Genomic DNA, 72,089 nt, shown 5'->3' on the forward strand with positions numbered 1-72,089 from the left:
AACGACAATAAAGCGCTGAGCTATGCTTAGCGCTTTAAAAATGAAAAACTAAATAATCATGAATGAAGTTTGTATGATTTTTATTGGAATCCACATAAATATGAAACTTAAATATTTAAAAATTCCTTTTAGGCATACTGCTGGATGAAATCACACACAAATCTGAAAATATAAACAATTTTTGTAAATTAATGAGATGAAAATAAGAAATTGAAAAATTAAAGAAATACTGGATTATTGCAAAAATCTTGGTATAAAAGATCCTTTTTAAGAGTTGTCTTTCTTGATTTTACTTATTATCAAATATCTTGGGACCAATTAATTTTTTATTTAATATAAATCACGAAGAAAATTAAAAAGGGTACAAGTCTATGTACGTATAAGGTTAAACACTAAGGAATTGTTTATGATAATGTCTGAATCCTAAACATTATATTTTTAATGAATGCAGTATATATATATTTAACTCTTTAAAACAAAATGTTAGTAGGTACATTGCCTTTTACTTTTTTGTATATAATAGCAATTATAAACAACAGCAATATGCATATAAATACTTACATTAGATGTTCGTAGTGATGCACAAGTACGTGTGGTAAGAAAAAAAATTATATTTCAAAATTCTGTCGTTCCCTCATTTGGCTTGCAAATCCGGGCTTCCGCTGCTATTGCTACCTACCTATATCTATTTTAGTTTAATGTCAAACTTTCAATGTCTTATACTGCAAATGTTTTACATTTGGGAAGTTAGGATAAATTCAAGATGTACTACGTACTACGGTGCTTTAGTTTTATATTCATCATACATATATAGTTTAATTGAAAATATTACATCTGGCGTGTGCATTTACGTGCTTCGAATTATCTGGACCAGCCACTAAATGGATCCATGAACCACATTTCTTTGACGACTGAGGAGATAGACGGCTCGCAATTAGACAATACAAACCTGGCAGAAAATTCAAGGAAGCGATTTTTTGACAAAGTTATTCTTGGTTTAAATGTGGATGACAATGTTCAGGCTCCGGTGTACGTTACAAAGAAAGAAAGGGAAGAAAAAAATCTGACATCGAACAAAACTAAGTCTGAAATTGCGGACACAATTTCCAGTTTACTGGGAAACATACCGATCCCTGATTTGAAAAACTCTCTTCAAACCGACTTTAAAAAAATGATGCCTGTGGCCAAAGTGAAAAAGTGTGACTTGCTGAAATTTCATGATATAGTGCTTGAAGCTTGTTCTCAACAGGATGGTTTATTCCTCCCCATGGATTTATAATGTGATGCTGTGCTGAGTGTGCAATGCACTGCTAGTCAGAACACCTTGAAATATTTTTGTGTTATCGTGTTTGCACAATTAATATATGTAATCTTGTATAGAAATCAAGGTTGAATATATATTATTAATTTCAAACAAGGAATGGTTCTACAATTCAATTCAATTACTTTAAGTTAATTTGTAAGTTAAGCAATTCTTTTTTCTACCTTCTTTTGAAATAGTTATCAAAGTTACTGTCTGTTTTACCATGTTTACTGGTATATGATTGAAATGTACTAGACTAAATGAATTCATAGAAAATATATAAAGAACTGAAGAGAAATTATAGGATATGATATTTATTCTATTATTGACATTTCTGTTATATTGCATATGTATTTTAAAAGCCAGTGTCAATTTAAGTTTATATTTATGGTATACAAGTTCAAGTAGTCTGATGGTTTTCCATCACTAAGGATTGTCCTTGAAAAATTCCACACTAGTACCCAAAACGGTGTTTGGTGTTTAGGAATACAAGTCTTGTGCATCCAAACCCTACGAGAAGTGTCTTCCTTAAACACAGCCACACAATATACACACTTGGCTTTGGCATCCTCATCATCTTCATTTTCACCCCTCACCTCCTCTTCAGCAAGAGAAAGCTGGACTTCATCCAAGGAATATATTGTGTGGAAGGCCTCTTCCAGCGATTCTCTCAACACATAGGCTTCGTCCTTGTCATTGCTGGGTGATGTCTCCTGTTGAGGTTTTATGGCTGTTTCCGTGAGGTAGGTAGAAGAAATCGTGGCGGTTGTTGGATCTGATGTTACATCTTCTTTGTCAAGTTTTTCCAATTCCATTTCAAGGCTGTTACAGGAGAGATTGGGTAGTTCTGTTTCTTTCATCAGGTCGGACACAAGCATTTCATTGCACTCGGGACTGAGAATGGTCAAATCCTGGTCACTTGTATCCTTGTTGTCATCGTCAGTGGATTCTGGAACCTCTTCTGCAACCTCGGTAGACTCACACGTATCGTAGAAAACTGGGAGGGATTTAAGTTGCCCCGGTAAAATGGCATTAATTTTGGCGTTGTCTGTTGCTCTTTTTAGTTTGATAGGTGAGGGTTTCGGGGGGGGGGGGGGGGGTTCTCGCCATTGAAGGGTTGAATTTCCCTCAGTGCCACTGTTGCCTTGTCCGGATGACATCTTTTTTCATTGGATGATGGTTGGAGGGCATTTGAGAAGTACTTAAAGTACAAATCGTCAGTTGCATACACCATAGAGTTCTGGCAGTCAGTATCTACTATCTTCAGGAAAACTGAACATCCGGTGATGGAAGTAAAGTCATGGCATTTGGAAATGAGTGTGTTCTTTTGTTTGTTTTTCGCAGTTGTCCGTTGTTTTTGTTTTCAATGTAGTTTTTCGTATTCCTATAATCACAATTATAGAGATATGGTTGAAACTGTCGGTGGTTTTTTTTTATATATATTGTAGTGTTTGATATTTTTTGTATTAAAAGGTTAATCTATAAGCAATGCGACCTGCTTTTCAGTTATATGATTATAGCTATTTTGATGATTATGCAATCTGTAATTATTGTACAGATTATAGGAAATTTGGAACACCTCTCTTTAATTTTAGGGACACTTGTTTGAGAATGTTCATGATTTTAGTATTTTCAGTCATCTTTTAAGATGTTAATTTTTTTTATCTGATTATACATGTATTTCCTCTTTATGTTATGCTTTCATTGGAAGAATTGGTAAACCAAGTTAGACCACACATTATGTCAATGTCAGTCAGCTTTTGAGCTATTGATTATTCAACAATACAATGCAATATTCATTCCAAAGGAACATATGAAATATAATTATGCAGGATAATGAAATATTGTATATCATTTTGTATGTTGGATACATTAACATTTGAATTTATTAGTGGCTATTGGTGAGAGAGATAATTTATTTATAGTTTGTTTTTTTATTTTGGTTCTAAAATTTCTATATTTGGTTGTATTGTATAAGAAAAATTGGTATGATTATTCCTATATCTTGGTAAACATATTAATTGGAATTATGATAAGACAGTGGAATACTTTGTATTATTTATTTTACCATTCTTTTAATAGAAATAAATATATTCTCTCACAATCACATTTTGTTTTTGTTATATTTTTGCCATTTAGCAATAATTATGGTTCTTAGGTTATTATATCCTTCTTGATCAGATATGATCATAATTATAATACCTGGTACACTAACCGCATAACGATTAACATTAAACACACGATGGTGATAAAGTCTGGACTGCGTTTTACAAAAGAACTTACGACAAAGTCATATATATGTTTTGTCTCATAGAATGGTCTTTAATGAACAAAATTTATATAAAACCATTTATATACAACTATTTTGATTTCAGTAATTATATTTTACAGCAATTAGGATAAACCATTCATCAGTGAGTGATTAATTAGCATTCATTAATTTGGTCGCAAGTCATAAGTTCTTTTGTAAAACGTTAAATATAAATGTTAACTTTACAAGGTATGACTGAATAATTTATCATTAGATCCATTAACCTTGATTAGAGCTGCAAGTTTTCTTCTTTCAATGTTTGAACAGGATTTTAAAAAAAGGATTATTTTATTGATTAATGACTCTTCTTACTTCAAAAATATATGTCTTAATCATGTCTATAACAATAATGAATTTGGTATAGCTGCATGTGATTTTTTGAGAGAGAAAAAATAATTCCAGATCAAATATTCCTAGATTAAAAGAAGAGTGTTTGCTTTTTCGTTTGACCCACTGTGATGCTTTCAGTGAATTTTAATATATAGAAGAAATAAGATAGCCAGTGCTTTATAAGTGATTTATTTGCTTGGAATAACCATTATTAGTATTATTTAGAGAACGAGACAGGTTCTCTATGTTTGATACAAATTTGGGGGTGGACGAGTGCGTAGCACGAGTCTACCCCCAAATTTGTATCAAACATAGAGAAACTGTCGAGTCTCTCTAAATGATTTGTGACACGATTCAATCAAAATGAGCAACTGGCACTTCTAACTGATCAGAAGTGTCATGTAAATTTCACTTCTTCCTAAATCGAAAAAACAGGTGCATTCCCGGGTCAATAAGTGTATTTGAGTTAGATGTTTATTACACAATTTCCGCAGATCGGGTGAGACTTTGTATCAGTTTAGATTTGACCACAGCTTGGGTAAGATGGACGGTAAGATGGACATGAGCTCTCTTGATTTCCTAACGGACGAGGTAGACGATATTACCTTATCGCAGGTATGCGAAAGTATAGAGACAGAGCATCACGTGTTTGAAGGACTTCAAAATCTTAGTTTTTGCGACGATTCGAATGCGGGCAATGCAGACAGCTTTTTAATGGACTTTGATTGCGGGGATATTATGACTTTAATGGACTGTGACGTTCAGAAAAGCGAAATGAAAGAAAACACTGCATCTAGATTTGGACCAGTCGTAAACGATGACGAATTAAGAAATCTTATTGAAGGTCAGGAAAACCGAAACACAAAATATAATACAAAATGGGCCTTGAATGTGTTTGAAAAATGGCGCGAGCAGAGGGAAGGGGGCGTTATAGAACTTCACTTAATGGATGCTACAACCATGAACCATTGGCTTGAACGTTTTATTGTTGAGGCTCGAAAGAAAGACGGATCAGAATACCCCCCGAAATCACTGTACCTTATTTTGTGTGGACTTTTGAGGCATTTGAGACAGAGAGGTGTATATGATAAAAACTTTCTAGACGAGAAAGAAACATTTTTTATTGGAATGAGAAACGTTTTGGACGCAAAAATGAAATCGCTCATTGATCGGGGAGTGGGATGTGAGATCCGCCAAGCTGATCCTATATGGCCGGAAGACGAAGAGAAATTATGGCAAGAGGGTGTTTTTGGTAAAGAGAACAGCGAACAGTTACAACATACACTGTTTTTTTATTCGTGTAAATTGTTTGGTTTAAGGGCGTGTGATGAACACCACAAATTGCAGTGCGAACAATTCTCCATTGGAAACGATGTTCATGGACAGTTCATTCAGTTTCATGGGAGAGCATCGAAAACTTACAAAGGCGGTTTGGGGCAGATGAATGTACAGACGAAGAATTTGAAGCATTACAGTGAGCCTGGTATGTATTAGCGTTTATTTGATTCAATTTATGGCGGGGTGTCACTAGCTTGTATTTCAATGGCTAATCATCATAGGCGTCAAAACGGGGGGGGGGGGGGGAGACAAGGGGATGCTTAGCGCCCACTTTTTTTGGCAGACATTTTTTTTGCTGTCATTATTTCTCATAACTTTAGCCTCCCCCCATCCCTGCTTTCAGTTTGCTTCCAACGCCACATATTATTATTACACGTATATATATCTTAGCAATGTATTGTTTTAAAATTTGCAGGTAATCGGTGCTTAGCAGAGTATTTCCGGATCTATCTTGATGCTCTAGACGGCCAGGGGCCATTCTATCGACGTCCTCTACCTGGAACCCCCGACAGGCCAATACGCTACGGCACACAGGTTGTGGGAATAAATAAAATAAAAACTTTTATGAAGTCTATTGCGAAAAAAGGGGGACTACAAGGGAATTATACAAATCACAGCGGCAAAAAGACGTGCGCAACACAGCTTTACGTAGGAGGAGTCCCGGAGGCCGAAATTATGTCCGTGACAGGGCACCGATCACAACAAGGAGTGAGGAAATACATGCGAAGTAACGTTGACATGAAAAAGAATATTTGCAAGATCTTGGGTCCGCCTATATCAACATCGGAGGAATCGCTGGAACCGTCTACAACCCAGGAGTCGCTGGAACCGTCTTCATCATTGCAGGAGTGCAGAAAACGGTCCTTATCTCCGGTAAATTCGGATAATTCTGAAGACGACGCGAAAAGGTTTTGCCCGGAAAACCAACACATTTTAAAGGAATTGTCCAACACTGCTTCAGTTTTTAATAACTGTCAGTTTTCCTTTTCGTTCGGACCTTAATAACTCTCAGTGGAATTAAGTGTATGTGTTCCTGAATGTTAAAAATGTCTTAATTCTCTTTGGGAATTTTTATTGAGATGTCCAAGAAGGACCTCTACTCCCTTTCTTGCTATGTTTATTTTAATAGTTTTGAATATTATTTGCATATTGATTTCTTAAAAATTGAAATTAAAATTGAATCTGTTGTACTGATTGTTGCATTGATTTTTAGATCGTTCTGTATTTAAGATACAGAACAGTTGGCTAATACAGAATGGTTTATTCGGTAATACAGTACAGTTTATCACCTAATACAGTACAGCAAATAGCTCCGCCCCCAGTAGCCTTGTACTGTGTTGTTAATACAAAATGGTAAACTTCAAAGAAAAACACCGCCATTGTGTCACAATATAAATTTAAAAATATAAGGGAGTTCTTTTAATGCAATGATTAAGTAAGGTGCCTTAAAACATGCATGTGTTGAATGAATGGCACTTACAGGGACAATGCCATCATGATCTTCCTTAAAAAAAATGTCCAAAAATGAACTCCCCTTGACACAAGGAAACAAAGGGGGGGGGGGGGTGGCATGGGGTTCAAGGTATTTGGAGTATTGGATTTTTATCATTGAAGTATATGCCTTACTAGTTTAACTTAATTACAGCACATTGATGCTTATTGAAATAAATGTGGCTACTAACTAAGATATGCATATATCATTCTTATAATTTTTTAGAAATACTGAATTCCTATCAAGAAATATTTTTCCTCCAAACTATTGTTTTTAATGAGAATGGGAAAGAGTAAAAAGTACTTTCACAAATATAATAAGAAAAACTGGAGCTCAAATACAGTTCTTGAATTGATTAGTAATGAACAATAATTACAGTTATCGTGGTAATTATTGCCAATAGCCATTGAAGTAAGTATAATAATTTTGTAGATACATGTACACTTATAAACCATTAAAATTCCAATTAGTGATTAAATGAAATTTACATTTAGCATATATATGTCTCATTGAACATGATTAAACATAATAAAGTAAACATCACTGAGCACTTTAATTAATGTTAGAACTAAAACAGTATACCCATGCAGTACCTAATTGAAAAAAAACTTAAGACAACACAGTACAAGAGAACTTAAAACAACACACCTCAAGAGAACTTAAAACAACACACTACCAGAGACATGATGGACTGGATTGAAGCCACCTATGACAGGAGGGGGGGGGGTAGGGGGTATATGCTAATGTTGAGAGAGAGGGGGTATCTACACACTGTATCCACCCAAGCCATGTCACCATGATCAATATTAACTTAGATGTATCATGTTACTTATAGATTTTTAACTCCAAAAGTGAAAACTCAAACATAGTACATTTCAAATAATATTTATCACTGAAAAACATCAATTTTAGTAAAATGCATCAATCACATGATTGCAAGCTTGAAAAGCCCCTCAATTTTATATATTTTGTTGTTTTGTGTATTTGGGACACACTGAGTACAGACCACATACTTATTAATTAATTAATTACCTATGTGACGTAATTGTCAAGAAAGATAACTCTCGCAAAACACGGGAAGTACCTCCCACTTATTATGTGACTTTATTGTCAAGAAAGATAACTCTTACGGAACACGAAAGATAACTCGCACTAATTTTGATACTTCCGGTAGAGACAAGGGAAATAACTCGTTTTGTTTACATAGTTACATAACGGAAGTCTTTCTGATTGCAATGCATGATGGAGCCAAAGACTCCGTTTTGGGATTTAACTCCGTTTTGGGAGTCCCGTCTAGACTGATTAAGTGTTGATAAAATGTCAAAATATATTGATATCATGTAACAAAAAAAAATATATTGGCATAATATAAGGATATATTTGCTTTATGTAATGCAGTGTTGACATATAAGGACACATTTGCTTCGTGCAGTACAGTCTCACCATTATGTCATAATGTATTGATCTTGAGTTCTACAATATTGGTTCTGGCGTAATGTAAGGATAAGTTAACAATGTTGACAGATTAATTAAGGATGATTTTACATTACAACGTAAAAAATTGACATCATGTGAAGACATGTTTACTTCACCTAACGTGTTTTTGACATCACGTAAATCCAGTCTGATCAAAGGTAGAGATATTTTCACACAATGTAATGGACTTTGACATCATGCAGTTATAAATTGACATAATGTATCTCTGGTTTTATGCTATAAGGCAGCGATGGCGTTCCATACTAAAGGGAGTAGTGCACTTCAACACGCAAGTTCGCTACGAAGACATAATTCATCAATCGAGGCGAAAAATAAAGGTAATCACCGATCACACTGAGGTAAAAATACGGAAAAATAGTGGCCAGCATTTAAATACAATAACACATGATATAACAGAGCATAAAGAAATGTTGATAACACAAAAGTAAGTGTCAGAATATACGTATGCATGTCAATGAGTGAGGCAGTATGTCAAACAGCATGTTCCGTACAGAAAGGTTTGTGAGCGGTAAAATGACGATTTATCTCGCGGAAAGAGCATGCAAACGGCATGACATTAATCTGGTAAATATAAACATGTTTAAGTCAGTTATCATGTATTTAAACGATCTAATAATTACAGGTCAAAGCAGATAATTCGATCTCTTAAAAATGTAAACACGAACGATATTTCAGAACATGTTGACTTTAATATTTTGGTAAATCACGTCTTTGGCATATTTCTGACAGGTAAACAACGTATAACTGAAAACGAGGCCTTTTTACTAGAATTGCATATCTGATGTAATACACAATGAAATATTAAAGAAATACTTAATTGATCAAACATGATCTTAATTATTACCCAACCCTAATTAAAAAATTACTGAATTTTAGGACGGTCTTAGTGGCAACTATTTAGCTTTTAATTATGAGAATATTATTAATAAAAAAGTCAATGGTCTTCCAATTCTGTACAAAAGCATGTTCGAGCATTTTCAGGTACAAATTCTCATCCAGGGAATGCACTATTTTCTCGCCAAAGAACACAGCATTTTATAATTGTAGTATCTGAGCGTCCTGTCTGTTTCCTCTTCTTTAATAATCACCGGCTTGGTTGACCCAGGAAGACATAGGAATTGTACTTACAGAGGAGCACAGATCTGGACAAGGTAGGGATGAAGAGTTAATGACACCATCCGTCTCACGGGAGAGCGCCGTAAACTCCCAGGCCTGCAACTTCCGATACGGTTTCATGTTTTCCCAGCCTAATGGTGGCCATGTGAGTGTCGGCATTAGGAGAAATGGAGAACGGTGCGACTCCAGACCAGTTTCTCCTTGCTGGGGGAAGCAGTGGCACTACTCCAAACTCCAACGGAGTTTTCGCCATATCCAAAATGATTTGGTTTCCTGGCAAGTCCATGCTTATAGCTAAATTGGCTGCAGGAGCTTCAAAATTGGTGGAACTGGAAATGCAGCTTGCAGTGGTGTTGGGAACAGCTAGAGCAAAGGAACTGGCTGGCTCGCTTCGCTTGCTGTCTTCTCCTGTGCAAAGGACTGGTGCGTCGCCAAGGGAGGCCAGGCCCATCTGGATCTGCCAGTTCTACTAGAATAGATGTACTGAGAATACTTGCTGGATCGTTTGCAGAAGTACATGTATCCTCGCCCAGAGAAATTGCATGTGGCAGTCCGAGACCGACAGGAATAGCAAAAGTTTGCATTTCCTCTGGCTGGCTTTAGAGTATAACAGGGTTCTCTAATTGATGTTCGATTGCAGGGGGAAGGGGCTCTAGCTGGCAGTCAATGGAATGAGACCCTCTGGAGAGGAGATCCTCGTGCTGACACGGAAACGCGGAACTCTCTGGTTGACATGGGACGGAAGGAGGATCCTGAGGATGGCTCGTACTGGACAACTTTGATGGAACCTAGGCTGGGGACAGGTTCTCTTCCTGGTGCTCTGGACCCACAGCAATGAAAACGGACAGCGCTTTCTTTACGGATGGAGAGGCCACAGGAGTCATGGAAGGCGGTGTAAAAAAAAATGGGTCATGGGACAGTGTTTGAGACCTTTTCATGAATGAAGAGAGAATTTGGGGACTTCGAGCCGCCTCTGAAGTCAAAGGGATGTTAAATACTTCGTCCTCCTTGGTGTTGTAGACTCTGATCATCACACCTCCTAGACTGATGGTCTTTCGCCGGTAGTCACTGATGAGGTCAGGTCAGGGGGTATACTCTCTGTCTCTCTTCCGTGCTTGGAGATTATCCTCAATCTCCTCACTATAATCGGACACAAACTTCTCCGGTGTCAATGAGGGTGAACGGGCCGCCTACCATCTCTGTTCCATTTCCTGCATACGGCGCTTGCTGAGCTCATTTACCCTGATCCATCTAAACATTTCTGTCTTTGCCCGCACAGCCGATCATCCTGCCAGGAATTAGGCGTGGCCAGCCAGGTTATCCTTAGGGTACATAACTAACCAGAACCCATTTGCCTCGGAGAAGAAAACAATGGAAAGACTATCAGATAAAATCATTTTCTCTGCTTTGGCTATCTGCAACGTGCACCTTCAAATCACTCATCCGTCGCAGCGACTTCTCCTTCTTTCCATCTCGAAGTGGGCAGAAAAGACACAGGACCCTCGTCCGTTCTTATGGCCTGCAAATCATATGGTATTTCTTGTCTCTGTTAAACTTTAACTTCTTTGGACACAGCCAGCAGGCAAATAAAGACATGCTGAAAATGAAAACTGCAGGTAAGGCTCAGTTCATACACCAATTGTCTGCAAATACGACATCTGGACTATAAAACATAGTTGACCGCTAATGACAACTTAACTTTAAAACTTATGTAATTGAAACAGCTGACACATATGGCGAAACAACAGGGCCTCAAAGTTGCACCCTTGATCAGTGCGTATCTGAACAGGTGTACCGAATCGACAATAAACTCATTTACATATCTTCAGTCCATTTAGGGAAACAATCACAGACAACAAGAATAAATCTGTTGCCTTTAAGGGAGTTCTTTGCGGGTTGTGCAGTTAACCTATTCATGTTTATTCAAGGCTTTACTGCAACAGGAATCAACTTTCTCACAGTCCTCCTGTATTTGGGAAAGGGCTGCATGACCCATTGCTGTGTTGCTAGCATCTGTATTTATAATGAAACTTTGACCAGGGACTGGATATGTTAGAATAAGGGAGATTCAAGAGCATCTTTGAGCTCCTGGAATCCCTCAGGACAGTCATTTGTCCAATTAAATTTCGTATTCTTTTGACAAGCGTGGTGTAGGGGACGAGCAACGGTGGCAATGTCTTTGACAAAACATCTATAATAGGAGCACAGTCAGATCTTATCTGGATCTGTATGTACTCGTATCTGAATGAGCATGTCCTAATACTGTGATTTCTCTTCGAAACATGTTGCACTTTAAAGGCTTGAGCTTAAGGTTGACTGTTTGCAGTCCCTCCAAAACGTGATCTAATCTTTGCAGGGTTTCCTCCACTGCTTTTCCAGGTACAATAATGTCATTGACATAGATTAGGCAATCTTTCTACTAAAGTCCACGGAACACATTCTCTATTAGACGCTCAAAGGTCGAAGGAGAATTGGCAAGTTTGAAAAGCATTAAAGTGAATTGATAAAGACTACTCTAACTTGTTGAAAATATTTTTTTTATGTTTGTCACCCTCTGCTATTCCAATTTGCCAAAACCCTGATTTAAAGTCCATGCTGCGAAACCATTTTGATCCTGACAATGAACTCAGGTATAACCATCAATGCGAGATAAGGGTATGCGTCTTTGACTGTGACATCGTTTATTTTGTGATAGTCAACACAAAATCTCGTTGATCCACCTTTCTTGGTGACGAGGACAATCGGTGATGACCAGGCGCTGCTAGATGGTTCTATCCCTTTTCGCCTCAACATAATTTCTAATTCCAGTTTTTCCTTCTCAAGTTCTCAGAATGGCAACCGCCCGGGACATTGTCTGTTCGGATTGGCTTGACCAGTGTTGATGGTGTGTTAGACCAAATCCGTTCTTCCTAGGTCATCAGACGATGTTGCGAAGACATTCTGGAACTTTATGAGCAGTTTTTTGGGAGTTGATTTTTAATCAACTCTCCTATGCAGTCACTCGGACAAACCGAAAGTGAAACAGTGTTTGGACCTCAGCACAAATCATTGCTCCTGACAAGATTTAGTTCTTGAAAATAATTGATGAATTCGATGTAATGTATGCGAAAGCATTGTTTTTCAAGGAAACTTATTTACAAATACCTTAAAAATAGTCAGAATTTAAATGGTACGAACAATTTAAATATTTTTGTAGTCGTATGTATTCCTACGCCAGAGTTCAATATAGTCTCGTTCAACTCGACGCTCGGCTGTCTCCGTAAACCCTTGTCGAAGATTTACGGTGTCAGTCGAGCGTTTGGTTGAACGAGACTAGAGTTCAAAATTGCTTGGATCCGTACAATTTTCGAGAAATATTTCTACCACTTATACATAGATTGATTAAATTAATTTTATCTTTAAATATTATTTAACATGATTTTCATAAGGAGGTTTCTCGACATTCTAGTCGAAAAAGTTCAAAAATTCATATTATAAAAATATGCGTAATTCAAATTAGAAACTACGTATACATGTACTTGTCATGCAAAATAACATATCATTGATTTTAAAATAAATAAACATCGACAAAATCAACTCCCGCCAGTCCTTCAGTACTTTGATTTTTAATTTCAGGGACTCTAAAAAATCTAAATGTTTGGTACTGCGGGTCATCAGATCAACAAGATGTTAAGGCAAACCAGAGGTGGTACCGGTTGAACTCGCAGGAGGCTCAGCTACTCTGCAGCAAGGCCAGCAGGAGATATCTCATAGTAGGATTCACATGTACAGCAGGAGATATCTCATAGTAGGATTCACATGTACCTGGATAAAGAGGAATAGGATTGCTGCTGAAATTCTGAATAACTGCTTGTAGATCTTTACAACTGTTCCAGGGATCAAAGAGAAGTTTTTTTTAGTTTTGACTGATTACAGTTGTATAACAGATCTTGTTTCCGGTGGAATGATGACTGTATGCTTGACTGCTACTATACAAACCATAACTGCTTCACCTCCTGTCCAGCACTGGATATTGCCTTGATCTGTATTGAGCATCAACTGCAAGTCTAGTTTCTGTTCATTTTTCATTAGGACATCTTGACCAAGAAACTCGCTTATTACACCATGAATGACACTCCAATTTTAGTTGCCTAAAAAATGACTTACTAAAGCATTGTAATAAAAAATCTAAAAAATTAATCTTTTAAAAAAATAATGACCATGGTCCTTTAAGTTATCGTTAAAATGCTTTCGTATGCAACGCCTAGACTGTCTTATCATGGGAAAACTAAATTTGTTACGTGCTTATTTAAGAAATAAACAACGTTATTTAGTGAACATGGCGTTATGAATAGCAATTGCTCTGTTGGCATATTCCATGATGCGCGCTAGCGCATCATGGAAAATATGCCAGCAGAGCAGTTGCTATTCATAACGGCATGTTCACTAAATAACTGTTGTTTATTACTTATATTTGCATTTTAACCACTCGAAAATATCCGGTATTAGCCTAGACCTTGACATTTAGCTATTGCATCAAAAATAAACATTCAGACTGTAATGTAACGTTATCTTTTTAATTCACATAGATTTGTGAACAGAATCAAAGATGTGTTATAACAGTAATTCCTTTAAAATGTTATTATAAGACACGTTCTTTAAAAATAAATACATCAATTTTTTGGAGTTGGAGAAAAACACATGATGTATTGTTATAGTGGTTTAAATCTATAACGTCATGGAAACGTATATGACATCACATCTTTATGACATCATAGTATACATATGGAACGCCTGGACTGTCTTATTATGGCAAAAATAAATTCGTTATCTGCTTACATCGTTATGTGGTGTGCTTTTATCATTACGTGATGTGCTTAAATCATTATACGGTGTGCTTATATTATTATGTGGTGTGTTTTTATCGTTATGTATTGTTCTTCTATCATTATGTAGTGTGCTTATATCATTATGCGTTGTGCTTTAATCATTATGCAGTGTGCTTTTATTATTATGCAGTGTGCATATATTATTACGTGTTGTGCTTTTATCGTAATGTAGTGTATTTATATCATTATGTAGTGTGCTTATTCCTTTATGTGGTGTGCTATTGTCATATTTTGGTGTGACTATATCATCATGTGGTGTGCTTACATGTATGTCATTTTGTGGTGCACTTTCGTCATTGTGGGGTGTACATTTGGCATTATTTGCTGTGCTTTGATTATTACATATAGTGCATCTATTTTTGCGTATATGATGTACGTTTTGCATTATTTGAAAATAAAGATTAGTAGTCTTTGGAAATTAGACATGGAAACTATTCTAGAAAAACTCGGATTGGGCTCTTTAACAAGAAAGTTTCAAGAAGAAAAGGTAACACCTGATATTGTATCAAAACTCTCAAAAGTTGAAATGCAAATTTTAGGAGTTGCTGATAGATCAGCCATGATGAAATTGAGAGTGGCTTGTATTCACCATGGAAGCAATCTTTTGATACAAAGAAATTCTGGGTACTTGATACCAGAAGATGTGTTGGACTTTTTGCTGGAATCTAAGTTCAAAATCATTGAAATTTCTCAAATGTTAAATGTGTCAGAGAGCACAATATACAGAAGGATGAGACGATGCAATCTTTCTGTATCAAAATATAACGATATATTAGATCATGAGCTGGATCAAATAGTTTCTGAAATTGCTACAGAGTTCCCGAAATGTGGAGAAACAATGGTCAGAGAAATTCTTCGGCAAAAAGGTGTCCAGGTGAGAGAAATTTCTCTTTTTTCAATATTTAAATTTGCAAATATGCTTTTTGATATGAATCTAACACTGAAAAAAAAAGTTCACTATTTTATATTTACATTTTGCAAATGTTTCCTTACACGAACCAATGACATTTTAACATGATTTCGCTACCTTCAAAGCCCGAATGAATCAACAAAGAAAGCTTTTGTATTAAACAAAATCCACTTATATATATATTAATGTTTACATTTTCAACTGTCTTTGTCTGTGATAACATTACGAATCAATTTTGAACCCCAAAACCCAATAACTTCACAAAACATGAGTGACACAAATGGGCGTGTCTTATAGCATAATCGAAAAACGGTATTGTAATACATAGCATGTGCTACATAAAAAATAGTGGTTTTAAAATAATGTTGTTTTAAAGTGTACAAATTGGAAATAATATAGATATAAGTAATACGGAATCATTCTTTGAATATTATGAGGTGATAATTTCGGTCGGAGCGTAGTCAAATCCATCATAAAGCCCTGGGCTTTATTGGATTTGACCACGCCCCGACCGAAATTATCACCTCATAATACTCAAAGAATGATTCCTTGAATAATTGTACGACATGATCTGGAACAGCTGTACATACCAATTCTTTTAATCTTCGAATTCTGTTTCATATCATGTTAAACAATTGGATGTTTTTAAAACAGGTAACAAGAGCAAGACTGCGAGAGAGCTTACATAGAACAAATGGGGATAACATAAAAAGCAGGATAAAAGGAAGATTACAAAGAAGAGTTTACAATGTCGAAGGTGTCAATCATCTTTGGCATATAGATACAAACCACAAATTGATCAGATGGAATTTCATAATCGTTGGTGGTATCGATGGCTTCAGTAGGTTTGTCACATTCCTTAACTGTACAGACAACAATAAGTCTGAAACAATTTTCAGTTGTTTCCAAAGTGCTATTCGAAGCTATGGCTTGCCTTTAAGAGTTCGCTCTGATAAAGGACTTGAGAACAAAGCTGTCGCTGAATATATGGTCAGAACTCGAGGACCAAACAGAGGAAGCATGATAACTGGAAAAAGTGTCCACAACCAAAGAATTGAGAGGCTGTGGAGGGATGTGTATGAAGGAGTTCTCTGCTACTACTATGAACTTTTTTACTATATGGAAGACGTACAACTGCTTGATATTTTGAATGACATACATATGTTTTGTTTACATTATGTGTATCTGAAAAAGATAGACGAAAAGCTTCAAATATGGAAAGAAGCATGGGCTAATCATAGATTACGCACTGTTAAGACCTCGCCATTGCATTTGTTTGCAGCCGGCATTATCAATAATCCAATTGATGTTTTAGATTTAGATTGGGAACAGTATGGTATTGAAGATAATACTGATGTTCAATATCTTCACAATGTTAATCCCAGGCCTGTGTTTGATCCGCCTTCATATGCAGTAACAAATGACACTCTACAAGAATTGCAACATCATTGTCCATTTAATTGGCATTCTGCTAACTATGGAATTGATATTTTCCAAAAGGCTGTGGAAATTGTCGAAAGAAACAACAGCTTAACAATATGATATACAATGTAAATTCACTTGCCACTGTCTGCAAGACTAGTGTATCTTTTTTCCTAATCTGCTTGGCCCATTGACTAAGAATGACCAGATTTTTATCATGACAAAAAAGGGCTATTTAGTTACCATTCATGACTCTACTACAATGACTCTTCATGATGGTCAATAAAATTAGTAAGATGAACAAAGATTTGAGATTTGTTTTTATTATACTGCTTTTTGATAGAAAAAAATGTCATTCCTTCTTGGTTTGAAAAAATAAACATAGGTAATCAAACTTTACATAGCTCACCGAGATGAAGGGTCACCTTTATGAGATCGCCTTTATTATATCATACGAAAATGTATAATGTCATCATACAATATGATATTTTATTATGTGATACTCTTCTGTATCACGTATATTGTATCAGATGATTTTTGTTGTTTGGTATCAAACGATAGAATTTAAAATACATTGCATTATATTATATACTTGAAAAATATCAAACAATCTGATACAATCATATAATAACAGATCATATTATACAATTTCATAATGATAAAATACAAAACTGAATCATATTATACCAAAAAGTTATGTTATATGATAAAATATTCATAATATGATTAAATACCATTGTGTGTGCACACATATATATATATATATATATATATATATATATATATATATATATATATATATATATATATATATATATAAAAAGAGAGAAATAAACAGCAATTTAAAATGTTCACCGGATACGAAGTTGGTTGGTCACGTGATCAAATCCTGTGAAGCCTGACATATTCTAATATGATATTTTAAGTCTATAAAGTATTTAAGTAGGTTAAGATGTACCATCCATGCAAGTTTGGTGAAGGTAGGACAAGTAATGACTTAGATATAGGAGCTGCACCAAAAACATTAAACAACGTAGTCAGGCTCCCCCCAACACCCCCCCCACACTTCGTCTTGGTGAGCTAAAAATCAGAAATGTACAGGAAACAATTTGACAAACATGTCATCAGTACAAAACTTTAAGATATTTAACTTTTTGCTGATATTCCTTTAACAAAATATACATTTACCACACAAACTTTCATTTAAGTCAATGTTTAGAAATCCTGATAAAGTTTCTATTCAAAACAAGAAGTTCATGAGCAAACTTATGAGACAGTTCATACAAATCTTAAAGTATATCTATTCAAAACAAGAATTCCAAGAACCAACTTTAACATGACACAGTCCAAGGACCAACTTAACATGACACAGTCCAATGACATACTTAACATGACACAGTCCAAGGACCAACTTAACATGACAAGAGTTCATACAAATATTAAAGTTTCTATTTGAAACAAAAAGTCAGAGGACCAACTTTATCATGACAGAGTTCAAAACAGATATTAAAGTATCTATTCAAAACAAGAAGTCCAAGGACAAACTTAACATTACACAGTCCAAGGACCAACTTAACATGACAAGAGTTCATACAAATAGTAAAGTTTCTATTTGAAACAAAAAGTCCGAGGACCAACTTTATCATGACAGAGTTCATACAAATATTTAAGTTTCTATTCAAAACAAGAAGTCTAAGAACCAATTTTAACATGACACAGTCCAAGGACAAACTTTAACATGACACAGTTCATACAAATATTAATGTTTTTATTAAAATTAAAACTGTAAAAATGGGCTTGGGGTGGGGTTCAAGAATCTGAGGAATCTCAACTTATCTATACCTTAGCGGCAGGGATCAAAATTGCAAAATTTTGGTAATTTTAAAGAGACCTGCATGCCTTTAATAATCAAGCTTTTATAATATTCAGTTTCATTTTTTATGTGGAAGGCTATAAAACAAGTAATCTTTGAAAATGAACAAGATATCCGTGAACCAATGCTCACTAGTAATACCCCCGATCTGATGTGTATATGCAAAAAAAGAAAAGTCAACATTTAACAGAAAGTTGACTTATGATAAAAAACTAATTCACTCCATATGGCATGCCTAAACAAACTTGAATGTCTTAATATTTCACGCATCTGCGATGAATACCGGAAGTTGCTGAGAAATCTTTGACAAAAATAAAATTTACCGGTGGGCTAAACGTATACACAAAGTCATCATTTAACAGGAAATTGATGTCCAATTGGTACAAAAATGAATTCCATCATATAACATGCCTTATCAAAGCCTGTGTTAAGGTTAAGCATCTGCAATGAAAAGTTGCTGTGTAATCTTTGAGGAAAATTTGTTTGAAAATTTTGGCTTAAAATAAAAAATGTTGTCATTTAACAGGAAGTTGATGTAAGATTGGTACAAAACTAGATCCCAACATATGGCATGCCTAAACAAATAGTGCGTTAAAATTTCAAGCCCCTGCAATGAATAGTTGCTGAGAAAAATGCAACCGAAATTTCTGTTATAGACAGACTGAAGGACAAACAGACAGACAGACACACAAGGGTAAAACAGTATACCCCCTCTCCTACAGAGAGTGTGTATAAAAAGTTGCCATGGACAGGCGGACAACATTGCGTGGTCTGAAAAGCTCACTTAATCATTGTAAACCAAAGTACGAATTGCAAAACGCAAAGTCAAAAAAGTTGAACAGTGCATCTTCTGTTGGCTCCTCATATACAGGTATGGTTAATTGCATTTTGTTGATGCATGTATTTCCTGTTGGCAGGAATGATTGTCTTTCGACAAATTCCATTGTTGGCTGAATCTGGTAACCAAGTGGTGGTTCCTCTTCTGATCCAGTGCAAAACCGAAGAATTTTTGCAAGAGTAACATCCCCACGTCTACCACCTAAAAAACAAGAACATGGGTTTTGTTATTTACAAAATTCTAATAAAATGAAATTTATTTCCTACTGGAAAGCAGTTAAATAACTGTAAATAACTGCACCATACAACAATAACTAGTATGATAAAGATAACACCATACAGTGCTAATGACTACAGACGCAAGACAACTTTAGATGAGAAAAGCTGCTTTAAGGCTACAGCTCAGTAGAGCAAAACAAAGTAGATATTATTGAAATAGTGAACATCTCAAATGGTCCCACTCAAATACATAATGTAATAGAGAAAAGGATGATAAGACTTGAAGAGAATTTTGATTTTTTTCTATAAATCCCTATGTAAAATACAAACCCCCATTGTGGCCCCACCCTACCCCTGGGGGTCACAATTTGAACAAACTTGAATCTACACTTGGGTACATGATGATGCTTCCATACAAGTTTCAGCTTTTTTGCATATAATTCTGCCATGACCTTAACCTTAGACCTAGAAACATGGTTTAAGGTAATTGCACATCCTCTACCCAAAGGCTTTCTGTGGATGAAGTATAAGTAAGATTTGGCCAAGGGGAGAGATGATATGCTCCCAACAAGAGATCTCTGATGGATGGAAGGGCGAAGTGATCACTGTAGGGTGCCTACAGACCTGGGACCTAATAACTTACCTTAAGGCAGTTGAAGTTCAACATTAAAGAGATCACAAGCTTGTCTTTTAAAAAGATTGGTAAGCTAGTGCTGTAGCCATAATAAAACACAAAAGAAGACTTCTAAACCATTGGTTTAATTTTTTGAATCGATTAAATATTAGTAGGAATGCACTGTAGTTGTGTTTTGGGTGGGGTGGTGAATTTAGAGTGGGTTTGACATCGGCAATGGGATAACTCATTAACTGTGCTTTAATCATTCTGTATTTACTGAAAATACTTCCAATTTTCTGATAAAAAAAAATACGGGATCAGTAGAACCACTGGTACTGTTTTGGAGCAATCGTATATTCTCAGGCCTTTCAGACAAGCTCGGAAAAAATATCCGATGTTGTTTTCCAAGATTGAAGGTTGTTAAAAAAAGCTGGGTTTTTTTTTAAATTGTTTAATGTATTATAAGACCTAAGATACTGTTACTTTTTGGCATTTACATCAAAATACAAAATTTCAGAACATATGTAGATGATAAAAACGAAATTGACATGGTACAGTTTATCTACAGTAGTATTCCCACAATGCCCTACCTTGAAGTCGAGCATGCGTATTCCAGTAAAAGTTGCTAGCGCTCGAGAGCGACATGTATATATATGTTATATTCATGGTTTTACTAATACATGTATATTAACTACAAACAGTTGCTTGTTTTTAACATTCTGACTGTATAGCGAACTACGTAGAAACGCTTAATAGGCGGTAACTCCAAAAAAGTTTCAACATAATGTTTTAACTGACCCTTGTCCAATCGGATCGTAGAAGGCGGAGTTGAGAGAGAGAGAAGGAGAGAGAGAGAGAGAATGTGTTTAATGGGTAAATAAGAAAAGTTAGAAGTTCTGGAGTTAACACCTATTAAACGCTTCCATGTAGTTCACTGTAAATGAGTGCAAACACCGGTAGTAAATCAAACAAGGGCAAATATTTCCCCCTATACAATATACATGTACCAGTAATACATGTACTCCTACGGTACATCAAATATCTTGTATTTGTACTTACTTGCAGCCTCTCTCAAATATTTCACATATTTTGCATAAATTTTGCTTTCTTTTTGTCTTCTATTACTTCCTTCTGGAGAAAACTGTGGTTTAATTGTGCTTGTAAGCAGCTTTAATGTAATTTTCTGTCGATCCCGAGGTGTAAAAAGATGGATAAATGTTGGAAGATGACAAGCCAGCTGTTAAAAACAAGTGGAAGTGTAATGACAAACTGACCATTCAAAATAGCAAATACTTCTTAATGCTGAACACTGCTCATGAACAGGCACTTTCACACAGGTATATAAACTCTTCAATTTTGTTATAGCCGATTGCAAACCTGAAACTTGTGGCCGACGTGTAGTATTCATTTCATGGTCTTTGGGTTTTATGCAATTTCTTCTCATTTTATATGCGTATTCTGTTTGCAATAATGCATTGACCTGTTTATTTGATGCTGGTATTCTCTTGGCTTTAAAAAAGTGTGTAAAATTTCACCACGACCGATTAACACAGCACAGGTGAGACTTCTACAGTGAAATTTCTTAAAACTGTTAAGAGGTGTGCAGCTCATATAGGGGTTGTAGGGAAGCGGTGATGATGGAAAAATATGGCAAACAGTGCCTTTTTACGAGCGGTGTTCAGCTTTAAGTTTTACAAGCGGTGTTAAGCTTTAAGAATCCTCGCTACCCGTGGCTTCTACTTTTTATGACAGGACACCACAAAATGCGAATTTGACCCTTTGTGAAACTGTGTTATATAATTGCCAATTTTGTTATCCATCTCTATAGCACAATGGTTGCAGCTGCAAACTACTGCATGTTTTGTGTTTGAATACTGTAGGAAAATTTTTCCATGAATTTACTGAAATTTAGTGATAAATTTTTAAAGTTGGTTTTTCTCCCAAAATTAAAATGGCTTTCTGTCATTTTTGAGTCAAACACATGCTAGAAATCTATATTTTTAAGTAATTTAGGAGTTCAGTCAATCTGTGCAGAACTTTTCCCAAGGGTGTGGAGGACCCTTAAAAAACACTAGTTACTAATACATGTATATATAATTTTAACTTTTATGAGATCTTGAGCTGTGGCCATTTTCGAGTGAAAAATATTGTCCTTTAGAAGAAGAGCTCTTTAAAAAGATGTAAAAAATACCAGGTATTAAACAGTATTCACATTTTAATTTAAACAAGATATCTGTGAGCCAATGCTCACTAGTGATATCCCGCTCTGATGTGAATATGCAAAATAAGCAAAGTCGACATTTTACAGAAAGTTGGCATAGATCTGCGATAAATAGTTGCTGAGATAAATGCGACAGAAAGTTTTGTTATGGACGGACAGACAGAAGGACAGACAGACACACAAGGGTAAAACAGTATACCCCCTTCTCCTATGGAGCGGGGGTATAAATATATGGAATTTTATTTTCTTTCTAAGTTTATAGGCAAAAAGATAATGTGTGTGTGTGTGTGTGTGTGTGGACCAGGAGACATTTGGCTATATTTTGGAATAAAGGTCCATAAAATCATATGTTGATGAAATCCTAACAAACAATAAATTATTATCATCTTTCACTAAAATTAATACATCTAGTATCGTTTCCTCATTAAGCACAGCTCTTTCGTTATTCATTTATAACTGCCAAAATTACAGTTAGGCCTAACAAAAAAAAATAGTTTGTTTCCTCTTTCATGCTGAAAAAAAGTAGGGTCGGTCAGTCGGAATTTTTTTTTATTTTTTCAATTTTTTTTTTCCTTTAATATTAGAGTATCCATAAATGCCGGTTAGATACACTGACACTGCTGAATGGTATAAAATGAGAAATACTTTTAATATCATTTTTGACTATTAAGCTGGTCTTAAGAAAACACAAAAATGATATTTGCCGACGATGAGAGCATTATTAAAATCTACAACACATATGGAAACATACAGCCACTTTGAAACAAAATGTTTGAGTTACACTGATTTGAGAAGAGTAACTGCTTCAAGCGTTTTTGTGACCAAAATTTTGAGTAATTTTTTTTCCAAATCGGATAAAAACGAAAATAAACGATTTTCCATCAAAAATCCTTCAAAAAAGTTTTGAGTCCGGGGGTAAAAGCTAGGGTCGGTCGGGAAAGCGGAAACAAACAATTTTTTTTCTTAGGCCTTACTGGTAAACACAATGAGATTATATCATTAGGGACGAGTGGTTTTGATTGTCAATCAATGTTACCTCATATAAACATAATGCATCCAGTCCTCTTCGTAAATCATGCACAAATGCCCTTGGTGAAGAATTGTTAAACACCTCCTCAACTAAACTCGCTGATAGCACTCTTGGCAAAGGTCCACTTTGGAGCATACTTAAAGCTTGAAAAAATGCAAACATACATCTTTTCACATTTCCAATCGACTGTCAAGCTGATTACAAGTTCAAAACAATTCACTATTGTTAAATATATATAAAAAAATATATATATAAATGTATACTTCATATGATATAGCGAAAAAATTTGCCCCTGTTTAGTACTTCTGCCTCATTCGCCCATGTAAAAAGTAAAATTAAGACTGCATGGGCAATTCAAATGTCTCAACTTTATTTTATATACATGTATCTCCTTCAAATAACAATGTTAACTGTTCTTAGGTGAATTCAAAACGGGCGAAACTGAATGCAAGTATATGTAAAGAAGGACAAAAATAAACATGGGGCAAAAATAATTCAGTATATGCTTTTTCTATGCACAAATTCAGAAATTTTTGTCTGCTATCATACATACCCCTCACTTTAGTCAACACATGTAATCTCTTACCCAATATCTTTCCAACTATTTCATAATTGTCTGAGTATTCCCGAACAGGATCAAAGTAATGTTCTTGTATCTGCCTCAATACCAATGTAAAAAATTCTCTGCGAGGCCCACCAAGGTCAACAGCATTCTGTAAACAAGATATATATGCATGTGGTTTTTTTTATACATCTATGCTTAATTGTACACTACTGTAAAACTGGTAAAACGGTACGAATGTACCTAAATTCTAGAATAATGTTAATTTTACATATCATATGAAGGATTTCTATTTTCTATGAAGTATATTAATATTTTACAGTTGGGACCATAAGTTTTGTAAGCTATAAGTACATCTATTTGTAAAATTGCATCTAGACATTTATTAAAATCATGCACAGTGTAAAGGGGATTGGAAAACATTCAAATAAGCATAGGTAACATTATTGTGAAATATTAAATAGAGATAGAAGAGTCATTAAAATCCCCAGTAACAAAATAATAATCTTACTTCTTCATAAAATTGGACTTCCAATGTATTTCTGAGATCAACAATCTCTTTTATTTCAACAAATGCTGTCTCTAACAGGTTCTCTCTGTCCACCAAAATAAAATTGGTCGCTCCTTCTATTGTTCCACTTTCAGATTCTAGTTCCAGTTTTCTGCCTTTAATAATTTTATCTTGCGCAATTTTCAAAATTTCAATAGGATCCTCAATCTTTTTTTCTGAGCAAAATTTAATTATATTTGAAATAGTTTCATATTTCCATGAATCCGAATTTCCTGTTGATCCCACCAAGTCTGCATTAGGTTCCTGTATGTATGATTCTGTCCTAGCTTCCGTTCTCGACGTTTCCGCTGAGTTTTCTGCTGTTGATGCAATTGAACTGGATGGAATAACTGGTGGCTCTAAAACTGGTACTGTCTCATTGGATCTAGGTACTGGGATTGCAGAATTAGTTAATTGATCAGTATTATTTGTAGCTGTAAGGGCAGCATTATAAATGTCAAATTCAGGATCAGGGAGATCATCTGAATAATATTGAGATTCATGGGGCGAGGAGCACTCTATCACAATATTCATAATCTGATCTGAACAGAGTTCCTTTTCTCGCACACAAGTGTAAACATGGTCTCTGAGTTCATCTATTGGTATTATTTGTTCACAGTGACAACATTTTTCTGTAATGGTAGCAGAAGCTTCTGTTAACAAAGAATTGTCGGCCTCAAGAGACAATGCACGTTGTATGGGTCTGATGTAAAGTTTACTTTGACATCCCACAAAGGACTTCATAACTTCTGGGGTTCTTCTACAAGAAATAACTTCTAGGTTTCTACAATTACTTATACATCTCATTATTTCAAACCCACCACAGTCACTCAGCTTACTGAACCCATCCTCACCAATCAATTTCTGCTGAAATAGCTCCTCTGTATCATCTGCATTAAATTGGATCTTTTTGGAGCCAAGTCCCGCTTTAACTAGTGCAAGTTTTTCCTCTCTTGTTGGGACTTTCATCGCATCTGTTTCACTCAGACAAATAAATTCACAGGTCCATGTTCTTCTTTTCTTCTGCTTTTTAATTCTTCCTGATGTAGATGTACCCCTCACTGGTCTGAATAAAGCTCGTATTTCATGCTGGTTATGCTGATTGTTCTGAGATGGAAGTGATACTGTAAAAAGTGAAACATTGTTGTACAAAACAATTGAGATACTTTTTATTACATGTGTATATTAACCACATGTAGGGATTGGAACCCCAACCCCCCGCCGTCCCATTGATGATGAAGTGACCTTAACCCCATGCAGATCAGATGCATGAGTGGTAACATGTTGAATTTTTCACATAAATGACATACATGTATCTCAATGATCAATTTAAAATCGCTTTGTATACAGAACAATCAATATGTACCGGTAATGCTTATATTTATTGTTTAAAACTTTAAATCACACGTACTATAATAGTTTTATTAAGATTAAACACAGTTGAAACAATATATTTAAACCTATGTTTGTAAAAACTACAAGAGCAAAACCCTTTATTTTTCACCAAAAGTAAAATATACCCACTCTTCTAAATTTGTGAAATTTTAAGAAAATCTATCATCTGGTTCTTTTTATGGGCCATCTCAAAATACAGGTAAATTGAATAGGTCTGTATTAAAATAAAATTATCTAAATTGTACATACTACTGTGACATGCAGTCTGCCATAGTTGTGTAAATGAAATTAAACTTCTTTGTTGTTGTTTAGTGTCAATTATCGCGAATTTAAATGATTTTTAATCCAATGCCATTTATACTTTCAATTTGATAGAAAGGTTGATTTCCGGTGTGATCGTTTTTTGCCAAGTCATTCTTCAGTTTGGTTAAAAGAATATATTAATTTCAAGTCTGTGAGTATTGTAAAAACTAGGTACGTAGCATCGGGAGGGGGGGTGCCACTTTGGTTTTTCTGAAATTTACATACAAAAAAATGAATTAATATAGAGTTGCCCCCCCCCCCTTTTTATGGGACCATGTAAAAAATTGAATTGAAAATAAGGAAATAAACAGTGAAATTAAAGTTAAGGTATACTTTGCTTGTCAAGATTTTTTGGATGAGTCTGCCCCCCCCCCCCCTTTCCAAAACAATGCTATATGCCTGTAAAACAGCTTAATTTTAATTAAATAGTTATTGAAATAAACCAGGGCACAGTCATGTATGAATTTTTTTTTCCTCATCGTGTGCAAGTCAACCTCCCATCCGAAAAACCCAAGCTGTAGCAGGGCAAGACCCATATTACAAAAGTTATGTCCATCTTTGGGGGTGGGGTGGGGCATGGGTTTCTAAATGTAGACTTGTAATTTAGAGGAATAAAATAGATTTAAAGAAATTTCAAAGGACGCCAAAATATTTGGTAGCACAAAGAAGGGAAATAATCGGAAAGATTGCCCCCCCCCCTTTGACCTTTTCGTTTGTCCAGCAAAGGGAAACAACTCAATCCACTTTCTATTTCTCAAAACATTTTCTACAATAAAATGTGTGAAAACCCGCAAGGTTTTTGGTCAAGCAATTGGTAAACATTAATCTATAGGTTAATATGTATGCTTCAAACTTCATTAATTAATTATAACTTTAAATCAAATTAATTCGTCTTCTAGACACGAGCACGTGAGCATATACTTACTGCGTCTAAGCTCTTCCCTAAAACGAATCCTATCGCCGATCGTGGCGATTCCAAGCCTCGATAGATCTACATCGCTTAAACTTTTGCAAATATCAACGTTGTTTACATTTGCCTCCGCAAAGTTATTTGCTAAATTTGGGAGATCAATGTTTTTTAAAATTAGTTTAATGTCGTCCATTTTTCCAAATGACCCGGATAGTGTGACGTCATCACATCATCATAACGAAGTTTGCACACCACATAATGATGTTTGTACATAACAAAAGGATGTTTGTACATGACGTAATGAATAAAAAAGTACATCGCGTAAAGAAAAAAGCATATCGCATAATGATCTTTAAAAGTACATTCGGTAAAGACGGAACCACATCACATACTTAGAAAAGCACATGCCATAATGATATATGCACATGCCATAATGAAAACTGCACATCACATAAGGATGAATGCACATCACATACTGTCAAATTCACATCACATAATGCCAAATGCACATCACATAATACCAAATGCACACGCCATAATAATGAATGCACATCACATAATAGAAGGAGTACACCACATAATGATAAAAGCACACCACATAATGATACAAGGACATCACATAACGATTAAAGCACGCTACATAATAATATAAGCACATAACAAATTTATTTTTGCCATGATAAGACAGTCCAGGCGTTCCATAGATAACAGTGATGTATAGAACTTATTTTTTTCAAAAATGGCACATAGAACATTATGGTTCTCAAGCGACGATTTGTAGTGTTGTTACCATAGCTACGGATTTCAATTTGTATATATCAGGGCTGCATTCAAGATCGTGGCAGCTAGCCTAGCCGCTAGGTCGTAGATATCTATATGGAACGCCGGGACTGTCTTATATGAGGATTTAACATTATATGCAGTGTTCTCCTCATTATATTTGGTACTATATTCATTATATAAAGTCTTTTTTACATTATATCGTGTGCATTTTACATTATATACAGTACCTCTTTCATTATATCATGTACTTATATCACTATATTATGTACATTTCTCATTTTATGAGGTGCTTCCAACATTATATGAGGTGCTTGCAACATTATATGAGGTGCTTCCAACATTATATGAGGTGCTTCTCACATTATATGAGGTGCTTCTAACATTACATGCGGTGAACTTAACATTATATTATGTACTTCTCCCATTACATACAGTATATTCATTATTATATGTGGTATTTCTGTTATTATGATGATGATGAGCGTTAAATATTATGTCCGGTCCTGTAAGCCTTACGTGCGGTAGATTTTGCATTTCGTTGTGATGTAGACACAGTATTATATGCTGTGCTTTCGTCTTTATGATGATGATCTTTCGGAAGTTTATTTTCGGAATCTCTCTGGAATATGACGATCTTTCAGCTCATTTGGGAACGATATGGAAAATAAAATGGATGATATTTTACGGGAGCTTAAAATGGCTCAATTTACAGATGCTTTCAAGAAAGAAAAGATCACACCGGATATTGTGTGTTTCTTAAACCGCAATGAAATGTTGCAGCTTGGATTACATCCTCAGGAAATGACGAAACTTAGAAATTTCTGCATAAATTACGGAACAAAGCAACCGACTCGTCAGGTAAGCTATACATTCTTGCATTAGCACACCTGATCATTTCATAAACAAATACTTTGATTAGCAAATTATGCAAATTACCATGCATAATAAGAGAGGGGAAATGGGGGGAGGGGGTGTTAAATATGTAAGAAAGTTGTACAGTAACTGAGTTTTTATATGCATATAGAAAGTTCATTAATATGAATATATTATATTGATATTAAGTAACTTTCTATTGACACTCTCATACTTTTTTTTAAGATATCTGGTTGTGGTGCATCAAAGTTTTCCATTCCAAAAGATATTTTGCGAAATTTCATAGAAGATGGCTTTTCTATTTCAAATATTGCCAGCCTTCTTTCGGTGTCGGAGAAAACAATATATAGACGAATGCAGGAATACAATCTAAAAAAGCAGGTGTATACAGATATTGACGATAGAGAAATAACAAAAATAGTGAAAGATTTAATAGAAGAGTTTCCCTCATGTGGTGAAATAATGCTTGGACACATTCTGCAACAAAAGAATATAAAGGTTAGTTTGTGTGTGTGTGTGTGTGTGAGAGAGAGAGAGAGAGGAGGTTGTGTGTGTGCTTTGTGGGTTTGGGGTAGGTATTTTGATTTGATATAAAATTTGTAAATCCTTGCATGCTAGCTAAGTGTTCCTGTGACGAAAAGCAAATTAGAAACATGGATGTAATAATAATGAAAATTTAAATTCCAGATAGAAAGAGCAAAGTTGAGATTAATTTTGCATGAACATGATAAAGATGGAATAATGGCTCGGAGATCCGGACGGTTGCAGAGGAGGACATACCAGTCACAAGGGCCAAATCATATCTGGCATATTGATTCTAATCACAAACTTGTTAGATGGAATTTTATAGTATCAGGTGGTATAGATGGATTTAGCAGAATGATAGTCTTTTTGAAATGTGAGGACAATAACAAAGCGGACACTGTGTTTAAATGTTTTATGGAAGGAGTAAAAGATTTCGGGGTTCCATTGCGTGTACGTACAGACAAAGGAATGGAAAATAGTAAAATAGCAGATTTTATGATTGAAAAGAGAGGATCTTCTAGTATGTTACTGGGGAAAAGTGTGCATAACCAGCGCATAGAAAGATTGTGGAGAGATGTTTTTAATGGTGTTCTTGGCTATTATTACAGATTGTTTTATTTCATGGAGGAGGAGGAAATTCTAGATCCCTTGAATGAAATTCATCTACTCGCTCTTCATTACATATATTTACCAAAAATAAACGAAAAATTAAAGCTGTGGTCAAACGCATGGGCCACTCACAAATTACGTACTGTGAAAGCTAGTCCCGTGTGTCTTTGGACTGCTGGAAACTTTAATAACCCTGTTGGGGATGATGTTTCTGATAGTGTTGACAATTTATTAGAGCATGGATTAAATGAGTTGGAGGAAAACCCTCGGCCTATTTTTGAAGGACTATCTTTGTTGAACCCACTTTGCTTGGAAGAATTAGAAAGGAGATGTCCAGCAACATGGACATCTATAAATCATGGGATAGACAAATATCAAATTTGTGTAGAAGTTTTGAAGAGTTTCAATTTTTGACTTGTTTTATTCAATTTCCATGAATTGTGTAATTTTTGTTGTAAAAAAACGAGGTCAAAATATTTTCAACATTTATGTCATATGCTCCTGGACTTTTCAATATTCATCATAGTTACATACAAGTCCATGTACATACACATAATATTCTGACTCCATCTTCCTCCTTTGTATACATGTATTTAAAACATAAATGTTGCTAACAATAAAGCAATTAAATCAAAATCAATTATTTGTTTTATTTCAAAGGAATTATACAAAATAATTGTGAACTTGTAAACAAATTAACAAAGTTGCAATAGTTGGTTGTAACTTAAGAAATGCAGATTACAATAACTCAGTAACAATTTTAAAAAATTACAATGCAATTCCTTTGGTCCTCATCACAATTATATGCAACTTAATTATGACCATGACACCCCCTCTAGTCATAAGAAACCTTCGTGTAAAGTAAGAAACCTTGGATTTTTACTTTGTCTAAATGACCCTGCAACTAATACAAGACACATAATATGATAATGAACTTCTTTTGTCATGAAGTTTTGAGAATTTCTATATGCTACAAATAAGATGGGTGAACAAGACAGGCCAAATGCCTATAATTTACAATTTACAAAAATCTCAAAAAGACTGAAATTATTTCCCTATGAAAAAGCATAAACACAATAAAGAGGACAAAAAAGATAATTTTCTCATACTTATACGAAAGTAGTTGGCTTGTTTGTCTGAAAGCAATGTGAAAATCAAGATTTTTACTGCCAGCGTTTGAATCTATGGAATACATACACCATATTACTTTTATTAAAAGAATATTTTTTCTGCTAAAAACTTTAACCAGCCTCTGAAACGTGAACCTCATTCAGCATCCGAAATCTATAGCTCAGATTCAGCATTCAAGCCTGTCCAGTGCATAAGTATCATAAGACGCACCATCCATGCAAGTTTGGTGATAACTTGGTGATAACTTTGGTGATAACCAGTGATAACCAAGTCATCAAAGGGCACCTGCCCCAAAAACATTAACCTGCTCCAAAAACCTTAACCTCCTCTGGCATCTGAAATTTATGGCCCAGATTCAGCATTCAAGTCTTTCAAGCTCATAAGTAAGTCAAGATGCTCAGTCAATGCAAGTTTGATGAAGATAGGACAAGTTATAACTAAGATACAGGACCTGCAACAAAAACTTTAAATAGGTCCGGACGCCGACACCAGGGGTATAATATAAACTCCCCTAACTTTTGTTTCTTAGCTAAAAACTGACAGATTAAGCTGCAAAATACAGGTGTATAACTTCATCCAAACTTCTTAATTGAAGAAAAGAAAACAATTAAAATATTTAACAACATAGGTAAACAAAGCTCACCTCCACAAATGTTATCAATAGGTATGGCAAATTTCACATTATATTTTTACGACTTAAGTAGAACTTACAGTTACTTAGAAATGGATCTGCTAAACAAGAGGCCTAAACAATGTGCCACATTGCTCACCTGAGCTACAATAGCCATAATGAAATCAGATTTATGGAGTCAATTTCAAATACATAACATCAGGACAATGTACTAGAGTAAAGATATAAAAGACTTTCAAATTTTTCTTCAGATATTATTATGTTGAACATTGAGCCACTTTTGAACAGGATGATTTCAAAGTCATATCACATAATGAGTATTACAATTCTCAAGAAGACCTAAGCAATATCCATAAGGTTCTAAGCAATTGAGAATCAATAATATGTCAAGATGCTCGCATTTTAATAAAACCATGTATTATAACACCTAAGTTTACAAAAATAATTTAATTTTTGTCCTATGTAAAAAAAAATTGCCCCTTACCACATTGTGATCCCACCCTACCCCGTGGGTCATGGTTTTCACAACTTTGAATCTACAAAACCTGATGATGCTGCCATATAACTTTCAGCTTTTTAGCCAAATAGTTCTTTTCTATGAGAAGAAGATTTTGAATCCCCTTTGCCAAATGGTGTTTTGTGCCAAGTTTGGTTGAAAAATTTGGCACAGTGGTTCTAAAGAAGATGTTGAAAATGTGAAAAGTTTATGAACGGACAGAGGGATGACAGACAAAATGTGATCAGAAAAGCTCACTGACCAAGTTTCAACATTTGCAGCAAGTCTGGATGTGCCCATCCTTAGATGCAATTTTTAATCATAGCAGGTCATAAAATTATAGAACTTCTCAAAAATAAGCTCTAATCTAAAGAATGTAGGCCATATTCAGCACCTAAAGCAAGACTGGAAGTGTGCATCCCTAGATACATCTTACAAGCTATAAAAGTATAACTAGTTTAAACATGGCTAAAATTCACTCATGTGGGTCAGATCCAGCATCTGAAACAGATTGGGTAGTGTTTATCCTTATATGCATCATTCATGAAAGTTTGGTCCAGGGTAGTGCTTATAGTTACTTGGGAATGGACCTGCTCCTATAACTTTAACTTGGACACCAATGTTAATTTTATCGAGGTGAGCCAAAATGATTTCTGAGCAAGAAAATAATGATGAAAAATTGAACAGAAAGACAAATTGGATAATGCCAGTACCGGTATATGTTGCCTTAAATTTTATCTGAAACCTGAATATTCTGGTTGTTTTTTAACATCTTTACTGAAGTCCAAAGTAAGCATTGCAAAATGCATAATCATAGAGATTAAACAGGATGTCTTCGGAAGGCACTTCCATGTTCCCATGTGGGATAGACAAATTCAGTTTGTTAATGCATGTATTAGATGTTGGTACTAAAGATGCATTTTTCACAAATGCTATTGATGGATGGATGTGGAATCCTAGAACTGGTTCCTCCTCTGAACCAGTGGCAAATTTCAAGATGCTGCATAATGAAACATCCCCCCTTCTTCCTCCTGAAAATAAGAAAATAATCATTGCTTTTCATATCATTATTGCAAACTGAGTAATTGTTAACATTGAGCCTAAATAATGACATACAGAAAATCTCCAATGTACATAATGCTTATAAAAAGACCATCCAACCCCAAGGTTCATGATACACTAATTCAGGATGCTTCCACATATATTTCAGCTTTTCTGGCCCTGAGGTTCTTAAGAAGATTTTCCCTTATATAATTCAATCAAAAACTTGAATTCCAAATCGGACCAAGCAGTTTAATGGAGTCATTACAATAATACATGTAGATCCCGTATAAATAAAATCCATTTTTCCCCCTGGATATTCTTTATAATCATTAGTTCTTTTTCTAACAGGATGATTTTATAGTCATATCACATGTTGAGTATTGCAGTTCTAAAAAAGATCCTTAGGCCAAAAAAAAAATATGTTTGTTTCCGGTTTCCCGACCGGCCCTATTTTTTATGCGCCGACCCTAACACTTTTTATTCCAAATCCAGATTACCAACCGTAATTGGTTTAAACAATAGAGTCTTTACAAATCAGAGTTAAAAAAATGCTTGTAACAATTCAATAGAAAACACCACTTATCAAAGCGTTTTAAAGATTTCTAAGTGCAGATTTACAGTATGGATAAAAGTTATCCTTGGTTATTTTAGGTAAATTATCAATGCAATAAATAGTTTCATAGGGCAGTGATGTGTTAAAAATTAATATAAAGATGTACAAGAAAAAAGCAGAGGCAAAGTTTTTTTTTATATTTCTGGGTGTGGAGACTGCAGACATCTTAATTTAAGTCTTTGAATAGGCCCAACAATCATTCACATTATAAATATGATGTTAAAATGCTGCAGTTCAATTACAAATGAAATTTTCAAAATTAGTCTTAAACCATTAATTATGAATTTGGAGAAAAATAATGAAGCTGCATTGAAATTAACAGTCAAACTATTCATAACAAACCATTTTGAGGCTGTAAAATACCTTTCAATAAAAAATCAAATTCATATTGCTGAAGAATTTAACACTTTTCGCTTCAAATTTACACACCATGTTGACATTCAGAGCTCTCGGGATTTTTCATATTTAAGGCACTGAGTTAGAGTTATCTCCCGTATTTTCTTTGATGAACAGAATATGAAGCAAATTTTGAATCAAAATTTACATGTATCTGTATCATCGTTTCTAAGTTTATCCATGCAAATGTGATATTGTAGAAACATGAACTAAGGAGCCTCCCGTGATTTAGCGTGAATGTAGTGTCCATGCGCAAGATTGTAAAATCCAAAAAATCCAGATGATTTCCGGATTTTTAAAAGGAATTTTCGTTGATTATTAATTAGTGAAGCGTGATTGAGAAAAAAATAAAAACAAATTGGTAATCTTCAAGTACCAATAATGTTCAAAATATATAAAACAAAACACAGTACTCTTTTGATTTCTCGGTATTAAAGCCCAAAATTCGAGTCTATTATTTTAATATAGTAGTATAGATAGAAAATTGAAATACAAAGTATCAGAAGTTTTCATACTTACCAGCAACCTCCCGCAAATATTTAATGAATGCAGAGTAAATCTTCCCCTCTGTCTGCCTTTGATTGGACCCATCCACACTGAAGTCCGCTTTCAAAAGACTAGTTAGTCTCTTTAATGTCAGAAAGTTTTGTGTATCATTATCAGTGAACAGATGAAGAAGCTGTGGAAACGTACACATCATCTGAAAAATGTCCCAATTTCTAACTGCATTATATACTGAGTATATATATGCAAGTTAATTATATTACAATGATGACACTACTTTTTTTACTTGAAAGATGATGGCCAATCTTTTATAACAACTGATGTGCTAAATGCAATTAAACTTTACCTGACAAAGTCCAAGGGCATCTAATCCCTTTCGAAGCTCCTGAATGAACTCCCTCGCATTGGGACTGGTAAACTCCTCTACAATATCTGAACTGAAAACTCTTGGAAGTTTACCATTTTGGAGGAGACTCAGGGCTTAGAAAAGACATAAAATAGATAAACAAAATAAAATGCCAGAAATGCTTCAATGGAGTTGAACATGAAAAACAAGATATCTGTGAGCCAATGCTCACTAGTGATACCCCCGCTCTGATGTGAATATGCAAAATAAGCAAAGTCGACATTTAACAGAAAGCTGGCATCTGATTGGTACAGAAATATATCCCACAATGTGGCATGCCTAAACAAATAGTGTGTTAGAATTTCAAGCATCTGCGATAAATAGCTGCTCAGAAATCTTTGAGGAAAATTTGTTTGAAAATTTTGGCTAAAATAAACAAAGTACTCATTTAACAGGAAGTTGACGTCCGATTGGTACAAAAATATATCCCACGATATGGCATGCCTTAACAAACACTGTGTAAAAATTTCAAGCATCTGCAATAAATAGTTGTTGAGATAAATGCGACAGAAATTTTTGTTACGGACAGACAGACACACAAGGGTAAAATAGTATACCCCCTCTCCTTCGGTATAATAATTTCAAAATATCTTTTTGAATTTCAAATAGCAATAGGTCACTCTAGTTACTCAGGTATCCAATAAAAAATTGTAGTTTTGAACAAAAATGTCACTATCATAGCATACGAATGTCCAAATAGACCAGGGTTAAAATTGACACTGTCAAACTCTTTTCACTATGAAGGATTTAAAAGTCTCTTTCCAAGGGTTTGGCATGGAATATACATGTCCACAGCTCATGAAGCATTTGTCTTCATTTTTTACAATACAGAAACCACATATTTCTGAAGTGATATTTCTTTCATGCTGTTTATCTTAATTTTAAAGTATCAGTTTCGAAAAATAATTTATTCTATGAATGACTGAAATTTTGAATTAGTTCTAAAACTGCTTCATGACCCTGCGCTTGGGCTTTGGGAAACGGAGACTTGCTAACTTCCTCAATGATATAATATTGTATCTTGGTTGTATAACACACTATACCTAATATTTTTCCTACTGCTTCATAGCTTGAAGGTGTCCACTCCTTCACAGGGTTGAAGTACATCTCCTTTATTTCCCTGAGCACAAGAGCAAAAAACTCTTTCCTTGGTCCACCGAGATCTACGGCAGACTGTTGAATAAATGAAATATGAATCAATTAAATGATAATCATTTATGCATTACCAATTATTATTATTAGGCCATTCCATGTTTTATATGATTTAATTTAATATAATTGTTTTACCCATTGGCCTTTGTGTTTGACCTAATTTTTAAAAATTGTAGCTTTGGTGATTACTTTTGTATTACATTTGATAGGGTGTTCATATTTGATATCCCATCTACTAAGACACCTAAATCTGAATTTATTTGTTTAAAGCAATAATCTCAAAACCAATCCAATGCCATTGCTAAACATAAAAAAAATCTACAAATGGACTTATTGCAATTCAAATTTCTTTGTGAGACATTCTGATTTTATCTACATTCCTAAGAAAGTCTATAAATGCTTTAAGACACCTAAACAAAGGTAGCATAAAAACTTTACCTCTCCATAAAACTGCACTTCCAAACATGGTCTCAAATCTTCTAAAGATTGAATTTCATCTACAGCTGTTTTTAAAATGTTATGTCTATCAACCATTATTAAATTTGTCAAGCCCTCTATAGTCTCTGAATCACTCACTAAATCTAGTTTTCTCCCTGTGACAATATGTTTTTGAAAAATTTTCAAGATGTCGACAGGGTCCACAATATTTTTTTCTTCACAATAATTTTTAACCATTCCTACAACATCAGACACTGTTGTTAAGAGTTGTTGAAAGTTATTATCTTCAACCTGACTAGGTGCATCTTCTTTCTCTGACATTCTGTATTCTGCCAAACTAATAGTATCTTCTGTACTAGTCAACCTCTGCTCAGGTTCAATTAATCTTTCATGTCCGCTTTCAGGAAAATTGTTTAATGAGTTGTTGGGATACTGTGTTGTCTCCATCATTGGTAACCTATGTTCTGTAATGTCTGACTGCTGCACAGGAACAGAGGCATTTGGTTGAACTGTGTGTTCTGTAATGTCTGATGGCTGCACAGGAACAGAGGCATTTGGTGGTACATGTATCCAGTTACTTCTGTCTGATGGCTGCACTGGAACAGAGGCAGCTGGTGGTACATGTACCGGTACATGTATCCAGTTACTTCTGTCTGATGGCTGCACTGAAACAGAGGCATCTGGTAGAACCATGTGTTCTGTATTAATGTCGGATGGCTGCACAGAAACAGAGGCATTTGGTGGTACATGTATCCAGTTACTTCTGTCTGATGGCTGCACAGGAACAGAGGCATTTGGTGGTACATGTATCGAGTTACTTCTGTCTGATGGCTGCACTGAAACAGAGGCATCTGGTAGAACCATGTGTTCTGTATTAATGTCGGATGGCTGCACAGAAACAGAGGCATTTGGTGGTACACGTATCCAGTTACTTCTGTATGATGACTGCACTGGAACAAAGGCATCTGGTAGAACCATGTGTTCTGTATTAATGTCGGATGGCTGCACAGAAACAGAGGCATTTGGTGGTACATGTATCGAGTTACTTCTGTCCGATGGCTGCACAGGAACAGAGGCAGCTGGTGGTAACCAGTTACTTCTGTGTTCGGTAACCTGCGACAGCTGCATTTCAGATGCAGCATCAAGTGGAGTTTGTAGACTTTCATTCATCTGAATGTTATATAGGTTTGTAATATTTTCATCTCCAAATGGGTCTGGAAGTTCATATTGTTCCTCATCAGACTCGGGGAATTCTTTAGATAGGAAGCAGTATTTCACATGGTTCCTCAGATCATTGATGGGATATTCTTTTTCACACCCCTTGCACTTCTCCTTCCTAGTCGTTTCTTTTTGGGGTTGTGTTTGTTTCAAAGACAAACTTCTCTGAATGGGACGAATATAAATTTTTGCTTGGCTCCCAACAGCAGCTTTTAGGTCACTGACAGTCCATGGGCAGTCAATTGCACAGAGTTCTCTGCAGTTGGATTTACATCGTAACAATTCAAATCCACCAATATTTTTGAGTTGGTAGAAGTTGTTTTCATTAGTGAGCTTTTCCATCATGTCATCTTCTTTGTCTTCTTCACATAACTGAATTTTTTTGTAACCCAAACCAGCCTTGAACAAAACTTCTCTTTCCATGGATGTTGGCACTTTCATTTGGTTTCGGTCAGCAAGACAAATGAAAGTTGCTGTCCAGGTTCTTGGTTTCTTTTTTTTTGTCTTTGAGTATACTGATGTTCTAGTTCTACCAGAAGCAAAGAGGCGTGACCTTTCAATCTGAATGCTTCTTATGTTGCTCCCAGGCTCTGGGTCTAAAAATACAATTTAAATTCTAAAATTAAATTGCATTTAAAATTCTAAAGAAAATATGTGAACCCAGATATAGACGTGACATGCCAAGAAAGCTTTCTAAAATATTCATGTATCGGTATTAAAAATACAAATTTTTTATTGAGGCCCCATCGTAGTTAGTTTGGCCAAGGCTTGAACAAGGCCAAGTGTGTAAATACAGGTGAACAGCTCCAATTTCAATACCAATAACACGTCTGTATATTCATCGCAGAAATCTTTATTTTTGACAATATCTATATATACATGTATATTATGATATACAGAGTATGAATAATTCTCTTAATTTTTTTGAAACAACATCTATAATAACTTTCATGTCTTAGGACTTGTGTATATTTTAACAATACATGGGTAAATAAAAATTGTAAATTGTCAATAATAAATTTTCTCATGTGCCTGAATGATCTACAATGGTAGATTTACAGTGAAGTATTACCCCAACCGAGTCATACGTAATTGAATTTATCAAATGGTCCATCATACTGAAACTCAAAAGTGAACTTGAACTCAAATATTGAATATGAGATTATGAGTTGACTAGTGCAAGTATAAAGACTTATGAAAACTTTACATACCTTGAATTTTAAATTTCTAAATATCATAAAATATAAAATATTGTATAAAAAGGGGATTACAAGGATGATAACTGGATAAGGTTATCTTCATTGACACATTTTCATTTTTCACTCTAAAGGAACAAAGTTAACACAAATTTCTTACAGAAATAGATAATGGGAAATGTTTACATCTTTTCTCCATTCAGAATTACTTGGAATACCTCGCACAATTTTTTAGCTTTATCATACGCGCTTATTAATGGCAGATGCAATGCAAAATCTCCGTAGACTTTCTATTTTAGGTTGTGTATTGAAACCTTAAACGGTAGAGGGGGTGTTTCAAAACAGATAATCTGGACATTTTTCATATTAGTGGATGAACATAGTTTGAGTACAAAGGTATATATGATGATCGAAATATCAAGTGAAAAGTGGTCGAAGTAAAACCTGGGACAGAGTATTGTAAAATGGAAATGCTTATAGGAAGAATATTTTACAGTGAATTGATTCTTAGTTTATTCTATTGTCTCTTGGTTAAAATGAAAATTGTGCTACAGCTTCCTCTACAACAAACAAGATGTAAGCAAACAAATGAACAATGTCAAAATAACGACCCTGTCGAATTTAGTGTGCTATAGTCTGTCCCAAGATATTTTTGCCGCATATTTTCTTAAATTATTCAATATTTATAAATATCTCTTGGTTCAGACGATGTTCATTCAATAATATGAAAAAATCCCAAGATTTCCCCTTTGAAACGCCCCCTCTAGCTTGTCGGGTATCAGTACACGACTAAAAATAAAAAGTCTACGAGGTTTTTCCATTGCCAAGAAGATGAAGACGCCCGGATGTTAACGTTGAAAAATTGCGCGAGGGGTCCCGAGTATTTCCGAATGGAGAAAAGATGTCAACATTCCCCATTATAAATCTCCGTAGGAAATCTGTTTTCGTTCCTGTGAATTTTTACGAGGGAAAAATGATAATGTGTGAATGAAGTTATCTTGGGAATTTTCCCTTCCATCGATTTTAATTGCACTTCAGTCACAGGTATGTGTATTTTTATTAAAAATAGTTCAAATATGCAGCAAAAATAACTTGGGACAGACTATAACTTGTAAAATGTGTGCAATAATTATTCAGTGGGACTGTATATAATTATAAATTGTAACATGATTTATCAAACATATATCTCTTTGAAACTGATAACACATTGACTTATACAATATAATTTTGACCATTTATTTACCATGATCGACTCGGTTTGGGTACGACTTCATTTGATTGGTACACGCTTTTCTTCGAGGAAATGTGAACTGAAACTGTTTACAGTAAAAGATTTTTTTCAATGGGTGCAATCATTGTATTAATTTCAGCAATGACGTATAACAAGTGTTTTATAACTTACCTTGGTGTTTTGATGCCACAACTGCAACGTCTCTCAACGCATTTCTTAATTTATGCCTCTCCCCGATGGTCGCTACACCAAGACTAGATAGCTGACCATCGGAGAGATTCTGGGCAATTTCAAAGTCAATGTTTTCCTTCAAAAAGTTTGAGTGAAGAGTTTGTAGATTCGCTTTAAACAATGCCTCCTTTAGCATATCGTCCTCGTTTCCCGCCATCGTTTTAATATTTTTAGAGAGATTCCGAAAATAAACTTCCGAAAGATCATCATCATAAAGACGAAAGCACAGCATATAATACTGTGTCTACATCACAACGAAATGCAAAATCTACCGCACGTAAGGCTTACAGGACCGGACATAATATTTAACGCTCATCATCATCATAATAACAGAAATACCACATATAATAATGAATATACTGTATGTAATGGGAGAAGTACATAATATAATGTTAAGTTCACCGCATGTAATGTTAGAAGCACCTCATATAATGTGAGAAGCACCTCAAATAATGTTGGAAGCACCTCATATAATGAAAAATGTACATAATATAGTGATATAAGTACATGATATAATGAAAGAGGTACTGTATATAATGTAAAATGCACACGATATAATGTAAAAAAGACTTTATATAATGAATATAGTACCAAATATAATGAGGAGAACACTGCATATAATGTTAAATCCTCATATAAGACAGTCCCGGCGTTCCATATATCTAGGTCTATTGAACGGACCTCTAGGTTAGCCGCTAGGTGTCTGATTTGAAGTTGGAAATATTCAGCGAAAGACTAATTAAATCGACATAGTTTGTTAATTTCAAGCGGAAATATTACAATTTATTATAACTTAAAGGATGAACAAAATATCACTAAATAAATAGATTTCATGTTTGTTATAAAGTGGTAACTAAGGTGGCCATCTTGAATTTGATGCTTAGCATAAAATATTTAGGCTACGAATATCTACGTAGCGGCTAGGCTAGCTTATCGTTCAACTACTTCGCTCTACGTGGCAGCTACAATCTTGAACGCAGCCCAGATTTTTGTTGCCAAACTAAAATAGCAGCTATTGTAAAGATTTCCATTTAAAACCTTTTATGTTTGATTAAAGTGAAAAAAAAGTGTTATTAGAAGTGATATTTAATTACCATGATAACACTTTTAAATTGTTTATTTGTTTATAAATAATTTTCTATCATTTAAAAATTTACGAAATTTTGTAAAGGATCATTTTAGTATTTTAGCTATAATTACCTTCAATTTGTCTTCAAAATAGCTTGTAATCATGGTTGTTTTTTAAAATTGTTTGCTTCTTTTACATGGTAACCGTTTATGGTTGCCTTAAATCTTTATTAACCAAACCGTATCAAATTATGGAACATAAACAAAACCGGGGACTAAGCGTTGCCACCGAAGTTTGGTTTTTGTTCTTAAGCTAATCATTTAACTTGTAATCACGAAAATAAATCGAGTATATTTAACATCTGTAAACTTGACTTTGACCTCCATTAATATCTTTCATAAATATTATCTGCATTTGTAAGTATGCATATGTTACTTTATCTTAAACCACTCCTGGTATTCCACAAATAAATTTGTTATAAAAAATAAATAAAAAAAAAAACAACAATAAAGATGTGTGGCCCCAGTTGGGGAAGGGAGTGTTGCATACATGTAGTAATTAATAGAAAAAAACTGTAGAAATCTTCCCTCAAAATCAAAAGCCGAAACAACAGAAGGGACATAATGTTTATCTTATGAATATATGGAGAAAAATTTGAAATTTCGTTAAAGAAGATCTACCCTACTAAATTGTCCAGATATTTTGTATTTAATACATTAAAGCTGATTTCATCAGGGTTCTGGCTATTGCTATTCTTGTTTTGTGCTGTGTCAGTAGTCTCAATTAGCTTATAAACTATATTCACTAGTTAATGAAGATTTTGCTGAAAAAAGTTCCTCTATTAAAAAGGGAAATGAAAGTGCATATCAAAAATACTTCCAACCGAGAGTGAAATAAACGATCATTGATTATAGCAATGTTACACCAGGATCATCAGAAACCTTCAAAAGTTATAAACTTAAGCTATACTATTTCCAAAAAAAAAACTTTTTGACGGGCTTGTGTATATTTGGATGTTTGATATGGTTCGTGTTATAAGCAGTCCTTGCTCGTTTGGGACAGAAATTGCCTACGGCCAGGGTAAAATGAGGTTCTAAATGCATTATTGGAATATCAAGTCACCTTTGTGTTCCACAACTGCTTTGCACATGATTGGATAAATATCCTCACCTCAAATGAAATTTTAAAAAATGCAAGGATTCTGAAGCGATAAACATATTTTATATATTACGATTTTTGTGATCGGCTTCGGCCGATCACTATTGTGTCCATATGAGGCATCCGGCAAATGCTTCCATGTGCGCACACATTCCGCTTGCATAAGTAGTTCTTATAAAAACTTGAAGTTTGGTTTAGTATTTATATAACATTTTACTCAGTTTTATTTCTATTCATTTACCTTAAGAGATGAAAACATACATAAAATACAGTTCGACCTGTTAATTCAAGAATGCACATTTTGTCTCACGCGTAAGAATTTCGATCGAAAGTTTCATTCCGTAATGCAGTTGACGTCGATGAACTGACCTCAATCATGAGAAGATGCTCCATGAACTGACCTCGATCTATTGATGTTGCATAATAGTAGCTAGGAAGACGGCTTGATTTAAAAACAAGGTTACGTTATAATGCGACCTCAATAGCAAGTTATGATTTTCAGTCGCATTAAATTATTTTAATACAACTCTTTGTATACGTGTTAATGCTCTTTTAGAGCCCTACTCAGTATTCTGAAGAAGAATATACATTAACATTTAATAATTACGTTAAAAATAAAAAACTAGACAAGGAGTTTACGAACGGCTTTCCCCAAATTTATTTCAAAATTAAATTTGTTGACAGTGTATAATGATGAAATTATGGTGTACAGATTCAAAATATTCTACAGTCTATATGTTTTAAAAATACAGTACTTTTTAAATTATTTTACATCAAACTGATCATGTTGAATGCTTCTTTCTATCAATATATCATTATTGCCGATCATTCCTTTAAAAGGAATATTTGTTTTTAGTATTTGTTCGTTTGCAGTTGTGAATGAGAAACTAGTGTAGGTAACCGGGAGGGGGGAGGTTATTATTTTTTTTAATTTCTTATGTTGAAGATTGGATGTCTTTTTATTTTGTTTGGATTTTTGTGGAATGAACCATTGAGTCTGCTTTCACAAACAAATAGGAAATTAGTGTAAGAGTATTATTGTTTTAAAAGTTTAACAGTTTTTCATCGGGAACATTCTCAAAACTGCCATTTTCATTTCTTGTTTATGATTAACTAAAATTTAAAAAAAGAAATTGTGAAAATACGTTATATAACACAAAATGGTTGATCCAAATTTAAATAACCCTTGTATAATTTTTGAAGTTTCTTAGATTTTTGGAGGGAAGAAAGATAAAAGGGTGTTTTGGATTTATTTCATTTATTTGGAATTTTGTTTAGAAATGTATGTTTGTTTGGTTTTTTGGGGGTTTTTTTGTCGTGTCTTATTTTGTATTCTTTTGAGTATTTTGTTGTTGTTGTTGGGGTTTTTTTGGGGGTGGGGGGGGGGGGTGATTTTTAAATTATGGTCATTATTGCCTTTCATTTTATTTTTCAAAAATTTTTTTTTGGTGTTAGCCATATCAGACGAAGAAAGACAACTCTGTTACACATAAACGAATTACAGGGGTAGATAACTCGTGTTCAAAGACAAGGAAGACTACTCGAACATTTTTTATGTGCAGGATTGTCAGCTGTTAATGAATGGTTTACTAAATGTTTTAATGTTTCTTGTGTCAGTAGAGAGACACGGCGATTGGCACGCACAGACACGGGGAGTTTTGGGTCACTAGGACAGGTCTTATCACAGTGATGATTACACATCTCCTATATATCTGGGCGTCAAGGGCTGCCGTGGACAGGAGGGGCAGCTTGTTTCATCACTGACTTAAAGTCTGCTACTGGTTTTAAGCAAGTTCGGGATCAGGGGGTTTTGAGGAATTAACAATGTTGTAAACAAGGTTACTACTACTAAATTGTTGAATATTCTATGCAAATTTATTTTTGCCTGGTCCTTGGTTCCAATTGTCTTCGTGGAAATATTTTCATTCTAATATACTCCAATTTAAATAATTGCTGTGAACTTTACGAATCAAGATCTCATACATATGAATTATTATAATACCATATACAAAATTAATACAAAGTTAAACCTGAGAGGTAATTGTACAATGTTGGTGTTGTAAAGTAGGACAGCATCAAGTGTTCACCCGTCTTGAACTTCGAAAAGATATAGGTCGACAGAGAAGCGTCAGTGAAATTTATTAAAAAGTTACACAGACAACAATATGTTGCCGTCAATTCATTGTTGGTTTTTATTTTAATTAAAAACAGTTCTTACAGCTGTTAAAGTTCATCCACTCAAAACTGTTTCATTTGAATGAAAGGAAAATATATAAGCTTAAAAATTTATACATGTAGCGCGAAGATATGAAGATATGCGCTTTGTTTTTGCTTATTTTCATTTTTAATGAAATGTAAATCTGTGACCGTTTTACTTTGTTTATTCCATGATATTTTTTTGTATCTAACATATCGAAAAGATATTCAAAAACCTCTACGCTGCAAAGTTAATTCTCTTCTCGTCCTTTTGGGAGTTGAAAATATCCATATATTTATATTTGTTTATTTTTCCAACATTAACCTTTATGTTGTATGCCCATAAAAAAGCACTGTAAATGTATTAATAATTTTTGTTTGTAAATAATTTTTTTTTTATCAAAAATCAAAATTAGCTTCTATTTGATATGGAAGGTATATTGTTAATCCGGTTTGCTGTCCAATATATTTTTTTCGGCATAATTGTTTGAAAAAAATTCAGAAATTTAATTACGTACGTAAACAATATTTCGAAAGAAAAGAAATCTACATTACATTTCTAACAGGGAAAATCTTTATTAGAAGAAGGATTGTGCATACATTCATCTTGAAAACAAATTCGTTCCATGGAAAAAAAGAAATCGCCTATTCTCCGAATGTAAGAAGTGTATTTATTATAATAAACAAAGTAAGCGATCTGACAATAAACATCCGCGAGAAAGAGTATCGTGTATGTATTAATTTTTATGATAAATAAACGAATAGATCCTTGGTATAGGTAACGATTAAATTTTATTTTTTTTAAAAATTCATAGTTTTAAATATCGCAACTGAGCTAAAAGATTCATAGTAATAAATATTGCAACTAAGCAAGAAAAAAAATATCGGAAATTTCTAAGGTAAAAAAATACCATATAAAACGTCCATTCACAAACTTTTAAAAAACTTTTATCGCCCGCAAATACTTCATTTTTTAAAACGTTTACTTTGGCTTTTATACTCAATATTTTTATAACATTTTAGTAAAGAATATTAGATATTAATAGCTAGTGCCCGTTTGTTACCAGTGTCAACCATTTTTTTTTCTAGCTTGAATCAAATTTAATTTGAATTTATTAAAATAGAACCAGTACTCGTGTGTTTCAATTTTCGTGCGCAAAGGTTTTTTTTTTCATCAATTTGCAATTTCAGTGTATCAGATGTAACATTTGAAAGCTCACGTTGTGTATTTTTGGTTTCCCTATAGTAAACAATATCACAAACCGAATTATATTGCTATTGAATTAAAATTGTTTCTTTTAAAAGTTTTCAAAATCCGTTTATAGATTTAAAACAACATATGGTTTTCAAATGTTACTAAGTACTCCATTTCGTTAAAACGTTCATTCCTGTGTTTTATTACAAAAATAAAGACAAAAGCTGTAATATTTATATATTTAATATTTCAGACAACTAACACTAGTATTCAACGTTTGTATACATGCGACCGACATATCTCGTGTTGGGAGACACGGTCACAAAATTGGGACTGGCGCTATGGAATACTTGATTTGTAATTTACAACTATTCGAGGAGATTTTCACAAGTTTTCCTTTTTCGGGTGTAGATTGATTCACAGTTTTTTTGTTTTCAGTTTTTGGTCAATTCTTTAAACTCCATTTTTAAAATTTTTCACCGGTTGTGATCCAAAAATTATGCAGATAAAGGAATTATGGGATCTCCTTTTTTCTGAAGCAAGTTAGAATTAATGACAGTCCACATAACATCCACTCAATGACACTGACGGGTCCGTACCTTGAGCCCGACCCACCACGGACCTCCGGGGACCCGAACATCGGGCTCGGGCGTCTACATCATATCAACAGACTCGAAAAATCTGGGACACGTTCACCAGCAAAGTTTCTTTCAATCGATAGTTTTACCCTGAGACACAAGAGTTTGCAATATGTACTTTCTCAACTAGAAAAATTGTCGTCTGATCCGGGACTGGCCAATGACGTCATTCCTCGTTCCGAATCATTCTCTGGCTTAGATCTGTCGGGGCCAGTCAATTTGGGTATATTATTGTCTTTTTTCCATTTCATCCGCCTGTTTTGGAACCAGATTTTAATTTGACGTTCTGTTAATCCGAGAAGATGAGCGATTTCTATCCTTCTCCGCCTCGTGAGGTAGCGGTTAAAATGAAATTCTTTCTCTAGCTCCAGTGTTTGGTATCGTGTGTAGGTTTGCCTAGTTCGTTTTTGTTCATATGTCACTTCAGCTGAAAAAGAGAAAGGAAATTGTCAATATACCGTAATGAAACATCACCCAGTCCCGGTGCACAGATAGTAATCTAGATTTTGTCAACACGACATTACTTGATGAAATTGTGTTTCCCCCGAGTGTAATGGCTAGGCAAGGGTCAAATCTCATTACGCAACTCACACTTAATAGAACATGAATCGCGCAAATTGATATATTTTTGAATTTCGTGTTTTTTAATGAAAAAGTTTAAACTTATTCAGCGGTTTTTTTTATTTGTAGAGGATGGTTACCTCGGACATTTGCATTGTTTTGGGAGGTAAATTCTGTTGATGATTAGAAGTTTCTGGTGTCTCTTTGTTGCAGATATTTTAATGTACTTTATTTTTTTTTCTTGACCTGATCAAAAGTTACATGTGTTGCCTGTCAAAACAAACCGTTCGTTACATCATACAACTTTGCATGTCTCGCGCGGGCATGTTAGCGCTTGTTCCCTTTGATCACTTCAGCCCTCCCCGCGTCCTAAGAATTTAACGACGTTTTTACTGTTCAGAAGAGGAATATATTGAACAAAAAACATTTTCCGAGTTGGTTTCTACAGAGCTGGAGTCTAGACGACGGGCGTGTATCCGCGCTCGGCCCCGCGCTATGTCCCCTCAAACACATGTTAAAGGGAAGTAACACGCGTTCCGGGACCCCGGCCAATCCGACAAACAGCTTCTGTTTATTTTTTTATTTTATTTTTTACCGCTCTATACTGCAAATTATTTATCATAAAACTTTAAAACCATGCTCAATTTTTAATATCAACAATTATTTTTTATCATATTTATGCTAAATAATACAGATGGTCCGGTATAAATTAGAATTTTGGTACAATTGTCTGGATGCAGAAACAATACAATATATTGATTAGGTCCACGAACAGTGCTGCAAATATCGAATACAATAACCATATGGGTTTTGTCAGGGTTTTTTGCGCACTTTATTGAATCAATGGTATCTTTGTTGATTGTTTCTGATCAAAGACCATCTGTTTTATAAATTCTACTTAATCATCGGTCTTTTTATATCATGTTACACGAAATCATTTCATGTATATATATAGTTGTATTATTTTATTATATCCTCCATTAATTTATCAATATTTATTCATTTTTGTCTCTAGTTTATCATATAGAGATAGAGGGGCGACTACGCAGAAACGTATTTTATGGCGAATAAAACACTGCATAATTCGTATTCTCATTAAAAGTTAAAACCCTGATTTAAAAATCTGCATTGTAGAATCAACTTAATATTTTATATGCCGAGCAATTGCGTAAAACTCCACATAATAAATAACGAAAACATTGGTTTTCTATGCTTAGATTTTCCATTTAATAGCTATTCTCCAAATACTTGTAAATTGTACGCAATTGCACAAATTTAGTGAAATGAAGCTAGACTAATGTAAATATGAATTATTTAGAATTCCTGTTTGTTGTATCAAGTTACGCTTGTTGCACATGATCGATTTCCCACAATAAATTGCATATAATTCTTTAAAAAGGTTGGGAGTTATGAAACCTCGCAAACGGGTACAATAAGAAGGGAAAAACTGTAGCACCAATTTCCCTGGAAACCGCCGAGCGTGCTACGGGGGCAAGGCTTTGTTTCCGCCAGAATGTACGTCATATTGCTAAACAATGATACAGTGATTCTGCAAATTATGCCTGCAAGATAAGGCCTGGTACTCGGTTCACATGGAATATTGAAAAAAAAAATCAAACCATCGCCTTCAGTCTCGTGCGGGAACGAAGGAAAACAAAAATCAATTGTGCGACCTAGCGTTACCAAATCAATTAAAGATTGATGCCAAAGAAATATTGATGCAATTAACGAAGCCTTTTTATCACTTTTATTTTGAGGCATTGTTTTTTTGTCGAAGTGTTGATTGTGATATATTATATATTTTATTTAATATGAATTCATAGACAAACCCGCTCCTATATATATAACACACAGAGGTGATAGTCGTATTGCTTAATTAGACAAAAAATAATTAACAAGTTGCCCAAAGTTACACATGTTCCTTTGATAAACAAACATGGTATGATAATTAATGGGTATGTTTTGTGTAATGTCGCCATAAATCAATTGTTTACTCCGGCCTGGTCAACGTGAAACGAACACATCGTATTGGCAAACAACGCTCTAACCTAGGGCTATTGCCTGCTATTCGACCTTAATGGACATTAAGATTTTTCACTTTTCATTTAACTTTTGTTTGTTGTCTTTGATATCTTTGTTTTGATTTTCTGACAGATTAAGACCAGCATGTCACACCACGTCCCAACAGACAGGACCATCCGGGCAATTCGTTACGTCAGATGTCAAGAGTCAAGCTCTGTTTTACCACGTGGTATACATTTGTATTGTCCAAGGAGGTTCAACAAATCTTAATAAATCCTATTTTATGTGCATCTGTTAAATAATATTTAGAAAAACCTATCCGTGAAAAATACATATATTTTGCCAAATCTTCCAAGACTTTTCTGACATACAATTTATATTGTTATAATTTAAACGAGTTGCTCTAATTGTAAATCCTAGTTTAGTTTTATTCCACACATACTCAGTGAACATTGTTTAAAATAGATTGTGTTACTAATATGATAATATTTACATTATCATTAACTGTGAATTCTTCACACTGCATAAAAAGCATCCTATAAAAAATCACATTAATGTCAAATTATATTTGCCATTATAATGATTATGAGCTCAACATTCAGTAATAGCTTTCACAATTGGTAAATAGGCAACCTGATCCCTTGGTGCATTTCAGAGTAATACAACACAGAAAAAAGCGCCCATGTTTTGTACTGAATTTATCTTTTTCAATAACAGATTGATTTCATGTACATGGTTTAATGTGGTAAAGATACAGATCAGTTTTCTGCCTAGGTAATGTAGCCCTTATTTAACATTCAAAGATTAAACGAAAATTTCTTATCACTTCGCAGGGAGCCAAGCGGAGAATGCAGTGAGCAAAAACTGTAAAATAAAAACTGCATCTAAAACAACGCGTTTTGCTTCTCAAGTTTTTTTTTTATCTAAAACTTGCTCACAGTAACTTTATGAACGGGACATGAATTTTTATGAACGCATGCGGCTTATTTTTATTTCAATAAAAACAACGACCAATTTACAAGGCGACATAAGAATATCTTCATTTTTGGATTTATTTTTTTAAGGGTTTTGGATGAATTCTTTATAACTAATTTTGATAAAATGAACATGTTTTTTTTCTTTTTTCTTTTTTGTCATTCGGCCATTCATTAAAGTGTATCGTTATCTATTTAGTTATTATACTAATATCAATGTTGTGTTTTTTAAAATTATCCTATGCTACTTTATTTTGCCTTCTGCACTATAAAAACATCTTCTATTTTCATTAAACAAAGAAAGTTAAGTGAAAAAAATTAGGAAATTCATCTTTATAAGACTGGTATAAAATAGAAAACTATGGACGAAGAATGTTTTTAATGTTTTGTGAAATTTTTCGAATGATATTCATTTCTCGTTTGAAGTCAGGAGCGCTCGTAAGAGAACAATTGGGGATTTTTGTGAAGTAACTAAAGCATTCGGCATCTGTAATTAGTTTAATTACTTTCACCATCGCTCCCTCTTTCTCCCACTATCTTTGGAATTTAGAAGAGTCCGGGACACATCCCGGCTTGTAGCGCAGTCGACAGGTTCTCAGAGAAAAACGAGAAGTGCTCGAAATAAAAAAGCACCTAGACTAAGGGATAATGTGTTTCAGCTAATTGGTATCATGTGCACCTCTCCGACACTCGATACCCCTCTATGTTCTAAGCTAAATTGTATCCTGGCGCGAAATCTAATAAATATTTCCACATAAGATTTTTTGAATTGTTTATGATACACCGTGGAGAAGTAGCAAGTTAGTGTAATATGATATTACATTTAGCTACGACCGTGTTATTTTTATGTGCATTAAACACTTTGATTTCAGTTTAAATGATGTTACAAGAAAACACTCTTTTGGGCCTGTGTTTGATCTTTACTTCGGCCTTCAGATCCTTGCCTCGCAATCTGAGAGAGAGGCTGGAGCGCAGAATCCCCCGGAAACTTCTTGTTTTTACAAACAGCTGAAGTGTGTGCGTTTTTAACAGCCGTGTATTATAGTGCCGGGGAGCGAGTTCTCTTTTGTGTTTATTAAAATGTATGAAACCCGATACATTTTATGATTCATTTCTTGAGAGATACAAATGTTTTCATGCGCGCGTCTTCGCTTACATAGAGTGCATTACATCTGATAAAAGTCGTAAAACCGTTCGCAACCTCCCTATCTTGTAGGAGGACATGAATTATGTCACAGGTATTATTTATAACAGATAAAAGGAGACTTATTGTTTTTAGGGTAGTGAAGTCACTTGATAGTGCAAATCTGTCCTAATAAACATCCCGCGTAAGCAAACCCCTGCATGTACGTGTACGTGCATGCGAAGTGCTCCCGGATTCCATGATGTAAATCATGCGATCCAAGGGTTACAATCTTGCTGACGACAAAATGTTTTTAGTTTTTAGCTTTTGTTATCAATTTATGACTAAGATTTTTGTGTGCTGTTGCATACGTTCTCCATTTTTATGTGACTGTAAGACTCGCTCTGCTAATTGAATGAGTGCAGATCGCACTTTGTATTTTTGTTATTTATGAGTGGTATCCTCAGTTTCCGTGTTGCCTAAATCTTTTATTCGGGCCTCTGTCCTTGTGCTATATATTTATTTGAGATTGTAGGACATTCATCACTTTCGGCAGCATGATTGACAAAATATTCCATAAATGTAGCTCTATCTTTTCAAGCATCATCCCCGTTTTACCTTCGGCCATGTGTTGAAAAGAAAGGTGTAAATTTCTAGCTTTTATGAACTACAGGTGTAAGAAAATCGTTCTCTTGTCGTTTATTTTCTTTTAGAAATAAGCTCGAGAACAACCGTGCGAACAAGAGTGATGACATTTCAAGATAAAATGGAAACCTAAGACGGGCATTCGAATGTCTTTTTTCGGACGAGACGGGTGTAGAATTCGGCTCAGTTTGTACAATGGCAAGGGACGAAATCAACGAGAAAAGACAGAAATATTTTTGGCAAACTCTCCTTCATACACTTCTCTCCAATCCATCACCAGATTCGTTTAATTTTGACAGTCGTAAGCACCTTATAATTGGGGGTCATCTTTAGGTGCAGAGGTCGAAAAATTTGTATAGAAATAAATTGTGTAAATTTTATCTGTCACTTTTGTTTGTCTATCATATTAGATATTAACTTTCCATTCCTCTAGAGTTTTTATTTTATTCATTTATATATCGATAATTTTATTTAATCAAAATTATCGCATTGATACCCATCCGTTATTTCGATCTGATGATTTAATATTTTTTAACTTTAGAATTATGAATATGCATAATTAGATATGAATCGTTTTGTTTTGTTTACGTTAGACAATTTACATAAAAAATGGTCGCGGTGACGGAAGAAATCGAAAGCCCCGGGAAAGGAAATTTAAGAAATAGAAATACAAGGATATAATGTTACTTTCGGGCGTTTAGTTATAAACATTAAAATTCATCACTAATCCAGCAATAATTTTATGGTCATTAAATACATTCTGCTGACATGGCTATACATGATGCAGGCAGTGAAACATTGCCACAGGTGACTTGATTTATCTTACATTTTTTTTTACTAGTGATTATTTGTAGAATTTCGTTCTTTATTTTCATTATGGCGACCGGAATATTGAATTAAATGACTTAATAAGTAGAAAATACTCATCATTTTCAATCCAGGGTTTTAATTTTATCCTATATTTTTTTTAATTTATTATTTTTATATCTAGTTTTGCCTCCCAATCTCTTCTATAAATTTTTGTTGTGTTTATCCAGGCGGTTCTTTTACAAGTTTTTTTTCCTTGCAAAGAATAAAAATTAAATCAAAACTTAGTCTTGTCATATTCTAATAACATTTTGAATTAAAAATACATTAAAAACAACAGACCGCGGTCATACCATGGCGAAATCCAGTTCCTTCTTAGCTGGGTCTTACGACGGCTATTTATTTTTAATTATCAGCAACAAAAATATGACTCATGGTTCATTTCCAATTTATTCATTATATCATTTATTTTGATTTAAAGGAATTAATTAATTTGGAAGCCTTTCCTAATTTTGTTTTGTGAATGTTTTTTTTTACGCTCTTTAAAAGTTTTGATAAATCCATAGAATGAAAGTATTAATTATATTTTATTTATTTACAAAAAAATTCAGTCCTTTTTTGATGAAAGAAACATTAATTATAAATTTTATTGAAACTGTTTACAGTTATATATGTGTATTTGTAATTTTTACGTTAATGTTTACAATTAAATACGTTTAATTACAATTATTTACATATTTTAAAGTGTATATTATACTATATAAGATTCCCGCGAGTTTGTTGAAAAATTATATAAAAATATTACAACCACGGTTATATTATATTTTGATTTTCTGTTAGAAAGTATAGTCTTAAAACTGAATTTTGCAAGAAGTAGTTGAGAAATTACAGGTTAAACTGTACAAACCAATGATATACTAAAAAATATGATGATAAAAGGAAATATATGAGGAAATATCAAGAAGGCCGTGAGGAGCTGGCGATGATGGTCAGACCGTGTTGTGAACTCTAACGTAAAGGACTTAGCTGTCCTTCCGCCATTAAAACTGGCCTTCTACACGTTCATTATATGTGAACAAACTACACTATGACTGATTGGACCAAACAGTGATAAATTTATGACCAAATGGACGTTTATATCTCAGCAAAGAGACCCAAAATGACACATTCATTCCAACGGTCCACTTGCATGAATGGATTTCTCCTAGTTATATTTTAAAATGGGAAAATGCGGAGATAGTGAAAAAAATATGTTGGACCTTTTACAACGCCATTGAAAGATACTCAGAAAGATGACAAAAAAGCCCTATCAAATGTTTTAAGAGCTCAAAATATTTACACAGAATATATACATTTTGAATGAGAAGATAAAAAAGATCTAAAGGAATGAAAATATAAATCAAAGTCGTAAAGTTGTTGAACGAATTGGAGTTCGTTGATGCGTTAAACACCGCGTACTAGCGCCATCCGTATTTCGTCGGAAAGCCATTTTGTTCGGAGACCGCTGCGCGAAGAAGCAGCTTGCCATTAAAACCCCACATTAAAACTGATTTAATGTTTACAAGCCTGGCCTTACTTTACATGTGACATAAAATATCTATCACTCACACTGACACACAAAATGTGAAAAAGGGGGATCAAAAACCCGAGACGTACCTCCATTAATGGTCGAACCCATCCACGGAAACACTTGCATATTTGGTGCCGGAGAAAGGCCGTTCATCCGGGCGGCTGGATTTGTGGCTAGATGACCAAGCTCTGCCCCGTGCATTTGGGAGACCGCGGGGTGATGGGGTTGCTCGTGGACAGGGTAGTTAGGGGGAGGGGTGGGTACACAGGAATCCTCGCTTTTTACACAGTTCGATCTATCGTCTGAGTAGGATTGTCCATGATTAAAGTTCTGTGAGTTTTGGTAAGACTGGTAAATGGAACCATTGCTGCCCGCACAAAATCCGGGCTGCTTGGATACAAGGTTCATCGGCTGATTGGGGCCGTGGGACTCTAGTCTGTCATACATAGGATAGCAAGAATATCCAGACATCCCGTATGAATTGTCACTGTTTTCAAAACACATATTATGGGGCGCGGAATGAAATCCCCCTCCCTCCAAATGTTTCTCTGTCCGGGGATAATACACATCCGTGGGGCCTGGTCCGCCCGACCCGGGCATATGAGCAGGCATTATACTGCTATAGTAAGAACTCATAGTATCACTCAAATATGACCGCTTTATCTAGTCCTGTTTGATTTGTATTCGGAACATTAAGACCTAACCTCGGTCATATAATGTTTCTGAAGCCACCCCCACTATAGGCTAAAACCAGCTCTCGTGAGAGGAAAACGCATGTGATGGAATCTCGCTACCAATCAGAAAAAAGAAAGCCGTCACGTGATCACAATATTCATCACACAATTTTCCCACCTGTGTTATGTTTCACTGAAACTTAAAATAAATTTCACTCGCAGATTTAAATGTTCCAAAATTATGAATTACAATTTTAAGATGATTTTTCCGTAATGGGACTCTTTCGTTTTTCCGGTAAGATCTCTGTAAGTGTGTGCTGATAGTTTGAAGTTAATCAAGTTTACCTGTTTATATATTAATGATTTAGTGCCGGTGGGCAGGTCTTGGTTGTTTACGCTAGATTGATCTGCAGTGAAGTGTAACGTGATTGTACATAGAATATCTATATTTCATTTTAATTCAATCAGTTGCGTTATCTTATTTCTTTATTTTCAAAAGGAATTCTGATAAATAACGAACATAAACATTAAGAAATCTTGTTGGGTCTGCTGTTTGATTAAAAAATGAAATAAATATATTTCGTTTTGTTGACACAAATTTGAGTACAAATTTTAGAAAAATATAGTTTTGACTCTATGCATTTTCGAGAATTGCAAGTTAATGTATAGTTGATGTATAGTTAAATTTATATACTGGATTTATTTAAACTTTAAACATTCTGTATTTTCATTCCATTTTTTAAATTGTATAGGGCACACTTTTTACACCAAAGGTGTGAACCCGAAGCAATTGTTCGAAACCGGACAATACTAGCTTATCATTTACCTATTATCGCGGTCCGTATCTCCTCAAGACGTTTCTTTGTAAACCACAAGGTGTTTGTAGTCTACCGAAAAGTCGCACTGACCGGGTAATTCTACAAAACCCCGAGAAAATTGGACATTTATCTGTTGAATGATCAAAAGTTTACATTCTGTAATTGAAATTTAGCTGAAGATCTTCTTGTTTGTTTTCCTAAAACCTGTCATCAATCTTGTTGCCCGCTTCTAGACGAGAAATAAAGGGAAAGGAGAAATAGACTTTGTATCCAATATTGTGCGTAAATATCCCTGTTGGTTTTTCTTTTAAAATGTTAAAATGAACTTTAAAAAAAATTAAACTCTTCGCTTTGATAATCCATTGGACCGCGCGGGAATCGTAAACTTTGGTTACTAAGTCGATGCCTAATTGTTTATTTTATGGTTTGTTTTGACTGCAAAGTGCAATAAAAATGTTCTAACTTGTTGCTATCCCATTTACACTAATACCAGTCATGCATAATATACACACTGGAACCTGTGATATTCGGGGCTCATTAATACAGATTTATAGACCCTTAACTCTCCTAAGGTTCTTCCTAATACACACTACATTTTTATGACCCTCCAATGGGTTAGTAATTAAATAAGATGAGCACTTAATCGCCGATAATAATGGGAAACATGGTGTTTAATTTTTATGTTTTAACTGTAAATAAAATTTATGGTCTCTTTGGACATAACAAGATGCATAGCAGTCACGTGATATATAATGGGTAACACGAGTGTCTAGATATAATAACAAGAAAAAATGTGGATAAGAAATTTTTTAATGTAGACAATTTCTAAAATAATTCCATAAACTGAATTTTAATTTTAAATGAAAATGTTAAAAAAACAACTTTAAAAGGTCTAGCAATCACTTTTTTGAATAAATTAATATTTATTTATATTTATTTGTAAGGGAAAAAATCATACGCATTCTAAAATTAAAAAAAAATAAACAGAAAATCTAAAATGATTTATCAACGTAAACGAAGTAATGTTTAAAAAGAAACAATTTAAGTTTACACTATTTCTTAATTTCGGAAACATTAATTTGATGGATTAGATTTTACAGAAAATAGTTGAGAACCAGAAAGTGAATATAAAGGGTTATATACAATGTAGGTGTTTACTTATAAAGTCAAAACCATGTCAAATGGACTCCATTTATAACTTTGTTTACAACGAAACGCAGAATGTAGCCCAAGTAAATATGATTATTAAGTTATATAAGCATACTAGTATTGTAACGGTGTTTGTGTGTAAAACTGGATGAATAAGCTAAATTATTTATAGATACCCATTTGCACTTATATAGCCATGTATTTGTTTTTATTTGTAAAATATTTTTTTCTATAATGAATATTTAACATTCATAAAAATCATTTAATAATTAAATAGGATATTTAACGAAGCTTTTCTTTTTTTATTTAGTTTAAAAAGATGTAACTTGTGAATATGCTTTAAATCTCTAAAACAGTCCATATTTTGGCAATGTGTAACAAATGACCTGAATAAGTATAACTTTGTTTACACAAGAAATCCTCTAACTTTGCATGTGTTTATTTTACATTGCAGATAAACGATTGTTATGTATGTATTCATTTTGAATATCAATAGGAATATTGAATTACTTTATTGAATTAAAATCTTTATTTGAGTGTGTTTATGCAGAGAGAGAGAGAGAGAGAGAGAGAGAGAGAGAGAGAGAGAGAGAGAGAGAGAGAGAGAGAGAGACTGTTATTTTTAACTTGTGTGGAGGAGAATGGCGATACATACACATCTTCTACTAAAGGAACCAAGCCGGAACAAACGCATTCCGTGTTGATTGAAGCCTTTTTAGAGACTAGGTGCTTACAAACAAGCATCAACAGGCTTTCTAGCTTTCTAAAAAAATCTTATAGAAAGAAACCAAGAAGTAATTGATCTTTGTAGAGTTTGACTAAATAACGCAAAGAAATTTATCTTGTTCAAAACCCCTTTAAATGTGTTCGTCAGACGGTTCCCTCATATATCACCGAAGGCCATCTCTTCCAGAAGAATTTCATATTTGTAAAGATTTTTGCAGAGAACATTTGTCCAACTGTTCCTTTGAAGGTTCCGTGAAACCAGCACAAATTTGTTTTCGTATTTTCTAAGCAACATGAACGTGGAGAGGGATCCTTCAATGGCATTGATAATTTATTCATGTTGCTTCTTTCATCGAGCGCAGTAAATCAAGTAATTTTAATTACTTCCAGGGATGCTAAGGACAGAAGTGATTTGTTTCCCCCGTTTGTTCATTTTATGGGCCCCTTCATACCTTGATTATAACTATTAATTATCTACTACTTTCCCCAGAGTTTCCTTATTTTATTGGGAACTTATATTAAATATATAGTCTATCTTTATCACAAAATTATTACTTTTGTAATCAATGAGATGTTTCAAACCACAAATCAAATTACTTAACCAGTTTTACTTCACACTTTCAAACGTTAAAGTGTTCGCCCCTGAGTAAAGATAATAAAATCCGATAACCTATTGGCAAAATTTGAATATAAATATAATCCATAGCTATTACGTTAAATTAGAACAAAGATAAGATCTTGTTTTTTTTTTAAAAATGAGGATATGCTAAACAATGTGTATTGAAACTCCCATTAACGTGAATTGGTTGAAATAAAGAAATTGGATATCCATATTTTTATTTTGATCGACAGAGATTTGAGCTATAAATATGAGAATTTAAAGAAAAAGTTTTCATGAGTTGTAATATTGGGATGTTGATTTTCTTTGTTTTGATATCCCGGTGATAGCCTCATTGTTGTTCGGTGTTAGTGGATGCCCGGGGGTAGGATGAAGGGACTCGACTGTCTTGTTTATTTTTTTGTATTGTATTGTGTGTAACTTTATGTGTGAACATGTTAACATGGGGAGATCAAAGTCAGCGCCAGACAGGCTGACTTTGGTCGCCGGCCCGATACTCCGGCGAACTACTGGTTTCACAAGTCGGGAACAAGGTTTCAGGGATCAGGGTTTCCTCACCTCTATCTCACAGTTAACGGTTTGTCGCCTCCTAAACAACCATATCCACACCACAAACAACTCTATTCTACATTTCTCTTGTAACTGTACCGATGCAATATTGTATGCGGGTAATTGTTTGGTTTACTTATCTTCTGTACTATATTCTGTGGGTCGGCAAAAAGAGATCCATGTACTTATAAAGTTTCCGACGCATCCTTCAACCTTCTGTAAAACATAAAAATACTTCAATCAAGATTTTTTTCAGGTATTATACACTTTTATCGGACATGCACACGAATGAACTAGACTGCTCTGTTCAAACAGCTACGACACTGAACTTTCCCTTTCATTGTGTAGACATCTACGGGAAAACCACTTACTTTCATATATCAGATTTTTGTATTAACAATCAATATAAAAAAAGACTTGTAGCCAGATGAAGCATCAGATTGCAGAAGATACATGGGTATAACTAATCCTACGCATCAATTGGAGAAAAGATTCCTATATTACAGTCCATGTTTTAAACGTGTCGCTAACAGAACATCAAGACAGACTCTATAAATAGTCCTTTGATTATTTTTAACTTAACAGACTTCTTCCACTAAACGTTCTATACAAAATGCATAAGGTTTTTTGCTTATCAGATACAGACTTTGCTATTTTCCATTAGACGTGAGCTACAATCTGTTTCACCATGCACACACTACTAGTCGATGTTAATGAAAATAGCTCCATAAATATTAAAGATTTTTTCGCCTAATTCTATTATGATCATCAATATCATAAAAAGCAGTTGGTGAAGAGGGGTCTCAATGGATTAACTTTAGCCGAATTATTGTTACGCAGATTTTGGGGTCCTTGGAGCTCGTTCTGTAACGTTTTAGTTCTTGTACAGTGTATAAAGGCCTACAGATCTGATACATGTACAGAGAATGTACGTCGTGTATACCAAACTCAAAACGTTTGATAATAGAATGGCATTCTGTGTAGGACTATACATGTTCCAGAATAGCTGTGAACATAACAACGAAGTCTAGTTCAACACAAGCTCGAGTCAGGGAGTCGGCTGTATTTTAGGTTATACCTATGGAGAGGAACGTATATCTCCCTGTATACTACACCTACTAAGATTCGTGTCCAATAGGGCCAAACAAGGTTTTCTCCGCCGACTATTACACAAATGAGCAGCACTTAATTAATTTTTGTTGTTGAGTTTATATTCTAGCGGCGCTCTTTTGAAATCTTAACTAGTAGTATCACAATGTTTCGCCGGTAAACACGTAGTAATTTTGTGTAGCTATAAATTAATAAAACTACAGGTCGTGTTATTAATATGCTAATTTGTCAACGCTGTCGTGAGACACGCGACGGAACTCAGCGGTTCTAAGGGTGGACAACCGCTCTATAACCCGGCCCATAAATTCCAATTTTGACAGCCGAAATCATTAGGACATTCTCATAGCCATGTTAAGTCTACTATTCAGTGAAAAATGGCTATTTGCTTCGTCCAGTGATTCTGCATACACTTGATTTATATGTGTTGAAATTTCTGTACGTTTGAGAGCACTCGACTCGCTTATGTTCCTCCATAAAAACAACGCAGAAGTCTTGCGGGGTTTTTTTTCTTTACTTGCAGGAGTTAAAGAGTGCTTGTAGGAGAGTAAAATAGAAGTTGGCATACAAACATAAAAATATATCTTGTATCTTTTTATTGACAAATCTCGCATAGAAACAATTTAAGAAGCGCGGGCCGTGGCGTAGCTTTGTGCTCCCTTTCTCTTGCTTGACGTACTGTCAGGTTTTTTTTTTACCTTATCCACTCCGTAATTGAAACAGACATCTCCCAGTGGTGATGGAGGTTCATGAATTGTTCCCCATGGTCTCCGGGGATTTATTTTCTGTATTGAGGACCAATGAATGGAAGCTGTGGGGTATTGATTTTCCTCGCCGAAGCTTTGCACCGCTTATATGCTATCGAGTGTCTGTGTTTAATTGAGTGATAGAAAAAATCAGAGAATGGATGTAGGTTGCAGTAATGTTTAATTTAATAATTGCGTGTGATGTCTTTCCTAGATTGCCTTTTCCGCTTTTATCTCAAACTTTTTAATCTATGTGTGAAAACAGGGGATAGGGAGAAAACGTGCTATCTCAGAAAAGAAGTAAATGTAAATTTCTAGTAAAAGTATTATAAAATAAGTCATATTTTCTTCAGCTATCAATCCCAGTCAACTAGTCTTGTAGGAAACAAGGACTATGTTATAGTAGTAAGGAGGTCATGTCCATTATTGCAGTTGCTTTTTTTTCACTGAGAGAATATGTCAACTCTAACAGTAACCAAGGCCAAACCAGACATTGCGCTCCTATCGAGCAATCACGTGGAGCACGCTATTTGAAATTGATATTATGCTTGTGTTTATTATTGATTAATAAAAACTGGAGAGTCACGTAGTTCATCTACGGAAACAGCACTAGTCATTGCACTATGCTTTCCTTACATGAGACAGAACAAAACGCCAACCACAACCATTTTAAAAACGAAGACATTATCGCTATTTAACAGGCGTTATAATTCTTTGTAACTGGGTATAAGGGTTGAATTGATCACGTGTATGAATTATATGTTTACAGTGTCAAAATGGCCGCTGGACTTGAGACAATTCACACCTGGGCACGTCCATATTGAAACTTCATTTATCTTGGTTTCTCTTTTACTGATCACCTGATTTTACCCCAAAAAACACGATTTCTGTGTGAGATAACGGCCTGATTTTCCGCGGGCCCGCAATAACTTGGGGTCACTATCTAATCCACCTTTCTACGAGATCTGCCTAATTAAAGACTATGATTAATGAAAAAACGCACATTTATCAATATGTCAGCTTGTTTTGAATGAATTGAATCATTTTTCTTGTTAACTGCAAGCTAGTTTACTGCAAGTTTTTGTCGTCTTATTAGTAAATAAACAATTTGCTCTCAAACATTTTAATGGATTAATGTTTATGTACATGTTCATTTACTTATGTTCATTTGTACTATATAACGATGAAAATTGATCTAAATTAACAAACCTTAATTAAAGTGCCTTACTTAACTTTACGATAGATTAAAACAGTTCTTCGAAATTTGTGTAATTTTATCTATTTATTCGGGTTTTTTGTTATTTGATTTTTTTTATCTGCAGGTAAATAAAACATCTTAAAAAGTGAAAGTATTCTTAACAGATTGCATTATGACCTACATTTTTATGTTATTTAAAATCAATGTAACCTCAAAATTATCCGCCATCTGGAACTATTATATTGTATCAGACGATACAACCTGGTGTCAGCTTCTACAACAATAGGCACATTATTTATTTCAAATCAATCGAAATTAAAGACAGTCTGAAAAAATTAAATAAATTGAAAGTTTACAGAGAAAAATGTAAATAAAAGCATTCAAGTAAAAAAGAGTTTGAGTCTACGGTCGGCGACTTCAGTACAGATCCCCAGACGCTCCGTCACACTTCTCCCATTATTTTGTAATCAATTAAGAATTTCTTTCAATGAAACATCAGTTTTGGTTGTTTGATCTGGGGAACACGGTCTCTGCCCAGTCTCCATCTACAAACGAACCGACCAGGGTCCGAAAAAGGGGGGCATCTTTGTCATGTCCTAAGTATAATTAAAATCGGAGATGTAGTGGTAAGATCAGACGCTGGGGGAGGGAAGACGTGCCTGATTTCATTGTATGAGGCCAGGACATTCATAGTGTCCTCACCACTGGACGCCATTGTCACACACACCTTTGTATTTGACTGTATACTCTGATTTTATCTATGGGCAGATTGCGGCGAGATAGATGTAACTTTGTGAAATGATTCAGCTCTCTACTGGAACTAACAATTTTTAAATTTCTGTTCAAAACCCCAATAAAAATACTATTTAATATTTTGATAAATGCTTCGTATATTTTTTTTAACAAATATTTCTCCTGAACGGAACATCAATGTTGCAGTAATTATTTTTTTGCAAAACTTGCATGAAAAAAAAAACCCCAAATGCTTGTATTGTATCGCTTTTATGATTTTAGGTTTTGTAATATCTGTCCCTAAATTACTAGAAAAAATGTAAATTTGAGTTTGATTTTTTGTTGTTGTGTGTGTGCTTTTATAAAATTATAATATTATTTTATCAACTACTTTATAACAAAAAAAAACCACCCAAATAATCTAAATGCACATATAAAATAAATTAAAACCCTGTACAATATTTTCCATATTTTTCTTACCTACTTACCTACTTTCTCGGTTGTAAAGAAGGCAACAAGACATTCTTTTTTATCAAGTCTGTATGTGTGAGCGGGTGTATCAAGTACCAGGATCAGTCATCAGTCCGTTACTACAGTCCTCTCCTACATCATTCATTTCCTCATAACTACAATCATATCATCAGTGTTTTTTGCAACAACACTTTTGCTGCAAAGTTTTAGATATTGGTGATCTTAAATGGTGTTTATATTGGCAACAATTTATCAATGCACATTGTTAATGTATTTTCAAAACATATTCCAACTATGATGGCCGAAATTATTTGTTGAAAAATATGCAACAGAATTTTTTTTTTGATTTTTGGTTTTTTTTTTAAATCTATTATTATTTAGTATGTTTTACTTTTTATATAAAGCGTTAGATATGTAGGATTTTTTCATTATTACATAATGAATTTGCTATGATAAATTTTTGACCAAAACAAATGTAAATAGGGGACACAAAAACATTTATAAATCTGAAATAGCATGCTCCTAATGGACGTCTAATGAAAAAATTGAAAAAAAATAAATAAATAAAAACATGAATAAAAAAAGATTTGAAGATGCAGAACTTTTTTGGCATTTATAAGTAACTTTTGATATTCTAAAAACGATCAAAGAAAAAAAAACATATTCAACGTGGCCTGTTTCAATTTACAAGAGACTTTCAAGATTGTGGTGAGCTATCGCATCGCTTTACGGATTTTTGTTAGGTAGGGCAGTGAAACATTATACTAGCTATGTCGCACAAAAATATTAAACATTTTATCAACAAAGATTTTATGTTTTGCATAAATAACCACATAAATGTCCTTCTTTTGTGTGTTTTTTTTTTCTCCTTCTTCTGACCCAATTTTCACTACAGAAAAGGAATATATATGTACAGAAATTAATATTTGTAGAAGCTGTAATATACTGAAATAATGTGTTTTTTTCAAAAAATGTTGTAATTTACAAACAAAACAGACAGTATTCATAGACTTGATCATTTTAAATAAAAGTTTCATAATTTTCTCTGTTAATATTTTCCCTCTGCACTTTTTAATCCAAGGCATTGAACAAATGAATTTTTCCTCTCTATATGATTAATTCAAGTAGACAGTTTGACACGTGCTGCAACTGTAAAACATCAAAGGAAATAGACGTACAGGTATCAACGATATATTGACTCATTTCTAATTCATCCATTGTCACCTGTAGATGAAAATATGTTGTGCTAATTATTTTGTTTTTTTATTAATGTTTTGCTCTTTTTAATAATTTATAGATTATGTTCTATTCGATTAAATGTGCAAATTTTAATTAAATTATTTGTTATTTTCCACAAAAGGGTTTGTGTATCAATATATTTAGAAAATGTCCTAAATATTTACATGTAATGCTGTTAGTCAAGCCGTATTTGACAATAGATGATACAACAATATGGACAACAAAAACAAAGAGAGCGACAACAAAGATAAAACCCGTACACGGTGTTTGAATACTATAGGAGTTCACTAATTAAAAATCATCCAAACTTGACAATTCTAAATTAAATTGTTTTTCGTTTAAAACTGACAATCATGTTTAACAAGTACTTTCATATTTTATTCACTTTAAAGAATTTCAAAAAATTCTAACTTCATATATTTTTCTTTAAACAGCAGCTAAAACCTTTAAAAATAAATAAACAATAATCTTCCGATTAACCGAGTAAGCAAACAAAAAGGTTGTATGTTGCAAATTACATATGCATGACTTTTTTGTACGCTCTTTCTGATAATGCCCTTAAATAACATGCAAAAACAAACAACTTTTATTTTTGAACAAACTACAAAATTTAATCAAAAGTTATATAATTTTATACATGTCTTTACTTATAAGTTTCTTTATTTCCTTTATTTTTTTTTTCAATATTTTGTTGTTTCGTTTGATTTTTGCTTTTGGTCTTTTTGTATTTTGTTTTTGTTGTCGGGTATTTTTTGTTTTTTGTTTTGATAAGTTTTTTTTGTTGCTGTTGTTTTTTTTATGCGTGCGTTTTGTATGACGAAAATATCTGCAAAAAGTTTCCTGTGCATGTAAAACAATTTTTAAGTCACGGCTGTTATTCTGTTTTAGCTTTATTGTAAACAAAATTTATGCTCTGTATTCATTTTAAAGGAAATTCTTTCAGCTGTAATTTATCAAAGTTATTAGTTTCGATATACATGTAATAGTAAAATATAAAAACAACTTTTAACCAAATCCAAAATATATAATCACTCCTACACTTGTATAGGAAATTATTGTTGGGATTTATATATAAAACATAACTAGCAACATTTTTAACCGATTTACAAATTATTTTACATCTTTTAGTTTTGAATTTTTTTTTTCTTTGATGATTATTTCAACACCGGATCAATAAATATAAAGCTTATCATTATAATTGTATACTCTACTCTAACAAAACCAATATCAAAATTCATTTTATTCGATAGAGATACACAACCCAGTAGAAATTAATGCAACTTCAATATTTTGAAGGCAGTATTTAGTTATCGGTGATTTTTGTTATTATGTGTAAGATTTCAAGAACTATTCTCGTAAATCTACATTTTAAAGATTCCACAGATCCCCGCTGGGAACCAATCTAGCCCCAGTTGGATGTTTTTGAATCTCTTACAAATACATCCTTTAAATATTACATTTCGCGTCAATGATGGAATAGGAATTTGATTACACATTTAAGAAAGAATTCCTTGGAAGCGATTTTTGGACGGTTTGCATTAATATCACGCTATTTGGGTCGTGGTGACGTCATAGTGACAGTAAACAAATGGTAAGTAGGTCGCGAAAACGTCATATATTTTCTCATGGTTGAAAAATGTGAGGAGATACTAAAGTACTCGAATGGGTCGTAACATCATACAGTTATCTTTTTGCACTTATGATTGATCCTTGACCCCTAACCTCGGTGGATAATGGCCTTGGCGATCTCCGGGATACCCTTGTGGAATGCCTTTACTCCGTAATTCTGTAAACTGAGAAACTACTCAGCTTAAAAGTATAGAATCTAATAAGATAATTGTAATCGCCCATTTATCAATGTATGATGTTAGCAGATAGACTTGAAACTTAATGCATCTTTTAGAAACATGAATATATATCAATTTCGTAAAACACTAGATCTGAACTCTTTGATTCCACCCTAACACGTCATTTAACACTGGTATATTTGTTCTCTTAGCGCTTACTTCTGCTCATCAAAGACTGGTCGTTAGACATCAAACACAATCATCTTACTTTCAGGCATTACTGACACTAAGCTCTCACTCTGTGTCTTAGGTGCTAGTTTGTTCTAATTAAATCGCAAATACGCGTATTGCGTAGGGGTAATAGAAACAAGAAACTTGTCCCAGAATTTGAATAAGTAAATCTTGCTTCGTGATGTTGCAGAGGAGTGCATTCACGAACAATTGACAAACCAGAAACAGAAGGTGGAGGAATATAGGTCTACTTTGGTTTAATGGGATATCAACAAAGCTCTCGCACAGACTTACAGTGGAAGGACATTCCAAGTGAACGGAGAATAACTTTTCTGTAACAATCATCAAACTGTACGCTAGTCATTATCAATTTCAGATTTCTGGACTTACCCCAGGGTCATACTGAAGAGAGCAATGAGCATCTTGATTAAAGAAACACGAAAACTCGGTGTGAATTTGTTGTCTTTTTGTTAATCTTAAAAAAGACCAATACGCATTTGTTTACAAAATCAATAGTATGCATCGGCCGATGTTTTCTCTAATTCTTTGCATTCTTGCCTCCTCCAACAGAACAACCATGTTGTCATCCGTTTTTGCATCGTGTCTTTTACACTTCAAACAATAGTTGTATTGATTACGGAATCTTAAAAAATCTAAATCATTTAGTCACCCTTTAAACAGAACCAAACCGTGATTATGAATTCCTTTCTGTTCCCAGTATAAACTGGCTACATAACAATAGAAAACACCCCGCTCCAGAGCAATTTCTTCGTTGAAAACTTATTCAAAACTACTTTCCTTAACAAAAATTTGAAATCAACTAAAGAAAAATTAGATTTTACGAAATCTGATTTTTTTAAAGACACCACTGAGCTAGCCCGGACAAAGTTGAAGTAAAAGCTTTTGCACCGAAAATTTCAACTGCATATAAAAGACTGTTATAAATACTGTAATATATATGAAAAAAAAAAAAAACAACTAAATACTTGTACACTTTTATGATTAAACTGTATGAATTACAACATATTTATTTATCAATCCCTCTGTTTATTCATTTCTGACGCTCGGAGTGTTGTAATTAGAACAGAGTCGCATTAAATTGATTCTCCTTATCTAATGGCATGCGTTTTACTTGAGTTGTGATTATTGGGTCCATTGTCCTATATACGAATTATTCTATATGATTGCGACAACACTGGCGTTTTGCTTGATATCTTTTATTCACGAATGCTGTACATGCATTTTTGGTACCAATTAATTAAAACTGGAGGACAAACACATAGAGATGTAGCATCTGTTATGCAATCATTATTTCTGCACCTTATTTGAATGGCTTTAATTGGATCGAGTTCGAAGCATTGTGAGTAAATGCTAGAACTAATTTGCTGATATTTTAAACCATTGAACAAGGATGTCAAACTTGGCGTTCCCGGGCTCATTTGTCACAATTTGTGAAATGTATGTGACGTCATTCCCCTGTCATCATCCAGGCGTGACGGACCGCTAATGGCGTTTCGGTGTACTAGTTTACGGGTATGGAAACCAGATCATTTTCCTCTTTATTGTGTGAAGTCAAATCCTGTCATTTGATATACTGTTAGCTAATCCCATAAGATGAACATTTTAATGCAGTCATGTAGATATGCCGTACCAGAACCTACCAATCAAATCACACACAAATTATTGCAGTCGGATCGAACTTATAATCTCAATCAAAACTTATTAAGAAAAAATCAGAAAAAAGTGAAGTTCAAATTCAAATAATTGTTGATGCTTTGGTATCGGAACTTTAAAGCTCGAATCTAAGAGAAACAGTTATAAGGTAAACGTCTATGTTTTTATGTAAATGCATATTTTAATGGACGTCAAACTGCTCATCTAGAACAATGACGTCACTTATCATTCCTTGGACAAGAATTTCAAGAACATTAACCCTGATTCGAGGGTCACTCTCCGTCCAGAGGCCAGGGAATAACACCGGCGAGTTGTCGCCCCTAATTTACAGTTACTAATTGCTTTTGCATATCAAATTAAGTTTCTAATTCATTGGTTGTATTAATCAAACATTATTGTAGATTTATGATACCCAGGACGAGTTGGGTTAGTCCGATATTGACAAATGTGCCATTCTCGGGAATATTTTGTCTGTTATGATTGCATATTCGTCAGAAATCATGAGTACTTCTATATCAACAAAACCAAGTCATTCAAAATTTAATATCAAACGTCCGGAGTAGATTGTACCGTGGACGGGGAAACAAAGATAGGAAATAAATTTGCATATTTCAGACACCTTGCTGGAGAGACTGATCTTTAGGGTGCATGTTCAACAATCCGGGATCGATCGACTGCAATATGGTATTTCTATGCCTTTGCGATAATTATACAATTATGTTACATTTGTAAGAAAATCTAATAAAAATGAACGCAACACGAAATCTTTAGCAGCTGATATCGCTTGCATCCGACGAAACATCAATTGCCACAAAGTGATGGAAAACCGTTGAAAAAAAGAGTTTGAAAGATCTCTTTTCACACTCAATTTGTTTCAAATGCTTGAAACGGTAATGCTATTACCAGATGTAGAAAATAGAAGTGAATCTGTCAAAATATATCCTGCATGAAAAAAACTATTTATTTAGACACAAAATGGCTGACAGCTATCTTAAAGAAGGACGGTGAGCGTAATCGGTCCATTGTCACCGGTGAAAATCTCCAGCTGGGTGCGTTCAGGACCGAGTTGTAAGAGGCAGTATGTATATCACTAAATGACAAATGAATCAAACAAATCCAATTTCGAGACCAAATGACATTGGCCATCAGCTCGGAATCCACTTGGTTTCTTGATTTTATTGCAGAAATCCATAAGCAATTGATTATCTAAACTCGTACATGACCGGCTTTTTCGGCCTTCATTATTCCAGTGCAGGAGAGGGACAGTGTTCTCGTGAATGCTGCCTTACTGGTGCTGTGTTCTCTCAGATACACGTGAAATGAGCGCTTTGATATGCACATCCAGGTAGCTGCAGCTGCAGAGAGCTTATTGTGCTTTATCGTAGTCCTTCATCATGCAGACACCTTCACGTCGTCTCTATCCCTCGGCAAAGCTCTGTTTTTATGAGCTATAAATGTTCTTATGTAGTCATAAATGTTCACTGTTCCTATGATAAAACTATGAAATTTTAATGGCGGTAGCATCAAATCAATTAGGCGAGATAAGTAAAATAATAATTGTTTTATTTTCCACCAATCATTAAGCGACACCACTGTTCCATAAATTCTGCCTGAACGAAGGCAAACTAAGAGACAAAGATGTATGGTTATGAGGGTAATATAAACAATTTTATAGCCTTTTCATCAAGATAAAAAAACTATACACGACAGCTTTTATGTCCAAATAATCACAAATCGCTAGAAAGACAACCCTAATGGTGAATTATGGCACAAAATCTCACAGGCCTTACACCTCTTATGCTGTTAATACAGATGAGGCGCTTGATGGCAGACACTTGATAGAGTGAAACTGCTGCCTTTATTCTAGAGTTTTATGACTTCTGTGTTATTTTTAAAGTTTTTAAAAAGGTTCGCAATTTTACCTGTTTACAACATCCTGTACTTGTCATAATTTCCCATTTTGTCGCCGTGGTTCGGTGGACGTATTCTTTCTATCTCATCGTAATACTTGAGAGGCAATTTACACTCTTTCTGTTAGAAAAAGTATCACAACTCATATCTCTCTCTCTCTCTCTCTCTCTCTCTCTCTCTCTCTCTCTCGTATGTCAGTATCAAATTGGGGTATAATTTATGGTTTTGGTTATGTGACCAAATGATAAATCGTCTTCTCAGTTTCAAATTTATGTTTTTTGGACAGCACTGGCTTTATTAAAGAAGATTTATTCATAAATATGATATAAATTTTTGCAGCCAGATATCTTTTCATTAAAATTCACGGCGTTTTTGATCAGGACAGCCGGTATGATAATTCAGACTCGCAAGAAAGATCTTCGCGTTACAAAGGACAAATTTTAACAAAACATTATTCATAAATCAACTATTATCTGGAGATGCGATATATTTGGCCCGCTTGCTTTTTATTTCAGTTTTCTCCGGTTGACGTGGTTTTGGAGCTAGAAAAGTTATCTTCTACATTTGACTGGTGAAGCGAAGCAGACCACTTTAAGCACCTGTGTACGACAGACTGAGGACCAGGGAGCAACCGGAATGTTTGTATCTATGCGGAGATCAGACCGCGGTTTTATAACACATCTCAAGCGGAAAAATAAACAAACAGGCAAAAAGTCACTTTTCTGTCAAGTTCAAAATTTTTAAGTGGATTTTGATTGATTGCTATATACTAGGTAACCCGTGTAACATGTATTTTGACCTTGCTTTAATAAGCTCACCTGGGAACAGATTACAGAGACAATCCATTTTTGTTGCGAACAGTTGCTGATGTGATCGTTCTCTCAGTCTCAGCTTGTCTGTAGGTACATGTGCATTGACTTTGTAGGATTGATGCATCGATTTATAGATGTAACTGAATGCTTTTCATTAGATGATGTTTGCATTTTATAAAATGAAAAGATGTCATCACGACAGAGACGATTTACATTTGCTTAATACAGGTTTACATTTATACACAACGAACAAGACATTCACATAATATGTACATATGTATACGCTCTGGGTTGTGTTCTGGTTTTTTTTTTAATTGACGCTCTACGGCTTTAGAGTAAACAAATCAGATATATAATATGTATTATTCAGTTACCTTTCAGTTTTTCTAATTAGAAATTATCGACATTAATATACATTTTATCAGATTGGAACGTAGCGAATTCACGAAGAGTTTTCATTTCCCGAGTTGTCTTCTCCTTATAACTGATGAATATTCATGATGAAATTCGTCATGTCCTGATAGCCAAGTGGGCTGGGCTTAAACTCCAGTAATAACAAGAACTGCATAAACATGAAAATGATAATATTTGTTTGACCCATAAAGAGATATTATTTACGAGCATTTTGGGGGAACACGGAAAATGATAAATTCGTAAGAAATGAACTTTTCTTCTACTTTTTTATGTTGTATGTTTCAAATTTTTTAAATTTAATGTACGTTGTGGACTATTAAAGCACTTTATCATTTGGTTGATTATGATTTGATTTTATATTAAGAAAAAAAAGGCATGCTATTTACCTTATTAATAAGTTAATTATTTGTCATTAATATATAATCGGTATGAACTGATAAATACACAGTTAAGTGACGTCCGCAATGCTTTTTGTATTTTCGGTTTTTTAAAGATACTATTTTCTTTAATTGCTGGTAATATATTGTTTGAAAAATGAATAAATTGTTTGACACATAAAATTCAGCGCATAGTTATGATTTTTATATATTTTTTTTTTTTTATTAATTACTTCTTTTGATTTTTGCATTTCTTCCTATAAGACTATATTTAACTTCTGCCACAATATTACAGTAATTTAAAGTAAATATTTTAT

At 34.2% G+C, this 72,089-nt stretch overlaps 6 protein-coding genes and 1 long non-coding RNA gene across 7 annotated transcripts in view; 4 read left to right on the forward strand and 3 right to left on the reverse strand.

The window, feature by feature from the left end:
* The first annotated feature begins 4,216 nt into the window (after positions 1-4,216).
* On the forward strand, positions 4,217-6,628 carry LOC128158563 (uncharacterized). The gene is made up of 2 exons (XM_052821445.1): positions 4,217-5,427; positions 5,698-6,628. Exons 1-2 carry the CDS (start codon positions 4,488-4,490, stop codon positions 6,282-6,284), a joined length of 1,527 nt encoding a protein of 508 aa, XP_052677405.1. The 5' UTR covers positions 4,217-4,487; the 3' UTR covers positions 6,285-6,628.
* A 7,537-nt stretch (positions 6,629-14,165) lies between these two features.
* Positions 14,166-17,277, forward strand: LOC128190526 (uncharacterized). Its single transcript, XM_052862609.1, has 2 exons — positions 14,166-15,129; positions 15,820-17,277. Exons 1-2 carry the CDS (start codon positions 14,464-14,466, stop codon positions 16,705-16,707), a joined length of 1,554 nt encoding a protein of 517 aa, XP_052718569.1. The 5' UTR covers positions 14,166-14,463; the 3' UTR covers positions 16,708-17,277.
* Positions 17,278-23,390: 6,113 nt separating this feature from the next.
* On the reverse strand, positions 23,391-27,801 carry LOC128176360 (uncharacterized). The gene is made up of 5 exons (XM_052842625.1): positions 27,119-27,801; positions 24,457-25,619; positions 23,970-24,096; positions 23,465-23,526; positions 23,391-23,417 (listed from the first exon to the last, which is right to left on the reverse strand). The coding sequence occupies exons 1-5, from the start codon at positions 27,294-27,296 to the stop codon at positions 23,391-23,393; spliced, it is 1,557 nt and encodes a 518-aa protein (XP_052698585.1). The 5' UTR covers positions 27,297-27,801.
* A 225-nt stretch (positions 27,802-28,026) lies between these two features.
* On the forward strand, positions 28,027-30,913 carry LOC128184446 (uncharacterized). Its single transcript, XM_052853905.1, has 3 exons — positions 28,027-28,744; positions 28,985-29,257; positions 29,447-30,913. The coding sequence occupies exons 1-3, from the start codon at positions 28,544-28,546 to the stop codon at positions 30,305-30,307; spliced, it is 1,335 nt and encodes a 444-aa protein (XP_052709865.1). The 5' UTR covers positions 28,027-28,543; the 3' UTR covers positions 30,308-30,913.
* On the reverse strand, positions 30,529-41,087 carry LOC128184438 (uncharacterized). Its single transcript, XM_052853895.1, has 6 exons — positions 40,521-41,087; positions 36,705-38,518; positions 36,158-36,287; positions 35,055-35,188; positions 34,724-34,904; positions 30,529-33,182 (listed from the first exon to the last, which is right to left on the reverse strand). Exons 1-6 carry the CDS (start codon positions 40,810-40,812, stop codon positions 32,926-32,928), a joined length of 2,808 nt encoding a protein of 935 aa, XP_052709855.1. The 5' UTR covers positions 40,813-41,087; the 3' UTR covers positions 30,529-32,925.
* A 5,338-nt stretch (positions 41,088-46,425) lies between these two features.
* LOC128168129 (homeobox protein Hox-B7-like) lies at positions 46,426-55,296 on the reverse strand. Its single transcript, XM_052834237.1, has 2 exons — positions 54,625-55,296; positions 46,426-47,263 (listed from the first exon to the last, which is right to left on the reverse strand). The coding sequence occupies exons 1-2, from the start codon at positions 55,172-55,174 to the stop codon at positions 46,959-46,961; spliced, it is 855 nt and encodes a 284-aa protein (XP_052690197.1). The 5' UTR covers positions 55,175-55,296; the 3' UTR covers positions 46,426-46,958.
* Positions 55,297-71,529: 16,233 nt separating this feature from the next.
* LOC128181617 (uncharacterized) overlaps positions 71,530-72,089 on the forward strand; it is a 3,986-nt gene continuing 3,426 nt past the window's right edge. The window contains exon 1 of the long non-coding RNA XR_008243342.1: positions 71,530-71,634. This is a non-coding gene — a long non-coding RNA (uncharacterized LOC128181617). The remainder of the gene's footprint in view (positions 71,635-72,089) is intronic.

Source organism: Crassostrea angulata, chromosome 1 (genome assembly GCF_025612915.1).
Source record: "Crassostrea angulata isolate pt1a10 chromosome 1, ASM2561291v2, whole genome shotgun sequence".
Lineage (NCBI taxonomy): Eukaryota > Metazoa > Mollusca > Bivalvia > Ostreida > Ostreidae > Magallana > Magallana angulata.

Bases quoted from the DNA above. Each gene is read 5' to 3' on its own strand.
- LOC128158563 (XM_052821445.1), top strand. From the start codon at position 4,488: ATGGACGGTAAGATGGACATGAGCTCTCTTGATTTCCTAACGGACGAG. The intron at 5,428-5,697 runs GTATGTATTAGC...TAAAATTTGCAG, and splicing joins GAAGCATTACAGTGAGCCTG to GTAATCGGTGCTTAGCAGAG.
- LOC128190526 (XM_052862609.1), top strand. From the start codon at position 14,464: ATGTGGTGTGCTATTGTCATATTTTGGTGTGACTATATCATCATGTGG. The intron at 15,130-15,819 runs GTGAGAGAAATT...TTTTTAAAACAG, and splicing joins TTCGGCAAAAAGGTGTCCAG to GTAACAAGAGCAAGACTGCG.
- LOC128176360 (XM_052842625.1), bottom strand. From the start codon at position 27,296: ATGGACGACATTAAACTAATTTTAAAAAACATTGATCTCCCAAATTTA. The intron at 25,620-27,118 runs GTAAGTATATGC...CACTTTTTACAG, and splicing joins TAGGGAAGAGCTTAGACGCA to TATCACTTCCATCTCAGAAC. The intron at 23,527-23,969 runs GTAAGAGATTAC...CATTTTTTCAAG, and splicing joins AATAGTTGGAAAGATATTGG to CTTTAAGTATGCTCCAAAGT.
- LOC128184446 (XM_052853905.1), top strand. From the start codon at position 28,544: ATGGAAAATAAAATGGATGATATTTTACGGGAGCTTAAAATGGCTCAA. The intron at 28,745-28,984 runs GTAAGCTATACA...CTTTTTTTTAAG, and splicing joins CAAAGCAACCGACTCGTCAG to ATATCTGGTTGTGGTGCATC. The intron at 29,258-29,446 runs GTTAGTTTGTGT...TTTAAATTCCAG, and splicing joins TGCAACAAAAGAATATAAAG to ATAGAAAGAGCAAAGTTGAG.
- LOC128184438 (XM_052853895.1), bottom strand. From the start codon at position 40,812: ATGCTGTGCTTTCGTCTTTATGATGATGATCTTTCGGAAGTTTATTTT. The intron at 36,288-36,704 runs GTAAAGTTTTTA...TTTATTCAACAG, and splicing joins AAGTGCAGTTTTATGGAGAG to TCTGCCGTAGATCTCGGTGG. The intron at 33,183-34,723 runs GTAAGTATGAAA...TCTTATTTTCAG, and splicing joins ATATTTGCGGGAGGTTGCTG to GAGGAAGAAGGGGGGATGTT.
- LOC128168129 (XM_052834237.1), bottom strand. From the start codon at position 55,174: ATGAGTTCTTACTATAGCAGTATAATGCCTGCTCATATGCCCGGGTCG. The intron at 47,264-54,624 runs GTACGTCTCGGG...TCTCTTTTTCAG, and splicing joins GGGTTCGACCATTAATGGAG to CTGAAGTGACATATGAACAA.